This window comes from Coptis chinensis, chromosome 6, assembly GCF_015680905.1.
Source record: "Coptis chinensis isolate HL-2020 chromosome 6, ASM1568090v1, whole genome shotgun sequence".
Lineage (NCBI taxonomy): Eukaryota > Viridiplantae > Streptophyta > Magnoliopsida > Ranunculales > Ranunculaceae > Coptis > Coptis chinensis.
In genome coordinates this window covers 77,480,306-77,552,394 of record NC_141461.1, presented here as the reverse complement: position 1 = coordinate 77,552,394, position 72,089 = coordinate 77,480,306, and the positions used below count along the sequence as shown (strand labels likewise).

At 36.0% G+C, this 72,089-nt stretch overlaps 1 protein-coding gene, 2 long non-coding RNA genes and 1 pseudogene across 9 annotated transcripts in view; 2 read left to right on the top strand and 2 right to left on the bottom strand.

The window, feature by feature from the left end:
* Positions 1-1,559, bottom strand: part of LOC147494591 (uncharacterized) — a 3,431-nt gene extending 1,872 nt beyond the window's left edge. Inside the window, exons 1-3 of one of the 2 annotated variants that reach the window (XR_015198667.1) lie at positions 1,115-1,559; positions 186-594; positions 1-25 (exon numbers count right to left, since the gene is read on the bottom strand). The exon at positions 1-25 is cut by the window's left edge and continues 802 nt beyond it. This is a non-coding gene — a long non-coding RNA (uncharacterized LOC147494591). The remainder of the gene's footprint in view (positions 26-185; positions 595-1,114) is intronic. The other variant, XR_015198668.1, reaches the window with a different exon arrangement.
* A 13,402-nt stretch (positions 1,560-14,961) lies between these two features.
* On the top strand, positions 14,962-16,098 carry LOC147494590 (G2/mitotic-specific cyclin S13-6 pseudogene; annotated as a pseudogene).
* Positions 16,099-41,005: 24,907 nt separating this feature from the next.
* On the top strand, positions 41,006-54,357 carry LOC147494589 (protein transport protein SEC16B homolog). Of its 6 annotated transcripts, none has more exons than XM_086569067.1 (14): positions 41,006-41,159; positions 41,283-43,738; positions 43,836-44,153; positions 45,730-45,858; positions 45,938-46,060; positions 46,257-46,427; positions 46,822-46,947; positions 49,468-49,602; positions 50,542-50,669; positions 50,744-50,852; positions 50,939-51,235; positions 52,112-52,252; positions 52,361-52,659; positions 53,131-54,043. In XM_086569067.1, the coding sequence occupies exons 2-14, from the start codon at positions 41,318-41,320 to the stop codon at positions 53,651-53,653; spliced, it is 4,920 nt and encodes a 1,639-aa protein (XP_086425193.1). In that variant the 5' UTR covers positions 41,006-41,159; positions 41,283-41,317; the 3' UTR covers positions 53,654-54,043. The 6 variants fall into 6 exon arrangements, 2 of the variants coding, with proteins under 2 accessions (XP_086425193.1, XP_086425195.1); XR_015200026.1 differs by having other exon boundaries at positions 41,019-43,738; positions 52,106-52,252; positions 53,131-53,713; positions 53,784-54,043; XR_015200024.1 differs by adding an exon at positions 54,259-54,357 and having other exon boundaries at positions 41,022-43,738; positions 53,131-53,713.
* On the bottom strand, positions 53,379-57,593 carry LOC147494588 (uncharacterized). The gene is made up of 2 exons (XR_015200027.1): positions 57,371-57,593; positions 53,379-56,960 (listed from the first exon to the last, which is right to left on the bottom strand). It is a non-coding gene; the product is annotated as an uncharacterized LOC147494588 (long non-coding RNA).
* Positions 57,594-72,089: the final 14,496 nt, after the last annotated feature.

The following is a 72,089-nucleotide window of genomic DNA, read 5'->3' as shown; positions in this document are numbered from 1 at the left end:
TGCATACCCAAGGTTATACCCAGACCTGAAAATGCAACATGAATTGCAAAAAACCATTACAGATGAACAATTCCAAAGTTTTAATTTACTGACGAAAAAAATATATTGGAACAGTGTTTATCACTAACTATGAAATTTGAGGTTACAACTTGACCTAGGGCATTCCTATAAGCGATTGTAGTTACCTTCAAATTGCAACAATTCAGCTGAGTCTGCAAGTATCAAAATATGTCTGAATCCTCTCCCATCTTTTATGAGTTCCTTACCTACCACTTTTTTGGTGATTTACATGTGAGTTTTCTTCTAAATTTCTATTCTTGTGTCTACATCTGATCTCGAGGTCGTTCATGCGCTTCAACGCCTTTGTTACGCTTGTTGCCGAATAAAAGCACGCAGCTTTAGGAAGCGACTTGTTGATTTTTCTTATGTAGATTTTCCTGCACATCAGACATATGAAATAACTGCCTCTACGCAGCTTCATGCATCTTTGTTGTCTGTTTATCAGATATTATGAAGCTTTTTAGCACGGTGACACTCCCCTTATGTCTCCGCTTTCCAATTGTCATCTTCCAGTCCCAATTTGATCACTCACATCTGAAGATGAAAAGAATTATTCTAGTATTTGCCTCACTTTGTGTTCATTATGGTAAAGCAGAGAAGACAAATGACTAACTTTTTTCCTATATTATAGATTCATTTGTATGATATTATAAATATCTTCAAAATTATATAGCCTCATGCATTTTGGACAGATGCAAATGTAGATACGATGATCACCAATAAAAATGACCCACCCCAAGGAAAGTTCATTTAACCCTTGCTAAATTTTCTACTTATCCAAATTATATCAAATTCTCATAGTTGGCTTATTTCTTCCAAACTACCCTATAACAATATTGACATAAATTCGAAGACTATACTCTCCATGATCAATAGAAATTAATTATGAGGCAAGTTTTTTCATCTTTTTCTTTATGTGATACCCAAATAAGAAAACTTGAAAACAAACTTGCAAAATAAAAGTGGAGAATTGGAGAGAGAGAATATTACATTGGCAATAGAAACCTGAATTTAGACCAAAACATAGCATTAAGAAGAAGAAGATGGGGCATACCTTAAATCTCGATAGGATTGTTCCGGAATTTTTTTTAGTACTGTATTTCTCTTGTTTTGTTTTTTTTCCATCAAATTGAAGTTTGGAGAGATTGGGTTTCTGTTGACATGGAGATAAGAGGATTAGACAGGTAACATATAATGAGTGATCCCGGCCATAAGTTGTTTGTTCATCATCTTGGAATTGTAGTATAGAATTGTTCATCATCTTGAACACATCATCTTCTATAATTTTGACATCACTCTATCATCCTTTTTTACCTCGTCCATAGACTTAACTTCGTCATCTTGAACAATTTCTTAGTTTAATTTTGGAAGAAGAGATGAATAAGAGAGAGGGTTTGAAGAGATGATTTTTTTTTTGCAGAGTGGTAAGTGTTTTGTAGATTTGAAAAAATAGTATGGAAAAGGTTTTTATTTATTTTGGGTTACGAACAATTGAAATCGGCAAAAAATGACGTAGAATTCCTTTTTTTATGTAAAATCTGATGTGTCATTTAGAGAAAAAGGGGGCGGAAAAGGGAGAGCATTCTCAACTACTCAATATTAATGGTCTTTGAAGGGGTGCTGGGTTTTTTTTTTTTTTTTTTTTAATTAATAAAGATAACGAAGTTTTACAAATAGTTAGGACAAGCGTGCAAAAAAAATGACATAAAGTCCTTTCGATGGCAAATCCTATTCTCCTAAATACAAACTCGTTGGAACCAAATTTGTCATTACATTGCAGTCCATAACTTTCTCTAATCTCTTAAGGAGCTCAACAGGATTGGGCCAAGAAACCAAAAGTGTCAAAACCGAAAGGAATGAAACAATGTTGGTTAGCTCTACAAGCCTCCCTCGTTTTCTCAATTTTTCCGCCACGCTTCTATTAGTCATTCTCCCACCTCAAAGACTCCATTCCCAAGCCCTACCAACGGAGAGGCTCCATTAATGCCTTCCCTCGCACTAACCGTAGACCAATACATCTGCGCAGGCGAAGTCGACCTTCCCTCATTGGGATCGGTGAGAAAATTCTGGGAGCTTCCTTCTTCACTTGTACCCCAGATACTCCAAAATGCATCACATAAAATATCTCTTTTTTGATCATGTCGGTATTTGAAACCCGAAATACCTACAATGTCTTTGCATGGTCCCCGAAAAGCATCTAGTCTACTTTTTGCAAACAAATATGTACCACCATCAAAGTACAAAGGAATCATGAGACGGTCCACATCAAGAATAGAACGATACTCCACCGGGCGACATAATACCGGCCCAAGTCCCTCCATCTAATAGCCAAGAGAAAATCCTTTTGCATGTTCCGACCGCAAGCATCCAATAACCGCTTTCACGAGTAGATAACACAAACTCCCTCAAGATACATACCGAAAAACGCTTCTTTTTTGTGGTTTTGAGGGGACGGTAGCATTCACAAGAAGAGAGTTAACATCAAAATCGGGTTAATGCACTGCTAGCAACATCAAGAATCTCATCCACAGCAATTACAACTCCTAAGAATGTGGTTCAAAGCTCGGTCCCGACAACGAGAGGCCACAAAAGCAAAAGCGAGACATCGGTGGGCAATAATAAATACCTAACCCACCCGGCGTAATGGAATGCCACCGCAAATCACCGGGCCGGGGCCAGAAACCACCAATATTTTGGAGAACAACACTTTAGAGATGCCGATCAAAAGTCTTAGTCATCTCGAAAAGAGTCAGGTGGACAAGTACGAATCGCCAATACCAACTTAGAAAGCCCGGCAAAGACAAGCTCGTAAGAAGCTTCACAAATCTTCCAAAATAGCTAAACGGTCCATCAAACTCATAGCCTTTTCAACACGCCATGCGAAGCAAGGCCCATGACAAAGGATGAATCGGTCTTGACCGACCGCACTTCCAAGCAACTTGACCCTTCAAGGAAAGAGACACGGAGTGAAGCGGCGTGGATCCGTGATGGCCAAAATATCTCGCTTTTAGCCACATTAAGAACCAACCCGTAAGAAGGTCCATCTTCTGAATAATACCCAAAGCCGCCGCCACTTGCTTCAGATCTCCGATCGAGTCCCGCCATCTCTAGTACCAAGCTGTAATAATAACAACCGACTACATCCGTAGAATCGGGGGGATGCAACACTAGTGCAAAGAGAAGGGGACCCAAAGGATCGCCTTGTTGGACCCCGTGTGAGACCATATGTAGCCGCCCCTAAATATAACCTCGCAGGTTGACAATACAAGTACTTTCGACCAAGCGGGCAATAGTCGGGCAATGGATAATAACCTCTCTTAACATGGTAGTCCGATCAACCATGTTAAAAGCATTCTCAAAATCTACAAGTAGCATCGAAAAGAGAAGTTATTACAATATAAACAAACATATGAAAAACCGGAAAAGTCAACATTCACAAATAACAAAGTCAAAGTCAATCAATGGTCAATGGTAACAAATAATCGGCAAAAGGTCAACACCTCATGGTCAAGGTCAAACTCAACATGTCATGGTCATAAAACTCAACATGTCATGGTCAAAGTCAAACCGTCTAGTCAAATAATCAAAGGTCAACACCTCATGGTCAAGGTCAAACTCAACATGTCATGGTCAAGGTCAAACTCAACATGTCATGGTCAAAGTCAAACCGCCCTAGTCAAAGTCAAACCGACAAAGTCAAACCGCCCAAGTCAAAGTCAAAGGTGAAAGTCAACCGCCCATGGTCAAAGGTCAAAGTTAATCTCGATGGTCAAAGTCAAACCGTCTAGTCAAAGTCAAACCGGCGTTTCCGTGTTTGACAATTTTCATAGCCATGGTTCATGGCTAAGGTCAAAAGTCGTGCATGGTTCACGGCTCAAGGTTGGTTCGGACCAAATGGCCAAGCCCAAACCTTAACCCTAAGTCTAAAAAGTCCACTTATTTATTCTACCCGACCCAATTGGATCTATATTAAATTATATGGACCGCCCAAACAATATTAGAAACGGGCCCAAAAACTTAAAGTTTCGGTCCAAAAAATACAAATGAAACGGGCCCATAGACTAATATTAGAACCGGTCCCAAAACTTACTTAAACCGGGCCCAAACTAAACTTAATTACACCGGTCCAAAGATTACAAAACAAATGAAAAAAGGCCCAACCACTTGATAGATTTCGCCCACATAAAACTAAATCTGAAATTTCAAATGACCACCCGGAAATTTTCGGTAAGCTACTAAAAGAATTTGGCCCAAACCAAACACTTAAACATTTCGCCCAACAATCTAAACCGCCCAATAGAAACAACCAAGGCCCATATTCAAATCGAAATGGTCATCTTCCTCACCCATTTCTCCTCCTCCAAAGCTAAAACCGCCACCACCAAAACCGATCGTCCTCCCCTTTCAACACATCGGTTTAACTCAATTTGAACAACCCAACACCTTTAACAAAAGCAAAAACCGAAAATCATAAAACCACAAACTATTCCTAAATCTAGATTCGAATTTCGATCCTTTCCAAGCTCAAACCGACAAAACCCCACCACTCTACAACACTCAATCAAACAACAACCAACCCAACATTTCTCAAACCAACAAAACCAAACCAACAAAATTTCAAAGTTTGCAACCACAAGATGACAAGAATGGCGCTCGGGCGCCATTAAAGCCTCCCTCAAAGCTTCAAATCGACTAACCACCCCCATCCAAGTCACAATACACAATAATTTAACTAACAAGAAAAATTATCAATACGATTTCTCTTTTGGCTTTTAGTCAGCCATGAATGGATTCTTCCACTATCATCAATTATTCCCATACCACCACAAAGATTTTCAATACAGAAAGATTTATTGCTTTGAGGCTTTAGCCGCCATTAATTTGATGGGAGTTTCGATGTTTAATAGTTAAATTCAAATGAATTTAATAAACTTTAATAACACAAATGGCACGAATTCCAATACAACAGATAATGAACGATTATAAAAACGAAACAAGATATACCGATGTATGTAAACTACAAATCCGTGAAATAGCCAAATAGCTACTCAATGAATTTAACAATCGACCAGAATCCTCCTAGCCCGATTGGTGTCCAATGCTCCAAAGAAACCGGTTTCTCTTCCATTTTTTAATATATTATATTATCTTCAACCCTATTTTCTAGAAAAGTGTTTATATACTTGGGTCCAAAACCCAAGCCCCAACACGACACTTCGGCCCAAAACCGGACCCATCGTATCCCGAAGTCCAATCCGACTTAATTTTTAAAATAACCAATTAAATTAATTAATTAAATAGAAAAAATACGTACACCATCTTAAAAGGATCTCGTCTTCAAGGTAGAGTTAGATTAACCAAACAAACACTACGCCAAACAATAAATCTTCAAAAGCTCTAAAGTTAATGGATTATATCCCAACCACTAAGCTTCAAGAAATAATCTAAAACATGTCATCAAAATTAATTAAACATGTTATTTATAGCTTGCACCCAAAGGTCATTGTAAACAAATATTAAAAAATATAAGTGTATACCCCAAGTATACACACCTTAAAAGGAATACACGTATACAATATCGTATAATCTTACATGTAGACATACGTAGATACAAACCACATAATGAGATGCACCACCCTTTAAAACAATGTATAAGACCAAAATCCAAAATGAGAACAAAACAAACATGAAAACAACATCGAAACTTAACACACAAAAAAACACTCTTACCACCCATTACCACAATCCGAGGATCACCTAGACCTTCTCATTCTAGGCTAACCTAAGTCCACCTTTTTTTTTTTTTTTTTTTTTTTTTTTTTTTTTTAGAAACATGTCATTTATATATTAGAAAATAAGGGGTACCATACTACAATCCAAAGAAATGCTTTGGCAAGAGATCGACATCCCGAAGTCTTAGCCCACTTTGTTAGTGCATGTGCCTCATCCCAAGCTATACATACGATGATCCACCAACTTACAAAAAGTAAAAGGTTTACATAACTCCTCAATCATTAACTTAATTGGTTCTAGTCTCCAATAATGAGAGTTAGACTCAAGAGTGTTTTGTAAATCCATCATGACTAATTTATCATCACCCTCAAACAAAATCGAAGTTCCTCCCCCGTTACTCTAGCTAGCTTTGCTACGACCTCGGTCTGCACCATTTCTGCTTCTTCAACCTCCCCGAGCTGTGAATCTCCCGACGATGGCTACCCTCAGAGGTTCCCTTCATTGTCCTGTGCCGGCTCCAACTGCTGCCTTTCCTGATTCTTTGCAGTATGCCGCATCACACTTTATTACAATGGTATCTAAATCAACAATCTCTATATTCATCAGTATTAGAGATAAAAGGAGTGTAGTGTGGGTTATTGTTATTCCCAACTCCCTGGTTGTCCTCATAAGCCTGCAGACATATGTTCCAAAGTGCATAGGATCGTTTGATCAAGCTTTTTCTATTGCTGTTTTTCCCTTCAAATTTTGTTTTATTTCTCAAGTCCCAGATCTCTTGGAGGAGGATAAGTGCCAAGACTCCCTTTTCTGCAATACCCTGATCCTCTACCTTGCTCCATGTGATGAAAAGATCTATCCAATCTCTTATGGAGTTCTCCTCCATCTCATGTATCTTTCCTCCCAGGTTAGAGACAAACCAAATGGATCTAATCCATTCACATTAGAAAAAAAGATGTTTAGGATCCTCCTTTACAGTCCAACAAAAAGGACAGCAGAGGTCTCCTTTAAGATTCCTTGTTTCAAGCAAATCCCCTATAGGTAGGATTCCCATGTACATCTTCCATATGAACAGCTGATTAGATGCTGGTATATGAGTTTTTCAAATAGCTTTTATAGTCATTGTGTTAAAAGAAGATGATTGTTCTAGCCCCTGATGTTCCTTCAACTTGTTATAAGCTGACTTTATAGACATGTTACCATTTCGGGTATCTATCCATCTTAGTTTGTCTTTGCTTGCATATCTTGGTCTGATTGGTACTTGCTTAATAAGATTTCCTATAGTGGGTGGGAATAGGTGATCAATCCTATTTGTATCCCACCCACTACCATCCTCAAGCATAATATTCTTGATAGTAAGGGTCTGAGTAGCTATCCTTGTAGGAATCAGATCACCCAGGGAACAAGGTTTATTATTAATCTGCAACCAAGGTTGCATCATTAAAGACACTTCCTCCCCCTTACCTATACTCCATATACAATTAGGTTTAATGCTTTGTGCCACTTTGTGACCCCTTTCCAGAACCAGGAGGCATAAGGTGGTGGATCCTCTTTTATGTCAATCCAGTTTTTACCATACACAACAAGGAAAGTTTGAGCCTAGAAGGATTTTTTATCAGTTAGAGCTTTCCATGCAAGCTTAGCTAACATAGCTTTGTTCATGTCTTGTGTTCTTCGAAATCCTAGACCACCCAAGGCCTTAAGTTTGCATATGCTATTCCACCCAATGGTGTGAATGCTTTTGCTCTTATCTGTTGGCCATGCCACCAAAAACTTCTGCAAGCCTTATCAATCTTCTTACAGGTAGAAGTAGGAAGAAGATAAGTAGATATAGCAAACAGAGGGGTAGCTTGTACCACTGCTTGAATGAGAGTAGTTCTACCAACTTGTGATAACACTTTAGCCCTCCAACCTTTAATCTTACCATGGACTTTATCAACCAAATAGTCAAAATCTTCACATTTTTTCCTAGACAACACTATAGGCACCCCTAGGTATTTATCTTTTTTTTATCAAACACTATCATTTTCCAAAACCTTTTCAGAATCTTTTGATGCCTACTGTGGACATTCTTACTACAGTAAAGGCTTGACTTCTCAAAATTAATATTTTGCCCAAAGATGGCACAATAGTCCTCTAGAATCTGTTTCATCTTCCCATTCTCTTTCAAATCAGCCTTAATAAAAGGGTATATAAGATCATCAGCATAAAGCAAGTGGGTGATAGGGGGTGCATTCCTCTTGATCTTAATCCCATGCAAATCCCCTTGGTTTTCTGCCATAGCAATCATCCTCGAGAGTGCTTCAGAGACCAGAATAAAGAGGTAGGGGGAGAGAAGGTCTCCCTGCCTAAGCCCTCTGTTGGGGGTGATAGGACCAAGAGGAGCACCATTAAGTAAAACTCTAAAAGAGATAGTAGAAAGACATTGGGAGATGAGGAGTCTCCACTTGTCACTAAAACCTAATATTTGAAAAATGTTATCAATAAAAGACCATTCTACTCTATCATATGCTTTAGACATGTCCATTTTTAAAGCAACAAAACCCTTCTTAGTTTTCATTTGTTTCATATTATGAAAGATCTCACAAGCCAGGCCAATATTGTCACCTATATTCCTACCTTTTATGAAAACTCCTTGAAAAGGAGACACTATCTTGTCAATGTGAGCTTTTAATCTAGTGGCCAAAATTTTAGAAATAATTTTATAGCAGAAATTACACAAGTTAATGGGTCTAAACTTAGAAATATGATCAGGGTTAGATATCTTAGGCATAAGGGTAATGAAAGTCTCATTCATCTTAGGGTTCATATTCCCCTGCAGAAAGAAATCTTTAACACAAGCAATAACATTATGGCCTATCACATCCCAACATTGTTGGTAAAAACAGCCTTGAAAGCCATCAGGACCTGGAGCTTTGAAAGCCCAAGCTTCTTAACAACTTGCCAGATATCCTCATCTGAAGGACAATTAGTGAGAATCTCATTTTCTCTATGGGTAATACAAGGACTAAACAAGTTCATAGTACTTTCATTACTATCAGGGTTATCAGAATTAAAGATAATATCAAAATAATCATTAATAGTGCTGCCTACCTCTGTTCTACCTTCTTGCCAAGTGCCTATATCATCCTTAATCTTATCTATATGGTTTTTTCTTCTCCTATAAACTGTGGATAAATGAAAGAATTTTGTATTCCCCCCCCCCCTCTTTTATCCAATGCTGACTAGATTTCTGTTTCCAAAAAACTTCTTCCTTATCATACCAATCCAAAAGCTGGTTTTTTAAAAACTTTGCTTTCTCATGGTTAACAGTATTAAAAGGTTTTTGTAAAACTCTGTCCAAATCTTTTTGAGTTTTTTTGATATTATGGAAAATGTTGCCAAAAACTTTTTTATTCCATACTTTTGAGGTTGTTTTCAATATTCTTAAGCTTATGTATAACATTCCAGACAGGGAGATCATGTGTAACAGAATTCCAAGCCTTGTCAATCAGAGGTTTGCAAGATTCATCCTTAAGCCATATGTTATAGAATCTAAAAGGTCTATCAGCTTTATCTTCAACAGTTTTAAGAGTAATAATCAAAGATAAATGATCAGAAGTGGCATTGACAACATGCTTAACAGTCATAGTAGGAAACAAAGTCACCAATCATCAAAAGCCTAGGCACGGTCAAGTCTTTCAAGAATATTATCATTTATCTTCCTATTATTGTTCCATGTAAATTTTGATCCTTGTATCCTAGGTCAATAAGCCCTAGATCACTAATCACCGATTTAAAATCATGCATACATTTTGTAAAAATAGATCTACCGCCAATTTTTTCGTTAAGGGTTCTAACAGCATTAAAATCCCCAAACACTAGCCAAGGTCCAGGGATAAAAGGTGCACATTCCTTTAACTCCATCCAGAATCTAGGTCTCATGTTGGCATTGGGTTCTCCATACACAAAAGTGAAATACCATGACACATTACTATAATAATTATTTAATTTACCTGAAATCTGGTTTGATGTAGCTCCAAGCACTTCCAAGTCAACTCCAGTCCTCCAGAAGAGAGCCAAGCCACCACGAAGTCCAGAAGTAGGGACACAGAAGACATGTTCATACTTAATCACCTTACTAAGCATATTAATTCTATCCTTACTCACTTTCGTTTTAGATAAACAGATGATGTCCGGTTGATGTTGACAAACCAGATCCTTTAGATTTTGAATTACCGTGGAGGAACCTATTCCCCGAAATTCCAGGCGTGTATCATTGCTTGTGAGGCAGCTGTTGAGGAACAACCGTCGCGAATTCTGGAGGAGAAATAGACAGACAGTACCATATGAGTTGAACTCCTCATTATTTTGCCCATGCCTATTGGAGCTTTCCCCAAAGTCCAAGTTCCCACCATTGAACTGTAGTCTACGTACCACTGATGAATCATCTATAGCTAGAGGTCGTGGCTGTGTGACACTGTTCTCAAAGTCCAAACCATACTCTAACAGCTGGTGTTTGCTACCTTGGCCCACTTCACCCCCAAACTGCTGTAAGGGCTCCAGCTCATTGAGATTTGGGTTCACTATGGCTAGTGGATGCACAGATGCTACATTGTTGTGACCTGAGACCTCATCTAAATCAGGTAATGAGTCTTCATGATGAGTAGAATCAAAAGAGGGTTCCTCAAACAAAGCCTCAGCACTTGTGTTGTTACTCAGAACTGAGTGGCTTGATCCATTAGAGTCACTAGAAACATTGATAATATGGGCATCTTCTGGAATAAAGACATGTCCCTCACCCCTAGCCCTAATCTCCTTTGCTTCCTTTCTTGCTTTTTTTTATTTATATTCCATAACACGAACACTCCTCCTTACCCAGATACCATTATCATTATTATCCATTTCCAAACCTTGACAAGATTCTGCTTTTCTTTTCTCCCCCCACCGTAACCACTGATATTTTGTTTGAAAGCTTGTATTTTGTAGGAGGTAAACTGACCAGAGAGTACTTTCCTTCTCTTTTACCTCACTTTATTAAGGCCCTTGGGAAGCTAAGGTTTTGAAGCCTCTTCCACGTGTTGGTGCGCTAAGAAATCTGTAAACTGGGATTGGGCTCGAGGAAGGTGGATGAGACTCATTTGATGCAGCTGGTTTCTCAAGAAATAGAAAGATAGCATTGGGAGTTGTGGGAGAATAGTGGCTAGATCTGACCAAATCCCTGTTGCTGCTATGTGATTGCGTGTCTAAAAGATTCTTTGGAGCATGGACCACCAAAGCCCTATCCTGTAAGCCCATATCACTATGCAACTCTAGTTCCATATCCTGGAGGCCCACTAATGAGGCTATATTTCCATTAGAGTTTGGGCCCTCCAAATTAACATGATTCTCATTGACACTGCTACAACCACTAACCTATCCCGAATTGTTTGGGCTGAGGCCCAGAGCAAAACTTTCTGACCTAGGCCTGTAGACCTCAATAGACCTAACGGTCATTTCTGATGTTGACCCTCCACCCGGCCCACTGTCTGATTTATCTGTTGTATCATTTGACTGGTGGCCCCCAGAAGCCTGTCCTCCAATGGTCATCTGTCCTTGATGTCTCAACACGTGTCGGTTCCTGGGAGGAGTAGCCAAGATCCCTTCTCCATTCCAATTCCGGTTAGCTGGACTCCCTTTTTTCCTCGCCGGAACTTGATCATAACGGGGTTTCTGCGGTGTACTAAAGAAGATCACCGAAGTAGGGTGCGGATTAACCACTCCATTAAAAAAATCGTTGCTCGCAGCATGAACAAGAAATTATGTTTGATATCTCTAGGGGATCCTGCACATTTCAAAATATTCACTCGGTACTTTTCTTTCTGGTTGCAGAAGTAGAAATCGTGACCAATCTGACCACAGAAGTAGAAAAAATATCCAGCTTTTCATATTTGAACTTCACTGGGAAGACTTCACCCACCTCTGTTCTGAGATCTATACCTTTCAGTAGCCTTTCCTTAATATCTATTTTTACCCGAACTCTAGCAACTGGGGCTTTAAACTCAGCAGAGCAAGTAAGATCTGTGAATTTAACTTTGGCCAAGCGCTTTCGACAATTTTAACATTGTCATCATTTATACGGTCAGCTGGTATCCCAAAAATTTGTACCCAGAACTTTATAAAGTCGAACTCCGGCGTATCCTCATACGTTTCTATTATGCTCCGCTTCTTGAGAGAGATGATGAAGCCATGTATCAGCCATGGCCCATTCTTTCGCACATGATCATTATTCCTTCTTTTCTTCAAATTCGAATTTATATAAGCCTTTGGTTATCAACTCCACCTTAGTCTTACTTCTGGTTTGCCAGCACATGTGTAACTCATCAGCTACTTCTTGGGTAGTTAGGTGCCTTCCTCCATATACTTTGCCCATAAGAATGTTTCCGCTCTCCATATCTTCTATAGAGTTTTTACACTTTATGTCCACCACTCTTTTTTCCTTAAAGCAGAAGAGTTGTTGCATCTCTTCTTGTAACTGCTCTATCTTATATTTTGAACTTGAGCCCGAAGATTCCCCACTTAACATTGTTCTTGCCTGCGTATCCATGCGAGAGTTATCCTGTCGAGGAAGAAAAGTAATGAAAGAGAGGGGGATTGGGGAGTTGGTGGGGGATGGGAAGATGGCACTGTTGTTGGATGGAAGTGAGAAAAACCAAAGAGAGAGAAACAAAAAGAGAGTAGCTTAACTAGATCCTATTTTACGTAAAGAACTAATTGACCTGGTGTTTCAAGAGAATTTGAATCTTGAAAGTGAGATTCAAATTCAAAATTCAAAGAAAGAGGGGGAAGAGAACACTGCTTTCAGCCGCAGGAGAGCTTTCTCTTTTTTTTTGGGTTTTTATTATTTCTATTTCTTGTGTCTTGTCATTTTTTTTTAAATAGACATTTCTACTAGTAGTATAACCTATAATGATCGTGGCCTCTTAAATTCATCCGGGTCTTTTTTTGACTCATAATACCCTTGATGAATAATAAAATTAGATGCCTAAATATTTATTAATGAGGACTACTTTGGCTATTTATGCCTTTATAAATTTTCAGTACTGATATTGTCCTTAAATAAAAATACTGCTTAACACCTTTAAATAAGAGCAATCAATCTTTTTATGTGGCAGTATATTAGAAAACCAAATCCACACCATTCTCAATTGTACGCATTACTATAAATGCCATTTAATTAGCAATAATTGGGTTATTTAATAAGAGGTTAAGAAAAGGAAAAGTCTAATCAAAGAATACGAACCGATTCTTTTTCCTTCTCTCCCATCTCTTCTGTTTCTCATAATTTTTTTTCTCACAATGAAACTACTACTCTCAATTGTTTTTCTTACTCTTGAAATACTCGAGGTTCTATCTACCAAACCCTTTTGTTGTTTAAATAAAAACGAGGCGACGAAAATCTGTTTCTTTGGTATATGTTCATACAAATTTTATTTGATTGCTTATGTTTTCTTCCTTTAGTTTTGAGTTTGTTAAATCCGCGATTTTCCAAAAGAATTAGAGAAGCATGAGAATTAGAGATATCAAAGCTCATTGCAATGAACAAATTACAGACATGATGATCAACAACGGCGATGAAGGTTAGTAGAGGTTTCTGAAAATCGCTATTGGTATTTGGGGATTTCATGGGTTTTGTAATTTGAGTATTTGTGTGTATGCTGTGATGATTTAGCCATATAGTGGGGCCTTACCCACACCAATTTTGGATGTATTGTTTTTAATCTCTCTTTAATTGGCTTTAATCTCTCTGTATGTTTTCATGCATATTTTCATACACGTATGAGGCATAACCTTTTCTAACTGGCATGATTTGTGCCAAATACGTGTTGCTGAGTATAACACTATCCGCAGTTAGGTTAATACAATTAACAGAAAGCAAGGTGGAAGGTATGATCACTTCCCTAGGCAGAAGCCTCATTTACGATGAAAACTCCAGTCTGGACTCTAAGTTATTCTTGAAATTTTTATTGCATCCCGAATCTATTACATGTCTTCTCTCTGTATTAATGTATGACAGTTTGTATCAAGATTTGATGTGGCTAACTTAAGTCTTCTCATTACAGTTTAGCTATCCAAGATCTTTCTAATATAGTGAAGCCAGAAGATACTGTTACCGGCCTCGGAACATTTTGTGACACTTCTCGTAGTTGTTCCCAACTATTCACAGGACTGGTTGTCAATTAAGCTATAAGATGTTGACTACTTACATGGTAAGTTCTCATTTGTTTTCCGTTCCTTTTTTCCCTATTTTTATGTTATTATTTTTTATTGATTGAGAACTAAAGTAAATTATGTGTTGAAATTGAATTCTTTGTGGGATTATTTATTAAGTAAATTCTTGGAAAGTTATTTGTAGTCAGATTGATTTTCTTCTTAGGTTCTTTCACACATCTAAAAGGGACTGGGCATTTGCATTATCATGCTAGAATCTCAGAGGTTGTTGAGGTATGTCTATTTACTTTTATCTTTTTGAAGTAACTGTGGCAATGTATAAGTTTAGAATTAATGTATTTTTTTTAGACATATGTGTCAATAATTACTTTGCAGCAAATCGTGAAAAGTGGGTTTCTCACAACTGCTACCGCAATTGCCTCTACGGCTCTCCCTTGATCTACGGTTTCATGGCATGATAGTGATATAATAAATTTTAATCGACTGTGTACTACTCATAATCCTAGTATTACTCTAACATTTTGATGTTCTTTGAAAGTTGGAATTTCTTGGTATGAATTAGGAAACTTGAAATTTTTGGATTCTGCTCAATTTCAGTTGTAAATTATAGAGTTCAAAAGATCATTCATGGATGCGGTTAGAGGTAAACTAAACATTCAACATCTGATTGAGTTGTTATGCTGATTAAATTTTAAAAGAGTTATTGTTCGTTCTACAGAAAATTGACAGTTAAACGATGTAGCCCAGTCGGCAACTCTGTGAGTATACATCTTTCATTCAATTTAACAACTGCAAAGAACAAGAACCGTTATTTGCAGAGAGAAAGAAAGAGAGAAGTGGAGAAGAGAAAAGAAGGTGGCGAATTCAAGTTTTGAAGAAGGTGGTGGTTCCCATCCACAAATTCTAATATCATCATTGATTTAAACATTTTGGAGGTGTATTTTTGGTCCAAAGCAATTTCAAGAACAAGAAAACGAAGAAATGGGTTCAAGACCTGTTGTTCCAAACCAACCCAGAGGAGGGGCAGTAATTGTAGGTGGAGGAAAGCACAAGGCTGGTGCAGCTGAAGGAAATAATCGATGAGCACTCATAAATGTAACAAATAGAGGTGTTGATGGAAGAGGCATTGATACTAACCCAATTACTCACCCAAGAAGGAATTTTTCATGCAAAGATAATTTCCAAACCACAAGACAGATACTAAGAATAACAATAAGAAACAAATTGTTGTAGTTGTTGATGGTCCTATTGTTGGAAAAGAAGTTGCCGCAAGACGGAAGGTTGCTCAAAGAATGTTCTTTGTGAGGCCAAAGCCCGAGAAGGTTATTGAGATTAGTCCCGATCATCGACAATCGATACTAAAGAAGAAAAATCAGAAATTTGTAGACGGTCTAGAGAAGCTTCGAAGAAGAAGAAGGTTCATACCCTTACATCAGTTCTAACCGCTTTCGAATCAAGGTCGCTTGTGGTATAACTAATAAGCCAAAAGATGCCATTATCGATATTGATGCAAAGAGATGCCGATAATCACTTAGCGGAGATGGACTATGTAGAGGATATATACAAATATTACAAGCATGCTGAGAATTCGAGCTGAGTTCACACTTACATGTATACTCAGCATGAAATTAATGAGAAGATGAGGGATATTCTTGTGGAATGGTTAATTGAAGTTTACAACAAGTTTGAACTCATGCATGAAACTCTATATCTTACAGTTCATATGGTTGATTGGTACCTTTCCATGAGATCAGTTTCAAGGAAGATTTTGCAGTTAATAGGCATGAGTTCCATGCTCATAGCAAGCAAATATGAGGAGATTTGGGCACCTGAGGTTAATGACTTTGTTTGCATTGCGGCAAAGCATAGATACTTGTAATAGAGAAGCTGATTCTGGGAAAGCTTGAATGGAGCTTAACAGTCCCAACACCATATGTCTAGCTTCCTTGTGCAATATATATAAAGGTTGTTGTGTCTGATTAGGAGATGGAGAACATGATATTCTTCTTGGTAGAGTTGACCTTGACACAGTATGAGTTGATATGGTATTGTTCATCACTGGTAGATGCTTCTGCAGTCTATGTTGCACGTTATACCTTGAACAAAACCCCTTTTTGAATTGGGATGAAACTCAAGCATCACACCGGGTTTCTCTTAATCACGGCTTTCGAATCGTGCCAAGATGTTGGCTCACTTCCACTAGGTGACGAAATGGAGGACAAGCTCCAAGCCATTCGCAAGAAGTATACACATCCTCTTTGGGACGCAGCTTGCTCATCGCCACCAGCTAAATACCTTTTGAATTGATCCAGTTTTACCAATAAATGGCATTTGTAGTCGATGACAAGTCATTGTTTTGTAATGACCGAGTTAAGCTTGTGTCCTTGTGCAATCAAGAACACTTTCTTTTTAGTATGATAGGCTAAAACACCGCTTCTAGATAACTATAAGGAAGTAGTAGGTATTGAAGTGGATCATAGGTATTGTAATGACCGAGTTTTCTTTCCAAGGGTGTCCTTTTGTGTAAACACTTCTTTGTCTATGTTTGATATCCAACTTCAAGATATAAAGGAAGTAGTTATTTGTTGGCTATTCAAAAAAAAAAAAACTTGTGGGTGTTTCTTTACTTCATACCGGTTAATGGGTATGTTTTGGTTTTAATTTTTAGAGTGCATTATTTAATGTATTGTACTCACAGGTGCCAAGTACAATGGATTTCCCCTTCAGTTTTGCTTCTTTGTCTAACCTTAGTAATAAACTTTTCCAAGGTAAAGACAGTCATCACATAAGCTTCCATAAGATTTTTTTTTCACCACGTGCAGAGCATGTGCATGATTGCTAGTTTCATTAATAGATAGCAAATAAGTTGAAACAAAGCTCTGTATAGACTCTATTGAAACTAGTTATTGTAGAAGCCTCTCCTGCGGGCGATATCAGTGGATCTCCTCCTCGTTCCGCGAGAGAAGAAATAAAGCGTCCCAACCCAGATCTCTTCTCCAACCCTAGCCTCTCACATTCAAATCTCACCTCCTCCACAGCCCAAACCTCGTAGATTATTTTAGATCTCTCAACTGGAAGTGATGAAGAAGAAGAAAAAGAAAAAAAGCTTCTCTTTTTTCGTCTTCTTTGTTTGGATGTAGGGGTGGGTTTCTCTAACCCTTTGGAAGATCGGCACTGGTCCTGCTTTTCAGTTTCATGAGATCTGGGTGTGGGTTATGGGGTTGGCTTTGCTACCCCATTTCTGAATTTTGCAGATCCTTTCTTGTATGAAAACCATGAATAAGCCAGATCTAGGTTTTTGTTGGTGTTCTGCTAGTGGTAAAGTTCAAGCTGGTTCTTCTAGGTCTAGCATCTCTCAATCGGTGTCAATGTCATGGGTTCAGCCCCTTAAGTCTGAAATTCTGGTTTGGCTTTATTTTTTGTTTGTCAAAAGCCATGGCTCTCTCCCTAAATCAACCCCCTCTCCGGATTGCTGGTTTGGGTACCTTGAACAGGCCACCGCTCATTTACTGGGCTTATGGTGGGACGTTCTTTTTTGGAATTGCCAATATGTCGCCTTTGTCGTGGAGTTTTATACTATTCGATTTGAAGGCTTTCAAGTCTTTACTCTGGGAGATCCAACACGGTGGATGTACGAGCAAGTTTGAAGTTGGTTCGGGGAAGAAGATGGGGTTTCCAATGTGGTTTTGTTGCTGCTGTTGGGTGCTTGGATTTGGTGGAGTTTATGTTGAGAAGACAGGATTTTAAGTGCTTTTGTTTGTTCTAGTTGTACTGATTAATCCTTGTTTTTCTTGCTTGCAGCTTGTTGTTATGAATGTAATGTTTTTATCTTTGAATGAATACAATCAGGCAGTTATTGAAAAAAAAAGGCTCTATTGAAACAAAGCTGGCAGTGAGCTTGGGACAAGATTATTACAACCCAAAGAAAGTCCATACTTTGCTGTTTCAGCCATGAGGTGGGTAGGTTGAATCAACGATCTTGGGGAGTAGACAATCTTAAAGAATACAAAAGACATAGACAAAGATGTAATCTCTTGCAAAAGACTCGACACATTCCATGATAAGTGTGAACTGCCGCCCTTAACTGCTTGAACTAACCTTTGGTAGTCAAAGCAAACTACTAACTTATTTATACCCATAAAAGACGTATGTTCAGGCCCGAGCTTTAGTGCTTGCAATTCGGATTCTTCTGCTGAACTGACTACGATGTGCTTGCTTCCTGCATAAGATAAAGGTTTATGCCACTCATTAATGGTAAAACCAACACCAACATTACTACTAATTGGATCGAATCCACCATCTGTACAAAGCAGGAAAAGGGTTTCCACATGTTTTTGTGGAATAGAGTATTTGATGTTAACAGGAGGGTGATTCATTAAAATAGATTGTTGTGCTTGTGTCAAAATCTGTGAAAAGTCAAGTGTTTTATAAGCATTGTCAAATATTATATTATTGTAAAGTCCTGAATTATTATTAAGGGTAAATTAGTAAAAGACACTTGAACCTTAGGGGCGATTACGTACTGGGCCAGTCGGATAGACGGTTAACCTGACGTAACGTAAATTTATTTAACACCGATCGAGAGAACCAAGTTAGTTCAGGAAAACCTCTCGAAAAATTCTAAGGTTTCATATAACTGGCTACTTAGAATATTCGAAAAAAAAATCGAAAAGAAGATAAATAATACGTGATAAAATAATTCGATACCGGGTAAATTCGCGTGCGCATAATTAAATACTTGCATAGTTAATAAGAGTCTGTCGCCGCAAAACCGGAAACTTTAAAACTGGACAAGTCATTCGACGACAAATATCGTAATTTCGTATTCGCGTCGAAACTTCAAGCGTTGCACGCGAGAGCGGGGGATTAAAAATCTTGTTTGAGGCTAAATTACAAGGTAAGGGTAGGATGGTCTTTTGGCTAAAAAAATTAGAAAAAATCGCCCCAAACAAAATCCCCAAATCAAATCGCACCTATGTTTTCCCCAATTTCGCTATCTCTTGAAACCCTAAGAGAGAGAGAGTTAATGCACTCAATTTCCATCGATTCAAACCAAGAATTCTTCACACCCAATCCTTAGAACCATAACCTCAAGTGTGGGAGTTCGAATTTCCCGCGTACCGAAGTGAAATCGCAGCAACAGGTGAGTTAAATTCCTCTCAAATCGATAGTGTAACCTCGATTTCGATTTAATTGGTTGTAATTGATGAGAGATAATTGATATGGTGTTGGTAATGTCGGGAGTAGCTAGTTGGAGAAGTAGAGCTTGCAAAATTGGTGGAGGGGAAGCTAGAGTGAGCGAAAATTGGTGGAACCGAAAGCTAAGGAGCTGTTCTACCGATTTGGTAAGGATTTTAGTGTATTCAATCTATTTTAGAGAATTGATGTTGGTTCTACACTTGTTTAAGATCACGTTGAGTATCGAGTGAGTGAGAAAGAACACCCATTTAGTATTATTAACGTCGAGAAAGAATTACTACGCTATCTACAATATTCAACGTTAGCATTATTATTCAACGTTAGTAATATTCAACGTTAGTATTATTCAACCCACTTAGTAATATTCAACGTTAGTATTATTAACGTTGAGAAAGAATTTGGTTTTGATGCTATCTACAAAACCAAATTCTTAACGTCGAGATTCTTCTTGACTTTCGTAGATAAGAATTTCCTCGTTAGTTTGATAAACTCTAACGACCGACGTATACATCTGATGTTATAGGAGTGAATTCGAGTGGATTTGGTTAAGTGAACTTGATTCGGTTAAGTGGGCTTGAGGAGAACGGAGCTTGCTAAGGTAGGAACTTACATACCAATATATAGCATGCTTATTGTCATGCATGATTTGATTGTTTTACATTGAGAAAAATAGTTTGCGTATCAACCATGCATGTATATGTGATATCCATGTTTGCATTGTATTCCTCGATATAAACTAAATATACGGATAGCTTTTGTGTGAAAAATGGTTTTTGTGAAATCGGGGTAGCGGGGATTTATTTTCTTTGTTAAAAGAGCAAACTGGTTTTGGGAAGGGTTCGCGTCTCTTGTCTCAGTAAGGAGACAGAAAGATGGATTTTGTATACGGATAAGGATTACCCGGTTGTTTGTAACTAGGTGGGAGGTTTTGGATTGTTCCCGGGATGGTTGTTGTTATTTACGATGATTCGCCATTTGGGAATCATCGGTTGTTATTTACTATGACTGGCCCATTTGGGAGTCATAGGTTGTTTTTACTCGATTGGGGGAAATCCAGGAACTCACACCTACAGAATCAACAGTTTAAAAGGAAAACTAAATATGTAATTATAGTATTTTGAAATAACCGTACGTATATATATATATATATATATATATATATATATATATATATATATATATATATATATATATATATATATATATATATATATTACTATGCTTATCACGAGGGGATTTGGAAAAGAATTGGTGAATTCCTATAAAGAAGGAACTTGTTGTTGCATTTCCGGAGACGGCAGTTCGCTCTAGGATTCCAACTGTGGTGTACACCTTTCGAGGTGGTGGGCTACCTTTAAAGGAATGTATCACAAGATGTAGTCCGGGAATTCCTTTTCTACTTTTCTAGATAACCATGTTTGTACGTGTCACGCTGTATGGTGATTAGCTTGTGTGAGGTTACATGCTACCTCGATGAGGTTTAGACGCGAGGAGTGAGAGTTTAGTCCACTCCTGGATGTGTGTCAGGATCCTGAGCAGTCTGCAGTCGTCGAACGGTTGACCACCATAAGTTAGGTGACAGCCCGTATGGGGGTCGTGGTCACAGGGCCCACCTGAACCCTAAAAGCTTTGGGGATTTTGTGTGTACGAACACAACAACGGCATTTCAGCTCCCTGCCGGTAAAATCAGAAAAACAACGGTGCATGGTTCACACTGGAAAGTACTGAACCGAGATTTGCCTGTGACTGGGGCTGAGTACCAGTCGTACCCTCACCATTCTAATAGGATGCAGCGGCCACAATAGTTGTATGATGATTGTGAAAACTATATTTTGAATATTAACGAAGCATGTCGAAATGATTTATGCTAGTTAGTGATGTATGTATATAGTCACGATATTTGAATATTTTTTATGGAAACCCTGCATGTTTTAAATGTTTTGTTATAAGTAGTCTATTTATTGGTTATGTGCGTTTCTACTGGGCATAGTTGTTTGCTCATCCTACTTAACATTTCAGACGAGCCAGTTGCAGAGGAGGCTTTTCCTAACCCTAGCGATGATGGTTATGGGGATTTGGGAGGATTCCCTTATGCTTGACGAGGACAGAGTCAAGTTCATATTTTGGGTTGTATAGAGATAGTCTAGTTCATTCTTTTGTTGTATATATTGAGAGCTAGCTCATTTTGGATGTAATACCCGATGTATTGGAGTGTAGTTAATCTTAAACATTTTGGATATGTATATGGGCATCACAGTGGTGTATAGGGTGAAGATTTTGTATATATATATGGTTGTTGGAATGGTATTATGAAATATCCAGGTTTATGACAGGTTTTAGGGTTTACGAATGTCGATTAAACAAAGGAAACTCTGCTGAAATTTCGGTAGAATCGGGATAGCGACCGCCTCGAGATTCATTCCACATCCTCGGGATGTGTGTTGGGTCTCGGGGCGTCACAATTATTTCTATTAAACCAAATAAGGTAAGCTACATTAGCTAGAGTAGTGACAGAGGCTAAAATATCATCCTTTTTTACATAATGACCAACTATCTTGTTGATTAGATTATGTACAGTAACAGGAGCATTCCAGGAGTCGAAACAAAAAGCTAGAGGTGAAGCAAACCAAATTTTAGTAATCTTAGGACAATTAAAGATAGCATGCTCTATAGTTTCAAAGGATGAATCACATCTTGGGCAAATGTCAGAAGTACAAGCTATACCGATCAAATAAAATTTTATGAGTAGGTAAAATATGCCGCATCATTTTCCATAAAAAAGTTTTAATTCTAAGAGGTGAGTGAATTTTCCAAATCAAATTCCATGTTTTTTTAAGGAAACCATAATGATTACTAACATTAAACAAACTAATTCTATCATTATTAAGAAACCAATGATAAGCAGATTTTACTGAGAAACAACCATTTTTTTCAAGAGACCAAAACATCTTTTGAGAATAAGTAGGGGGATGAATCTTAGTCTGAAGAATCGCATCTCTAATATAAGGTATAAAAAGAGTATCAATAATATCATATTTCCAAGAAAGAGTTTCATGATCAATCAGGTCAGACACAAAAACAAAACCAGAATTACAAGTTTGGGGATCAAAAGGCTTTTTATAGGGGAGAGATGGAATCCAATTATCCTCCCATATTTTGATGTTATCCTCGGTATATATACTCCAACAAGGTATTAGAGATATCTCATTTTATATCTTGATTATATTTTTCCACCAAGTGGAAGCCAGTTTTTTAGCTTTAGATTTGAGAAAAGGAACATTCTTAAAATATTTGGCTTGGAGAAGCCGAACCCAGAAAAGGTCTGGTTCAATAATAGTCTTCCAACATATTTTGGATAAAAGGGCTTTATTTTGGGAATAAAAGTGTTTAAACTTTAAACCCATAGCCCCCATTGCTTTTTTTGTTACAACACTGGTTCCAGCTTATCATATGTATTTTATTATGATTAGCCTCATTTGTTCCCCACTAGAAATTTGCATTAAGCATGTCCAAATGATGGCAAATAGATTTAATAAAAAGGTTAGTCTACATAGAGTAAATAGGAATAGCATAAGTAACACTTTTAATTAAAGTGCCTCTACCATCAAAAGAAAGAAGTTTCGAATTCCAATATAAGATATTTTAGCAGAGATATTTCTAATTACTTTATTAGTACTAACCATATTGGGTTTATTAGGATTAAAATCAATGCCTAAATAAATATTATTAGAATTAGACAGGGGGATTTTCATAATTCTAGACAAGAGTTTCTTATGCCAATGGTGTACATTGTGACTAAAAATAAGGGAGGACTTATTAAAATTAACTTGCTGACCAGACATCAAACAATACTCATTCATGCATTGTAAAAGAGTATGGGCTTCATTAATATTAGCTCTAACAATCATCAGCAAACATGAGGTGTGTTCTAGGAGGAGCATGCCTAGCTATACATATAGCATGCAAGATTATTATTAGCTTGAAGATTTGAAATATGCCTAGAAAAATATTCGATCATAACAGAGAATAAAAAGGAAATGTGAGAGAGGATCACCCTGCCGTAATCCCTGTGATGCACAAAACTTACCAAAGGGGGAATCATTCAAGTTAATAGAGAAAGAGGAGGTAGTAATACAAATAACAATCCAATCAATCCATTTTTGATAAAATCCAAAGTGTTGCGAAACTTTGAAAAGAAAAGGTCATTCAATTTTATCAAAAGCTTTATGCATGTCTAACTTAATAGCCATACATCCTTGCACACCTTTTTTCTTTTTTAGCTTTTGAAGAATCTCATGTAGAATGATAGAATTATCATATATTTGTCTATGTTTTACAAACGCAGATTGATGAGGAGAGATTAAAGCAGGAAGGAGAGGTTTAAGTTTATTGGCTAAAATCTTAGATAAGAGCCTATATATGATATTACATAAACTAATAGGCCTAAAGTTTTTCACTTGATTTGGGTTTGGAACTTTAGAAATAAGGGTAAGATTTGTATGATTAAAAGATTGGAGCAAAGAGTTATTAGAGAAAAATATTGCATAAGACGAAACAAATCATCTTTTAAAAGATGCCAATTATCTTGGTAAAACAGAGGCGTAAACCCATCTGGCCCAAGTGCCTTGCAGGGTTCCATAGCAAACAAAACCTCATGTAACTCATCAATGGTGACAGTCCTAATAAAATTATCATTATCAACACTACTGATAAGCACCCAAAACTATATTATAAAACCCCATAGAGACGTAACATTTCAGTTAATTTTATGTTTAATAATCATAAAATAATCGTATTTTCTTGCTTTTACAGGTTGGAGCAAGCAACGTAAAAATGATGATAAAGCCAGTATTTAAGCATGGAATAGGCAGTATACATAAAGCTTTCCGATTAAGCCATGTGAAGCCCAACAAATTCGGACTAAAGCCCAAAGACTCAAACAGGACAGAATCAAGTCAAAAACAGGATTACGTGCACAGAAACAGCAAGCTTCCGAAGCTCATATCTCTTGAACCAGGACTCCGAATTCAGCAAGTGAGCTGCTCAGACAATTAGTGCAATGAACTATACGCAAAGGCGGGAAATTGTAAAAATGCCAAAAGATCGGCCCGCCACTAGACACAGCACGTGGACCTATTTTATGGGCCCGCAAGATTTGATGAGTCATCATGCAAGTTAAGACAAATATGCAAATAATTGGCACAAAGTGGACACCTTGCATGCAATTAATGGAGTTAGATGAATTTAGGTGCTAATAATGAAAAAAATACAAGGTGTCAAAATGGTTTTAGTTTTTAGATAAAAAAATAGTTAATATTGGGGGTGCTTCGCATGGGATGGAGAAGGAATTCTCTCATATGAGTAAAGAGAAAGAAAGCTAGCATTCATTCCATGTTTTTAATGTAATTTTTCCTTTTTAGAACTAAGCTTAGTGTAATAGTGTTAATGGAAGGTAAAGGATGTTTCTAAATAAAAGTCATTCCTTTCTAGCTTAAAAGTTTGTCTCTTGTATTCTTATTCTTCTTCTTTCTTGAAATTCAACATACATACATCATATTTTTCAATAATCCAAGGATCATGAACTAAACTCTCCAAGGTGGAGGGTTAATGATGCTCATGCGGGGATTCGTATATGTTTCTTAGAAGTATGATTAACTACTTAGAACTTAGGACCCATGTAGCATCCTACTCCAAAATGGTAGTGTCCGGCCAAACTTGAGGCCTAGAGGGTTGAGAATGACTCGCGTGTGCCACCCTTTTCATGCCTGGGATAGCCTCGCACGTGAGTCCTATTCGACCTCATGTTCCTCTAATTGACAAGAGTATGTTGTATGACTCCAGGAGTTGAGATAGTATTTCAGAGATGAAATATCAGTTCAACTCCTCATGCTAGTAAGATGGACTTAGAGACGAGTTTATCTCGCTAGGGATCGATTCTTAATCCGTTTAGGGTTAGTTAATGAACCTAAAACGGATTAGAAATTGTAGTAATCCGATTCTATAAGAAATATAGTAAGACCTTGCATGAGTAGCATAAGCCCCTACCTTTTCTCTCTTTTGATTTATCTTGTCAAACATCAACTTCGATCTATTTTCGTGTCTTGCATGATAAGTATCCAATAGGAATTAAAACAAATCAAGGCTTAGCATATATAAAAAATTTACTTACTAGTTTCCTTAAGAGCACAATAAAGTTGTAATATTATCCTAGACTTTAGGTTGGAACAAATCCCTACTCGAACTAAACAAACGAAGAACTGTGAGTAAGAACATTGAGTTAACACCGAATGGAGAAGAATTATCAATTCTTTACACCGCAATAAGGGTTAATATCAACTACTAACAATATTAGGAATACAAGGCAACTGATCAGGAATAATAGGATTACTAGTAGTAAATATATATGGTACTAAAAAAATCTACAATGTGGTTTCCAATTTCTTTTCTATTATCAAACTAATGATCATTATCATATTTCACACACAAAATCTTATTAAGACTCCTTCTACGATTAGCAGAATTATGAAAAAAAATTGTATTGTTGTCACCCAAAGATAGCTTCAAATATCTAGATTTATCTCTCCAGAAAGCCTCTTGTCGAGAGTTGAGATCATGGATCTTATTCTTAATCTCATTTTGCAGAGCAATGGTGTTGTAAGTAGGATCATAAAGTTGAATGTGACTTAAAGTTTGAAGAAGATGTTGAACTTCAAAATCTAATTTTTGAAAGTGATGTTTGTTCCATGAACAAAGATTTTTTGTGACAATTTGTATATTATCCAGAAAGTTTTGAGAAGCAGAGTAGTCAGATACATTCCAACTATCTTCCACCACATTTTTATAAGAGGGATCCATAGTCCAGGAGGATTGAAACATAAAAGGTTTTCTAGTTTTGTTATTAGAGGGATTTGTATAAAAAATCATCATGCATTATATAGTCGGAATGAATAATAGGTAAGGTGAAAAGAGTCGCATTTGGGAAAGTTTGAAGACCTAAACTGTTAAGGAGAGCTTTATCAATTCTTTCTTTAGTGAGCTTAAATAAAGTTTGATTAATTGTCCAAATAAAAAATACCCCAACAAACCCCAGATCAGATAGGTTAGCGTTATTGATCAAAGCATTGAGTTCGCTGGAAGATCTCGTAATTTGGAAAGGTTTGCCAAATTTTTCCCAGGGATGTTGCATCTCATTGAAATCCCCAATGAGCATCCAATCTTCAGTAATATGTGGACATTGGTTTTTGAGATGATTCCAGAACAATCATCTGTCCTTAGGTTGTGGTGGTGCATAGATGAAAGAAATGAAAAAGTTTTTCCTACTATGTGATGAGGTTAAAACAGCATGCATTATGTTTTGAGAGGTGAAAAGGACTTGTATATTAATATTGTTGTTCCATATTAACCAAAGGCCTCCACTAAGACCATTAGCAGGGACAACTACTTTGTTGATAAAGGAAAGTTTTGAAAGTCTGATGGTACTTGCATGCATGTTTGCTTTTGTTTCCATGAGAAAACAAATGTCAAATTTATGTTTTAGATGTTGTTTAAGAAGACAATTTATAGTAGATGGTTTTTTGCTACCTCGACAATTCCATGAGCAAATTTTCAGAGCAAGGGAAGGGGCCATGGATGAAAAAACACAACGGACTTAGAAAAAGGCGTTACAAAACTATGATGTAACACAGTGGTAGGATGAGGGACAGGTAGAAAATATAATGTATTATTCAGGGGAGAGGTACCTGGTGATTGGGTGGGATGTGTAGATCAGCAGAACTCGAGGAAGCCACTTCTTGAGTAATAGGGACATCATGGATGCGAATAGATTCAACAACATTACTATTATTGATTTCCATGCATTGCTCAAGGGGGGTGCAATCCACATCCATGTATGCACAACCTTCAATTTCAGTATCATAAAATAACCTCCTCTTCTTAAGCGGATAAGATAACACAAAGATTGTTTTTTTTTTTTTTTTTCTTCATCATCTTCGTTGCGTGGGTGTTTTTTTATTGTTGGAGATAGATAAGGTGGTGTGGAAGGTGGAGTATTTTGAAAAACAATACCGTTATTGGAACGGGATGCCATGTTTCTTTTAAGCCTTTTATAGAAACGTGTTGGGTTTTTTTGAGAAAAGGAAAGTTTGCTAGCTTGGGTAGTCTGCGTGACTTGCTTTGTATTTATGGCACTGTCTGTAGCTGAGTTACTTAAAGATAAATCAGTAGAAAGAGTTAAGGTCATAAACTCAGGTGGTTTTTCCAAATATACCTGGGACTTGTTTGTCTCACCGTACCGTTGATGTGGTTCAATGATTCCAAGAGAGGTTTTTTTTCCTTCGTCACGACTTTGCAAGTTGTTCTCAGAATTATCATCATGAGCAATGATGAGATCTTTACTTGCCTTCTTACTTTGGAGAGTATTCTTTGCAGATTGCACTGGCCAGTTCTCTATAGTTACCGTTGGTATATGAATGCCACCTGGTGAGTCAAATTCATCAATCTATCATCAGCAGCTGATGTGGCATTAAGTGTAGTGGTATGCTCAATTTGTTGCTCCACTTGTCTTGGCTGCGTTAGACAAGATGAGGCATTGCTCTTTCCACTTGTGTCTGGTTTTGTCAGATGAGAGTTTTCTTGCACGGTTGTTTCCTTGGGTAGCAAGAGAGTCTTGCCATGTGTTGAGGCTTTACTTTTTTGTTGATTCTGTACTCCATATTAAGTTTTGGTAGTTGGCGTCCGGTGGCTACTCTTTGGTGGTTGGCTGAGAATTTTTTTTGACACGCCACCTTTTAACCAGCTACTATATCTTCTCTTATTGATCATATTTTTTGCCCAGCTGATGGACTCCTTTGCACTGCATGAAATTTTTTCATGTCCAAGCCGCCCGCAATCAAAGCAAAACAATTCTAACTTCTCAATTTTGATAGGAAATGAGAGTAAATTAAAGTGTTCATCTTGTGCTGCAACTTGCATTGGGAGAGGCTTGTTTGCATGCAGAATAACTCGTACTCTCATATAAGCACCATCTCGATCGAAATGACATTCAGGATCATTCATTTTTACTTCAGCTACGGAGGCACCAAGAGATTTGCCAGTCACTGCCGTAAATCTTTCAAACGGAATGTAAAAGATTTGTATCCAAAGAGGCATTGAGTAAAAATCTATTTTCTCTGGTGGTTTATCTTGTTCCCAAGCTTTAAAAGACATTATATAACCTCCAATAATCCATGGTCCAGCTGTGCAACACATGGTTAAGATTGTCTTGTGATTCAAAGTTAAACAGGAAAAAGCCAGATTTGATTATACTGAAGCTGAAGTTGGATATCCCCCATTGCATATGAAGTTGAAGTTGTATGTATTTTTCCGTAAAAGCTCGATGTGTAATGAGTTTCCCATAGGCCTTGAGCTTCCAGATTTGTAAGACGTTCTCATCCACTTGTGGAAGCTTTTGTAGTGGAAATGGAACGGTAGTTGAAAGAGTTAAAGCCGATGAGAATTCCGGGCTTACCTCATCATCATACTCATATCGTTGGCCTCCTGAGCTGCTAGATCTCGACATCCCAACCCAAAACACCAAATAAAATGAAAGCTGAAAGAGAGGAGGAAGAAGGCAAATAGAAGGAAATTAAAGAGAAGTGGGCGTGAGAACTAGATGTACTGAAAATAAAGAAAGAAAGAAAGAAAGAGGGAGTAAGAGAGAAAACAGGGATAAGTATAGCAAGAATAGGAAAAGCAAATAATAGAAAAATAAGGGGTGAATGGGGTGAAGAGGCGGGGTGTTTTCTCACAAGGAGGAGGGTTCCGAAGAAAAGTTCTCACTCGAGAGAGAGGGACTCCATTAACAGGAAAAAATAGATCATTAGTGCACAATTTGGTTTGTCATTGTTTTGGGGGTTTCAAGTGTGTTTTGTGTATAATTTATTGTCTCGGTTGGGGTTATGTGTTTTGGTTTTCATATTCATAATCTGGGTTGTGTTTTTGATTATGGCCAATTATCTTTGATCTTTGGTTATGGTTTTTGGGTTGTGTCTTTGGTCATGGCCTATTGTATTTTATTGTTATGGTTTTGGGTATTTTTAAGTTTGCGTCATATTTTGTATTTTGTATCTCTGTCTCTCTCTGAGATAATGGTTTTCTAGGTAACATAATGCTGATGTTGGAATTATATATCAAAAAAAAAATGTTGATGTTGGTATTAAAGTTAATTCACTCGGGTTGCTTCGTATATCATTTTTGTGATGTTTCCATGGATCACAATGTAGGAGACTTTGATCCCTTCTCTGCAGCAATAAGCATAAGCCACATTGTTAACCTGATTAACGATGTGCTGAAGTTGAGGATTGGCATGCCAGGCATATAAAATTAATGCTTAATGACTTCTATGATTTTTCCATGCGAGATTGTTTCTTACTTTGCAATGTATGATCTCGTAGCCTAAAATTCTCAAGCTCAGTAGACTACTCATTCCTTTGGACAAATTTAAATATGTTGTTATTGAAGGAATAAATTTAGAGTACAAATGATGATTGGTCTTGTTACGAGTCTTTTTTTAGGTAAATTGACATTTTGTTATGGTAAATTAGTTTCATCCTATGTTTCTATGTTTTTTTTTCTTATCTTTTATATGTGTTTTGAGGACTAACGTGTTAGTACTTGACAATGAATGTCAAAAAGGATTATATTAGGAGTGCGGTATTTAAACCCCGTTTTATGGGATTGATACCTTTTGGCAAAATAGTAGAACAATATTGGTTATTCCCTTTGTGTCCTTTTACACTCCACATGCTCGATATTTCTACAACAACGAGTTGCTACAAGATCCCATATTCCATGGAAGCAGGTTGCCGTGAGTTTCCACATTCCATGACAATGAGTTGTTGTGAATGACTTTTTTCTTTTTTCACTACCAAATTTGAACACCACGACCTGCGGATACCGTGATATCCTAAAGCCCATGGCAAACGGATGCTGTGATTTCTCAAAAACCACAATAACTCAATGCCGCAAATATATGTAAAAGTTGTTGAAGTTTGTTGTCGTGATAATGTAAGGGTGTATGTCAACTTATGTGATTAATGGAGGAGTGCCAATACTTGTGAATTTGTCAAAAGGTGCCAATCCCATTAGTAGGGGTGTAAATTCCGCGCCCCTTATATTATGAAGGGGTTAGAGGGTTATCGTGTACTTCCAACCACGTTTTGTGCATGTATATGAGAGAAGACATTGAGCAGGTAGTCAAGGAGGATGGCCCACATGAGATGACACTCGACTATGAGCTCAAAACTGTGCTTATTGGAATTGAGCTGGCTAGCAGCAAAATCCTACCATATCGAGATAAAATATGTAACTTGTTGGTAGTTGTTGATAATCAAAACCTAGCAGATGACATGCTCAAGGATGAGCTTAATGAAAATAGATTTGGATCTGACTGAGATGATTATCAAAAGGATATGATGTCACATCATTAGCTAAGATTTTCAAAAAATTTAATCAGGTTATGGTTGTTTTTTAAGATCAAAGCAGAGTAATTTTAGTGTCTTATTTAACATTGGTCTCCACCAATTCACAATTCAAAATAATGCAATGGAAATACAGTCTGAAACTTTACTACTCGCTAACATGTGCTTAAACTTGCTTCAATAATTTTGTTTTAAAAAACAACAAATTTACCTAAATAAATTATTTACAGGCATTGAATCAACTTATAAGACCAATTGATAATGACAATAATAAACAAGATTTATCACTAATCATATTTTTGTTCTATCTCTTTTCTTATTGTCAGTGTCTTATCTAACATTAGTCTCCACCACTCACACTTCAAAAATACCGCAAATTAACATTACCACTCACCATATATTGATTCCCAATCAATCACCAAAATTTACCAGTGAGCGGAGTGAACTAACTTATTGGGTAAGTTGGGCAAAATGTAGTTTGGTTACTGCTCCAAAAATAAAAATAATAAATAAATAAAATAAAATAATCTTTTTTTTTCTCTTATACTGTTGAAACCCATCTCTCCCTCTCTTTCTTCACCAATACCCCATCTCTCATTCTCTTCTCCGCTCACTCCCCACTACATCGCAGTTATGCTAGTACTAGCCCTGAAAAAAATAATAACAAAATACCAACAAATTAAGAGACTCACGTTTTCTAGAAAAGCAAGTAAAAAATTTGGATTTTATTTTTACCAATTTACCCTCTTACAACATAAAATTTACTATTTTCATATGCGTTTGGGTGTTGTAAATCAATGAACCGAGAGAGGGTAAAAATGGAAACAAAAAGTCCTTAAATGGAAAGTAGAGAGTCTAATTTACTGTTATACCCTTCAATTATATAACGTATTACATAATTTGGTTTGAACAATAACCAAAATTAACTAAACATACCAGGTGCAAAAGTGGAATTGTACTGTAGAAACTGCAAAAGATAATAACACTCCATATTTCGAAATCTTTATATATATATATATATTATAGCTCTATCCTCTTCAATTGAGGAAGCATTTCTAGGGTGTCCACGTGTCATGACTAATTAAGAAAAAGTAGGAGATAAAATAGGAAACAAATATTTATCTTTATCCTTAGATAGCTATATCCTCACCAATCTATTTTTTAGAACACTTGCAGAGACTCCACTTTTTTCTAAATTCTATTAATATATATATTATAGCTCTACCCTCTTCAATTGAGGAAGCGTTTCTAAGGTGTCCACGTGTCATGACTAATTAAGAAAAAGTAGGAGATAAAATAGGAAACAAATATTTATCTTTATTCTTATAATATTAAAGCTCCCACAAAGGATATTTTTCGAGTTCTATTAAAATTCCACATCATCATCTCCTATTAAAACGGGAATTCCTTTCCTATTTATTAAACACTTCTAATTAAAATGGGAATCAATTTCCTATTAAAACAGAAATTCCTCCTTTATTAGAAAAAAGAAATTCTAACACTTTTAATTAAAACGGAAATATTTTTCCTATTAAAACGGGAATTTCTTCCCTATTGAAAAGGAAAAATATAGCATATTTAATTAAAACAAAAATCATTCTCCTATTAAAATGAAAATCCTATTTCTAAATTAAGTCAACTATTAAAACGGGGTAAAAATGAGTTTATAAAACTTAATTAAAACAATTTGTTAGAAAATTAAAAGCGATTTGTTATGAAATTACAATAGGTTGGCGACTAAAAACGAAAATCACGATTTGTTAAAAATTTCTATATGTATATAGTTATGATTGTTGAACATGTTTTCAAAAGAGCGTATATGACTTTCTAGTATTAATATTAAAGCTCCCAAAGGGATATTTTTCATTAAAATTCCACATCATCTCCTATTAAAAAAGAGAATCTTTTTTTTTTATTATAATTATAACACTTCCAATTAAAACGGGAATCATTCTCCTATTAAAATGGGAATTTCTCTCCTATTGAAAAGAGAAAATCTAAATATCTAATTAAAACGAGAATTATTCTCCTATTAAAAACAAGATCTCTTTCCCAATTGAAAAAATGGGTTTTAAAATTTAATTAAAACTTCATTTAAAATAATTTGTTAGAAAATTAAAACAAAGTTAGCGACTAAAAAAGTCCAAATTTTCTAAAAAAATCTAATTTTTTTTCAAAAGAGTTTGCATAACTTACAACTTATATATATATATATATATATATATATATATATATATATATATATATATATATATATATATATATATATATATATATATATATATATATATATATATATATATATATATATATATTATAGTTATATCCTCACCAATCTATTTTTTGGAACACTTGCAACGACACCAATTTTTTCTAAATTCTATTACTAATTATAAAAAAGTAGGATATAAATAAAGAAACAATCTCATCTAGAGTTTCACAAAGTCTCTAACTTTTCCTAAACACAATAGCTAATTACAAAAAAAAACAACCCCATCTAGAGTTTCACAGAGTCTCCTCCTAAACAATATAGCTAATTACGAAAAAAAATAGGAGACAAAAAACTAAATTGCTAAAAACAATAATTTCTACTAAATATGATTTTCTTAAAACTCTTTCGATTTGATGTGACATCCACTGTGTGATTTAGACATTTATTCATAGTTAAGGATTCCAAAAATCATAATTCCGACCACAATAATTACGACATATTCCAATTCCTTATAATATATATATATTATAGCTATACTCTCACCAATCTATTTTTTGGAGCACTCGGAGAGACTCCAATTTTTTCTAAACTCTATTACTAATTATAAAAAAAAGTATGATATAAATAAGGAAACAATCCCATTTAGAGTTTTACAAAGTCTCTAACTTTTCCTAAACACTAAACACTATAACTTTTCCTTATATATATATATATATATACACCCTAAACACTATATCTAAATACGAAAAAACAATCTTATCTAGAGTTTCACAAAGTCTCCAACTTTTCCTAAACAATATAGCTAATTACGGGAAAAAAAATATGAGACAAAAAACTAAATTGCTAAAAACAAGAGTTTCTACCGAAAACGATTTTCCTAAAACCTTTTCGATTTGATGCGCCATCCATTGTGGGATTTAGATATTTATTCATAGTTAAGGATTCCAAAAATAACAATTCTGGCCACAATAATTATGACATATTCCAATTAAATTTATGAATTTATAATTTTTCAACACTATAATATAATTTTTCAACATTATAATATAGATTCAGTTAAAGTGGACATTGGACTTAAATAAATTATATACCAAACCAAAACAAATTACATGTGGAAAATTAAATTATATAAAAAATAACATCACAAAATATATAATAGAAAATAAAAAAAAATAACAGCAAAACAATAATGACAAATCTTTTAAAATATATATAATACTGAATGAAACTAACGTTAGAGAACAATTAATGGGGAACCGAAAACTGGATGTAAATGTATCGAACTAACCTCAAATAATATTTAACGGGAAATCGGAAACTAGATGCAAATGCAAGCATTAAACTAATCTTAAAAAGTAATTAATAGAAAATCAGAATGTGGATACAACTGTATTAAACTAACCTCAAAGAATAATTAACAGGAAATCAAAATTTAGATGCAAATACATCAAACTAATAACATAAAAAAATAATTGTCGGGAAATCGGAAATTGGATGCAAAATGCATTAAACTAACCCTCAAAAATTTAATTAATGGGAAATCAAAAATTGGATGCAACTCCATTAAACTAACCTCAAAGAAAAATTATTTGTAAATTGGAAACATGATGCAAATACATGGAACTAATCTTAAAGAATAATTAACGGGAAATCGGAAACCAAATACAACTGCATTGAACTAATCTAAAAAAATAAACTGGATGCAAATACATTGAACTAATCTCAATAAATAATTAACGGGGAATCGAAAACTGGATGCAAATTCATTTAACTAATCTCAAACAATAGTTAACGAGAAATCGAAAACTAGATGCAAATGCAACTTTATCAAATAATAAACGAGAAATCGAAAATAAAAAATTGGATGCAAATGCATTAAACTAATCTCACATAATAATTAACAGGAAATCAGAAACTGGATGCAAATGCATTGAACTGACCTCAAAGAAATAATTAACAAGAAATTGGAAATTGGATGCAAATGTATTGAACTAACCGCAAAGAATAATTAACGAGAAATCGAAAATCGGATGCAACTGCATTGAACTAACCTCAAAATATAAATAACGAAAAATCAGAAATTAGATGCAAATGCATTGAACTAATCTCAAAACATAGTTGGGTTATATGTTGTGGGAATGTTTCCATAAGTACAGTTTTGCATTTAAAATGGTGTTTATATTATCTCTTTCTGTATTATTGAGAACTCCTTACTATTCAAGTAGCTTCAATATATATGAACTTTGCCTTATTAGGCAATCTCATAAAACTTCAATCAAACTTCTATTATTTTGAATTGAAGGGTTTTATCAAAGGCGAGTTTATTTTTATTTTTTTATTTTTTAATGGAGAGTGAGGTTTTTACGTTATAAGAAATTTGGATAAGTGATCAATATAATATTAATATATAATAGTTATGAATATTTGTAAATATTTTTCAGAATAATTAATATAACAACACTCATTTGTAGATAATCTTTGAAGATTCTACATAGTGAGTAATGCATATAATTTAAATAATAATTGACGGGAAATCGGAAACTGGATAATTTTCGATAATCCCACATAATAAATCAAGCATAATTTATTTTTTATGTCATGTTTGCAAGGACACTACAGATGGATCAGTAGAAGTTGGTATTATACACCACATTGGATAATTAAAAGAAAATTGGAAACTGAATTCAAATACATAACTAAGCTCAAAGAGTAATTAACGGGAAATTGAAAACTTTTTGTAAATGCCATAAACTAAACTAAAAAAGTAATTAACAAGAAATCGGAAACTGGATGCAATTGCATTAAACTAACGTCAGAGAATAACTAACAGGAAATTAGAAATTGGATGCAAATCCTTAAAAATATTTAACGGAAATTGGAAATAGTATGCAAATATATCAAACACACCTCAAATAATAACTAATGGGAAACTGGAAACTGGATACAAATGCATTGAACTAAACTCAAAAAATAATTAACAAAAAATAAAAAACCAAATGCAACTGTATTGAACTAACCTCATAGAATAATTGATGAGAAATCATAAACTAAATGCAAATGTATTGAAATAACCTCAAAGAATAGTTAACAGGAAATCAGAAACCGGATGTAATTGCAGCGAACTAACCTCAAAATATAAATAATCAAAAACTAGATGTAGATGTATTGAACTAACCTTAAAATAGTTATTAACGGGAAATCGAAAACTGGATACAAATGCAATGAACTAATCTCAAAGACTAACTAACAAAATATTGAAAAATGGATGAAACTGCACTGAACTAACCTAAATGAATAATTAACAGAAAATTATAAATTTGGTGTAATTGCAGTGAAACTAACCTCAAAAAATAATTAATGGAAGATCAAAACTTGATGCAAAAACATTGAACTAACCTCAAAGAACAATTAACATAAAAACGAAAATTGGATGCAACTGCATTGAACTAACCTCAAAGAATAATTAACTGAAAATTAGAAACTGGATGCAGCTGCATTAAACTAAAATAAGATATTAACTAATGGGAAATCAGAAATTGTATGCAAATGCATTGAAATAACCTCAAAGAATAATTAACTGAAAATTGAAAGCCGGATATAACTGTATCACCACTACTAAAAAAAGGACTTTTTATGACGGCTATTTTTTTTTTACCTTGATGGCTTTCGTATAAGCCGTCATTATATGTATTTCACAATAATTTTATGACGTTTGATGTCAAATGTTGACTGTTATAGAATAAACATCATAAATTTCTTGATCCTTTTTTATTTAAGTGTCAAGGTTGTGTCTAACAATTGTATACCTACCATTTAGTTTATGACGCTTGACGTCAATATTGATGGTTATAGGCGAGCCGTCGGGTAAATTTCTTGACTCTTTTTATGGAAGTGTCAAGTTTGATGTCTAATTTATGAGTTCTATTTTACAAGCGTCAAGTCAAAATTTGTCTAACTTTACGCATCAGCAAGACCGGTTAATTTAATGGTTTAATTAGTAACAATAAAAAAAAGATCGGTTAATTCTTTAATTAGTAACAACAAAGAGAAGCGCTAAAAAGAACACCCCTTGTGACTGGTAGAGTGAGGGAACCGTATTGAACAGGGTTAAGTCTCGGGTCGGTATAGCCTTTTCCTTTTTAGCCAATATACGTATGCCCAATTCACAAAAAACCAAAATATATTTAAAACCCTAACTAATACTGGAGAAAATATAAATCGATATGGATAAAAGATTTCCTGGTTTGACAAATAGACATCGCGCACTTGCTAATCTAATTCCTGGATCCTCAATGATCTTCAACGCCATGTGAAAGAGGTAAAAATTCCGGCTTATTTTCACTCGGATTCTTAGGTACTCATCTTGGAGACCCTGGCATAGTATCGGTAACCTCTTACTTAGATCACATCACTTGAAATCTGCATCGTTTTAACTCATCTCTCATTTCAAAATTGTAGATGTGTTCTTTTACTGTCGAACTTTGGAGTGGAGTTCGTTGCTTTTGCCAACAGATAGATACCAGCGCACTTGATTTCTTATCAAGTAAGATTTTCTTTGAATTTTTTTGTTATCTTTTTGGGTTTAAATGCTCTTTTGATTTAAAATTTTCCTCAAATAAGGTGATGGAATTGTTTGAAAGGTGTTATTTTGATCTATGATTTTGGTAGTTGAGGCTTGGTTTTGTATGTTATTGTGATTATTGTGCGAGATACTATTAATGTTTTGAGAAAAGTTTATTCTTTTTGCTTTCGACTAAATGGATTATACATGAAGTGCAATAAAGGTTTCCTTTCTTACAAGGTCTAGGGTGTTGTATCATGTTTGATACTTCAACGTTTAGTGTAAAATGGAATATCATGTCCTTTTAAGGTTGTACTTGTTCTATCTGCAGGGTAACATGGATCAGGTACTATGTGGAAGAAGTAATGTCTATTCTTCTGAGGGGTTTATATTCTTTTTTCAAGATCATAGAGGTTGGTCTCAAACACAGTTGTTAGTTTGCATTATACCATTCTGAGTCTAAGGTAACATTGTTCATTGTTGTACAGTATTATAAATACTTTCCACCTACAATGACATTTCACTATTCTAGGGGTTTAAAAAAAAAAAAAAAAAATGTCATATATTAAGTGAAGTAGTTGTATCAAGCTTCTCTCCAATCTATCACTTACAGTTGCTTTAGTTCTTTCTTGAGCATGTCTGAGCATAAGTTGGTAAAGCATCTAGCTATTAAATTTAAGGCACATAAGTGGTCAGACATAGTTCCCTTCATGTGTATGGTATCTTAAATTGTTTTTTGAGTTATTTTGGTTTATTTATGTACTTATCCCTCAAGATATATATAAATTGGAAGTTTTTGAGTCTTTCTTTTAGTGTTCACAAAAAGCATCTTTACTGTCGAATTTGTATAATTCTTTTGGTTGGTTAGTACAATTTTGTCCACCATAGAGTTTGTTTGGGTAGTCCCCTATTTTGCAAAAGTTCTTCTAGTAGCTTGGTTTTGGTAATTATTGACATAAGTGCAAAAAAAATATATTTTATTGATTCAACTGGAGGTGTCCTTGATATAAAGCTAAGATGCATGGTGAACACATAAGTTGATAAATCTTATTTTTATTTTGTATGTCATATATGAAAACAACTTATAACTTAATTGTAAAATTTTTTTTTTTAGTGGGATGAAAAAATTAGCATTAAGTGAAGGAAAAAGTGTGGAACCAGAGTGGGACTATGTCAAGGTAAATATACAGTACTTGAATGTGAAAGATTTACTTAGTGTATTGAATGTGTTTTGACAATTTGTTTATGTTTTTGTGTAGTGCCCAATTCAACTAGGAGAATACGTATGTGGATATTATGTCTTGCGGTTCATGAGACACTTTATGATGGATCCTAGTCAATTAATTAAGACAAAGGTTAGCAAGTATTTCTTTTTAATATATATATTATAAAATATCTATGTAATTCTTTCTTGTAAGCGTAGATCATACTAAATTCTTTGTTTACTTGATGTACTCGTGTAGCTAATGGAGCTGGCCAACAGTATCACCTATACCACTGCTAAGCTTATTGAAATTCGTATGGAGCTTGTTGATTTTATTGAATGATTTATCTCGCCAAGCCAAAGGTATGCGTATGTATTGCGAAAATAGTATTTTGTTTTTCTTTGATTTGCTTTGAGGTATGGGATGGCTTTAGTAAAGATTTGTGCTATGACCCTTGCCTTTGTGGATCTTTTTTGTTTTCAGCTCTCTGACAAACATGTACCATATACTATATATATATAGTAGTGTATATTTTGAACCACAGCCCATTTGCATTGTAGGTATTTTCATTTATTTTTTCTTCCGTTGTGAGAACTAAGTCTCATCACATTGTTATCCTCATGCCTATATAAAATAGTCTGTTTTTGGTTAGTGGCTTGAGCTTTTGGTAGCAAATTTACTAATAATGTTTTTCTACTTTATTTGTTTCTTAGGTTTGACAACGTTTGATCGATCGATGGATAATACTTAATTTGTTGATGATGGAGTTGATTAGAATGATTTTTAGTTTGGTTGAATGTGCTATCAAATAAATGTATCTAGCATTTTTCAGTGACGTTGGATAATGATAAATTGATGTAAAGAATAAGTATTTTCAACTAGTTTGAAAATATATAAGTTGAAGTTACTGTGGATGTTCTAATTTTATTTTTGAGAATTTTATAGCTGTTTTATTGGTGAAATAAGTTTACAGGTTAGGAATTGAATTATAGGTTATTATGGAATATTTTTTACTGGAAAAATATAATATATATATATATATAAAAAAAAAAAAAAAAAAAAGAAAAAGAAAAAAGATGACGGTTCCACAATATTCTACAGTAGTCAATTGGCATTTCATGACGGTTTTGTCGTGAACTGTTAGAAAATATTGTTAATTTCTTGACGGTTACATATGAAGTGTCATAATAAAATTTACCTACTATGACATTTTAAAGACTAATATATGTCATAATAGGAAGACCTTTTAAGACGTCCTTCTATGAAACTGTCATAAATTTAATGATGATTTTGGTTGACTTTTTATGACACCCTCAGTAATGATGGCTAGTTTTTCAATCAGAAAGTGTCATAATATGTATTTCATGATAGCTAAAAAATGTCATAAAAAACATTTTTTTTAGTAGTGCACACTGACCTCAAAGTATAAATAACTAGAAATTGTAAACTATCGAACTAACCTAGAAAAATAATTAACAAGAAATCAAAAGCTGGATGCAGATGTATTGAACTAATCTCAAAGAGTAATTAACAGTAGATTGAAACTTGGATGCAAATGCAATGAACTAATCTAAAAGACTAATTAATGAAACATCGAAAACTAGATGCAATTGTACTGAATGAACTTTAATGAATAACAAATGAGAAATCATAAAGTGGATGCAATTCTGAACTAACCTCAAATAATAATTAATAAAAAATCGAAAACTTGATGCATTATTGCGATGAACTAACCTCGAAAAATAATTAATGAGAAAAATTGGAAACTAGATGGAGCGTCTTCACATTGAACTAACCTTAAAAGAATAAGTAATGGAAAATCGAAACTTGATGCAAATGCATTGAACTAATAACCCTAAAATATGTTTGTATTATATGTAGGGGGAATAAATGTCTCTACAAATATAGTTTTGTATTTTAAGTAGTGTTTATCATAATTTTTTTAGTATGATTGGGAATGTCTTGCATTCAAGTAACTTCAATATTATTTTCGCCACATTTGACATTCTCATAAAACTTCAATCAAACTTCTATTATTAAACCTAACAACAAAAAGAAGTTTATAAGTTTTATCAAGGTTTGGTGCTTCCTTTTTATAGAGAGTGATGCAAGAAATTTAAATGAGTGATTAATATAATTTTCATATCGATCTCATAACTATGCATATATACATAATTGCTAATATTTTTTTAGAATAATTTAATATAACGAACGGGTTCAAAAGCTAGTATGCCTTAAGACCGCATAATCCGAAATCCCAAATACATCCCCGACTTGACTTAATGAGCACTTGACTAAAAACCCAAAAACATCCAAGGACTCAGTTGAAAATAAGCCAAAACTCCAAATCAGACTAAAATTTGGTTTGGAACTTTTGATTGGATGTGCTGATGTTTTCGGTACCAAATAATAAATAAAAAAAAATAAACACCAGATCTGTCTGTCGGCCTTTCACCAATTCGAGGACTTGTCTCTTCTTAAACTCTTTTCCCACTCTCTCTCTTTTTCCAGGATCCCTCTCATAAGTCATAACCTTCCTCCTCCCTGTAAGTTCCCCGAATCTCCTTCCAATTTTCACAATATATTCGTTTTCTATTCGTTTATAGGGATTTGATTTTCAGATCTATTTTTTTTTTTTATTGTTTTTATTGTTATGCATGTTGAATTAGTGTGGTTGAATTGTTAATTTTGGTGCAATTGAGTGATGTCGTCATCAGTACCTCCATTTCAAATGGAGGATCAAACGGATGAGGATTTTTTTGATAAACTTGTTGATGATGATGATGATGATGATGTTGGTGGGTCACAATCTGTTGTTGTTCCTACTATTAGTGGGGAGATAATAATAGATGATGAGGTTAATGAAGTGGGTATTGTGTCGGAGGATGAAGAGGAGAGTAAATCCAAGGATGTGATTTTGGTTTCGGGTAATAACAATGATACGGAGAAGGAGATTTTGGTTTCGGAAGAGAGTGTTTCTCTTGTTTCGTCGGAGATCAGTAGAGGTAGTGGATCTAAGAGTTTGAGTATTAAGGAAGTGGAATGGAATTTGTTTAATGCTGATTCGACTGCTCAGAATGGGGAGAATCGTAAAGGGTCTTATTCTGATTTGTTTACAGATTTGGGGGATAGTGGAGCTGATCCTTTTGCTAGTTTAGGGGATGGTGATAATTTGAAGGGTGGTTTTGAAAGTACGACTGCTGTGAAGGATAATGTTGTGGTATCTGATTCAGTGTCGTCTTCTGTTTCTGCTCGATATCATGATGGGCAAGTAAATGTAGCGTCAACGGAACAGGCAACAAGTGGGCAGGATATGTATAACAGCCAGTATTGGGAGAATCAGTATCCTGGATGGAGATACGATGCAACTACTGGGCAGTGGATTCAGGTGGAAGGTTACGATGCAACAGCAAATACCCAGAGTAGTTATGCAGAGCAGGTTCAGGAAGTTGGCAATGATTTTGTTTCGGGTCAGAAATCGGAAGTTTCATATTTGCAGCAAACTGCACAGTCTGTTGTAGGAACTGTAGATGAGGGTTGCACAACTAGTAGTGTTTCTTCGTGGAATCAGGGCCAACAAGTTAACGACTACCCATCCCACATGGTGTTTGATCCTCAGTATCCTGGCTGGTACTATGACACAATTGCCCAAGAATGGCGTCTTCTGGAATCTTACGATCCAACTATTCAGTCAACTAGTACAGTTCACAATCAGCACCTTCAAAGTGGAACTACTACCAGTAATGGTTTCTCCTCTGAAGAACATAGCCTTTATAATCAAGGACAAGTCAGTAATCACATGCCACAAAACCTTAGCAGTCAAAACCAAGGTGGGAACTGGGCTGGTTCCGCAGATAAGTATGCTCAGGAGAATGTGAAGATGTGGCAGCCCGAGGCAGCTGCTAATAGTGATGCTATCGCTGGTTCTACAAGTGGCTATGCTAAGCAGAACGCGAATATGTGGCAACCCAAGGCAGTTGCTAAGGCTGATACTTCTGGTTCCACAGGTAGCTATGCTCAACAAAACGTGAGTATGTGGCAACCTGATGCTGTCAGTAGTTCTACAAGTGGCTATGCTAAGCAGAACATGAATATGTGGCAACCCGAGGCAGTTGCCAAGGCTGATACTGGGGCTGGTTCCACAGGTAGCTATGCTCAACAAAACGTGAGTATGTGGCAACCTGATGCAGTTTCTAAGAGAGATCCTGTGGCTGGTTCCACAGGTAGCTATTCTCAGCAGAGCACGAATATGTGGCAACCTGAGGCAGTTGCTAAGAGTGATACTGTTGGTGGTTCTGCTGGTAGCTATGCGCAGCAGAACATGAATATGTGGCTACCTAAGGCAGTTGCTAAGAGTGATGCTGTGTCTGGTTCCATGGGTAGCTATGGTCAGCAGAACATGAATATGTGGCAGCCGGAGCCAGTTGCTAAGAGTGATGGTGTGGCTGGTTCCATGGGTGGCTATGCACAGCAGAATGTGAAGATGTGGCAGCCTGAGGCAGTTGCTAAGAGTGATGGTGTGGCTGGTTCCACAGGTGGCTATGCTCAGCAGAACATGAATATGTGGCAACCTGAGCCAGTTCCTAAAAGTTGGTTTGGGCCTGGTTCTGCAGGTAGCTATGCTCAGCAGAATGTTCATACGTGGCATCCTGAGGCAGTTGGTAACAGTTATGCTGCATCTGGTTTTACTGATCCAAAGCAAATACAGAAAGTATATGGTTCAAGGGATCATTTAAACAATCTCCAAGATCAGAATGTGGGGTTGAATCCCATGGGAACCAACGTTGTGCACGAAGAGACACATCAAAGTCATGGTGGTAATAGTGTTGTAACCGGATTTAAGAGTTTTCATCCTTATGAAAGCAGCATTCAGCAATTGAATCAGTCTGGGTTTGATCAGAGCCAGCAGACGCTTCCCATGCATGATTTAGATGGTAATCATAAATCTGGGTTTCACTCCACTCAGCCATTTCAGACTGCCGCGCAACCATTTTGTAATGTGAATGAGGGAAGGTCTTCAGCTGGTCGCCCTCCTCATGCTCTGGTTAGTTTTGGTTTTGGTGGAAAGCTCATTGTAATGAAAGAGTCGAGTTCTTTTGTTTCAAGCTCAGCATATGGAAGCCAGGTTAGTCTCTCTCTCTCTCTCTCTCACACACACACACACACACACACAGTTCATTTTCCCGTCAAATACCTTAGTGTTGGTGTTTCCTTTCGTGAAGGAGTCTGTAGGAAGCTCAATTTCCATCGTCAACATCATGGATGCCGTCAATGAAAAGAACGATGCTACCCAAATTGGTCTTGGCGTTGATTACTTTCGTGCTTTATGCCAACAATCCTATCCTGGGCCACTGGTTGGTGGAAGTGTTGGAGCTAAAGAAGTAGGTAAATGGATTGATGAAAGGATCAACAAGTGTGAATCTCCGTACCTGGACTATAGAGAAGCGGAACATATGAGGTTGCTTCTATCCTTGCTCAAAATAGCTTCTCAGCATTATGGAAAACTTCGATCTCCTTTTGGTACAGACCCGTCACTAAAGGTGAATTGCATCCATATATTTCAAAAGTTTCTTACTGTTAGTGATAGATAATGCTGATCGGATTTATGCTCACTAACAATTATTTATTTGTCATTTTTGTCATGTATTGCAAAATATACATGGTGATACTGTCGATTGGACACCATTCTGTATCTTGTATTTGAATTCGGACACTTTTCTCATTTCGCTGTAAAAGTTTGTTTGTTTTTCTATATGATCTCTGTAGGAAATTTGTAACTGGTGGATGTTTTGTTGCTTTATCCAATGATATACATACGTTTATACTTGCAAAAATTTACTTCTACACTTGGAAATCGATATGGACAAGGAAAACTTAGTATAGGAATATCAAAGATTTCTGAAACTGAGTTCCATGTTTTTATTTATTTTCCTTCTTGGTAATGAAGCCTCCTTTTCTTGTATTTGTGTTCTTTTTCTAGGAGTAGTAGGTTGCCTTATCCTCCTGGCTACCCACAGGCCACAGCTGCCTTTATTTACATATACAATTCCTTTCACATAAGCTAACTGTCATACTACCCAGATGGAGCTGGATTGTCCACGTCATAAACTTGCAAGAAACTATAGAAAATGTTAGATTAGGGGCAGTGTGGGTCCCGCTGTATATATTACTAGTGGGTCCCTGGGCCTATTGTCCTTTGTGAGTTTGGCCCAATTGTGTGATAAGAGGCCCATCATCAACTTCTGTTGACTTTAATTAAGTGTGCTTTGATCCACCAACCTAGAGAAAAGGTAAGTAGCCTGCAGCTTTTTTGCTGTTATTTTGTTAACATCATAAATTGCAATAGCACAAGGGTGCCATCAGATTTGAAGGGGTGGAAGGCACTGCCAGTAGTATACTAGCATCCTGTGCCTTCCAGCACTTAGGCCTCATCGCATTTTCAGTGCGCCAAAGAAGCCATTCCTTCAGCCTAATTTGGTTAGCTCACTAAGGCTATGCCTTTGAAACAGTGCCTCAGCCTGACCTTGATGACTGTGGTTTTTGACAAAATTTGGCTCACCTAGAGTATTTTTTTTTGGACAGCATGGTCTTGTTGGAGGTCTCGTTGAGCTTTTTCCAAATATTTATATCTTGGTTCAACAAGACTTAGAGATATAAAGTCGTGACTTTTTGAGCTTTGAAAAGCATCCTCTCTACTCCACCATGGGGATCATCACAGTAAGATCAACTTGTCCGGACTTTGGAGCGATATATTGTGCTATGTGTTGTCACAAACTGCTCCATGTTACAAGTTCAAATAAACACCATAGGATCATTAGGGAAGTAGGATGGACTGCCGTTCCATATTAGGAAGATAATACAGTTTGATACTTCCCCTCTCCATCCTTAAAGGGTCGTCATTCCTATGGGCTTTACATTGCCAAGTCTCGCTAACACCCTAGTGTCCACTCCTTGAACTCCCCCTTCTCATATTGCAAACTTTTTTTATATGGAGTTGGTATACTACCAAGTTTACATAAGGCCATTCATTAATACATTGATATCTGATATCTCAAGCATTCAATAGCTGTTTTACAGTTTGGGTTTTTCATATTTGTTCCATTGCTATCTTAATAGGAAAATGATCGACCAGAAATTGCAGTGGCACGGCTTTTTGCATCAGCCAGAAAGAATGTTACTCAATTGAGTGGTTATGGTGCCATTCCTCGTTGCTTGCAAAATGTGCCTTCCGAGGCACAACTGCTGGTAGGTGATTACTTGATGGCTAACTTGCTTCAGTTTGCAGCTAAACTTTTTGTGTCTGATAGCGTAATGCATTTGACAGGCAACTGCTGCTGAGGTACAGAATCTTATTGTTTCTGGAAAACGATTGGAGGCCCTTCAGTGTGCTCAAGAAGGTCAGTTCTGGGGCTTCGCATTTCAACTTGCTGCAGATCTTGGTACTCAGGTCAGCCTTAGTGTGATTTTTTGTAATTCCTATAATTTCTCATGTTTGAAGTGATTTCATTCTGATTTTATCCATATGCTGCTATAAATGGATGGCAAGTAATGTAGGACTTGTTTCAATCTTCTTGACTTTTCTGATTTATTTATTTATTAATTAATTAATTAATTTTTTTTGGTTTCCCTTTGAATCTGTGCAGTTCTTTATCGATACCGCCAGACAAATGGCTCATCGAATGTTGGTAGCTGGATCACCTTTGAAGACATTAAGCCTGGTCATGGCAGGATATCAAGAGGACGTCTTTTCTGGTGACAGAAGCAATTTTACTGGCTCACCTGGTGCTGTAAATATGTCTCAAAGTCATGCACAGGTTATAGTTAAAGCATAATTTTGTTGTGTTTTGACACTGTTGTATCGATCTGTTGTACCAATTCAGCTCAATTGAGTGTGTGCCTTTCTGTTTAAAGTTTATCCTGATCAGCCTTTTTCACACTTTGTACTAGTGTTTGACCGGGCTTTCATTTGTTTGCTTGGTTGCCACTTCCGTTGGTTAAACTTATATGGCTATGCTGTTATTGTCTGGAAGCCTCATTATTTTTGTGAATGTGTAGAAAATTTGGTGGTATGACATTCTTTGGCTCCATACCTTTTTCTGTAAAACATGATAATGACTTCCAGCACCTGACTCACCAGACTTTGCTTTCTAGACTTTTTTGTTAATTAATATGAACGAAGAATAGTTCTTACTTATTTTTGTTGTACAGGTTGGTCCCAGTTCAGTGGTCGATGATTGGGAAGAGAATTTGGCCACCATAACTGCAAACAGAACGAGAGATGACGAGCGTGTACTTTTTACTCTCGGAGACTTCCTATGGAAGCATACAGGCCAGGTGTGTTTGAATAGTTGGTTATTTATACCTCTCCTGTCTTTTTTTGTTTGCTTGTTTATGTTCTTTTAAAGTCTTTGATCCCTGTGACTAATGTAATTGTTTGCTCCCTTGACTGCGAGTTAATTGCATTGACTGTGAATTGACTTCCAGTTCAATCTTTGAAACTTTTAGAAAGGCTATAGTACCTCTGCACACGCAACTCACGTGACTCACTGAAATGAAAGAAAAAATGACACGTCATCATCACACACCCCTAATTTTTTTCCTAGGACCTTCAAAGTCCAAGAAGTTTGGTATGTGTGCTTTAGGTTAAGGTGGAAATTTGAATGTGTTGAGATAGCACATATTGCATAATATATTCCAATAGAATGTTTCAATGACCTCCGAAGTTTAATTTGTTCTAATTCAAAGCAGTCCACATTTTAAACACCGAGTCATACCCACATCTATTACCAACTTTTACAAAATCAAAATTTTCTTTCCAAATAACTTATGTGCCTTTGGGTGATTTAATTGTTGGAAGACACCATTGCTGCAAAATTAGATTGCAACCATGAGGACCATGGGCTTGGCAAACAAGGAAGAAAATGGATGGTACAATGTTTTTAAGTTATCCAATAGATGATAACATTTTAGTGGTTTAGATGTGAAGTTGGCATTTAATTTTGACTACTGTTCAAAAGATCCACTGCTAGATTTTTACCATCTTGATGGTCAAGATAACGACACATATCCCTTGAACTTAATGGGTTTAAGTGAATCATGTGCGATGTGGGCACTTAGGCATTGAAGAAATACCAATGAGTCATTCAGTCAAGGCGTGACTCATTCCTTAGCAAAAAAAAAGGCGTGACTCACGGTTAACGGGATGAACCCTATTACCTCACTAAAAATGGCCAAACCATAGTATCGCACCATTTAGAAGATCATATCCACATAAAATTTAGCCCTTAATTCACACACACACACACATTATAATTAAATTTCGCAACGAAGGAGCAAATATAATTTTCTTATAAATACACGTCATCTCCTATTAAAACGGGAGTTCTAAAAGCAACTTGACACTTCTAAATACGAGTAATAACAACTCGGACTTCTAAATCAAAAACAGCACGGGAGTTCCAAAAGCAACTTGACACTTTAAATCAAACATAACTCTTAAATGGGCCTATTAAAACGGGTGTATCAAAATGGGTACTCATGTAGGAATGTAGGACCCATGACGGGTAGGATATTGATGTTAGGCAAAGAAAATTGATTGAAGTATCTTTTTTAAGGATCCGGTGCATAGGTGCACCAGGGCTGGGCTATGTTGACACCCCGAAATGACACCCCTACCAAAAACTGCACTTCCGCTATGACTTAATGATTGCCTTTTGTGGTAGATATGATCTCCTTGCTATGGATATCATCTTTACAAAAATTAGCTCATTTCAATGTGTAACATTGTCAAAAGTTGTGTTTAAGTTTGCAAATTTTTTAGCTGTCTATATTTTTTCAGTTTTGTAAAACACATTTGACAAAGCTAGAGATATCGGAATGAGCTGATTTTTAGTGGACACGATCAACAATATTAGAGGGGCCACTCCACCAAAAATAAGCCATTAAGTCTTAGTGGAAATGCACGTTTCTATTGGGGTGTCATTTGGGGCTGTCAATGTAGCCCTGGCCTGCTATTTGGAGATTCCTAAATGACATTCCGGATTGATTTTCTTACCCAAAAGTGGACCTGCACAATGAGTTAGGGGCTGATTTTTGGTGGATATAATCTCCTCACCATGAAAATATACTTTACAGGAAAAACAAATATCAGCTCAATCGCATATGTCTAGCCTTGCCAGAAGCTGTGTTCAACTTTATAATTTATTCACTGGTCCAAATATATGTGTATGGGGTGGGATCTATCCGCACAGGACTGTTTATACAAGGTCCTTCAGTGAACCTAAAAGATGATTTAGTTTCTGATTTTTGGGAGCTTTCTACCACTGAGAGCATCCACACAAAAGTGCAGCTCGTTTTGACATTTATTACTTATTAAAAAAGAGTTTTGAAAGCGGCCACATTTTTTTAAAAAGGTTAGAGATGTCGAAACGAACCAACTTTTGTGTGGATGTTCTCTATGGCGGGAAGCTTAAATCCACAAAAAAATCAGCCTTTGAGTCATCTTGTAGGTTCCTCAAAGGACCTTGTGTGCATGTATAGATATATATATGAGAGAGACTTCTACCTTCATATACAGGTATAAAGATAGATGTATCAGTTAAAATAGTAGTTTAGAGAAATGAAGTTGTGAGAATAAGACTAAGCTAGTTCTCATCTCTCATATTTATATTAGTAACAAACCCTAGTGGGCTCACTTATATAAACGTGAGGCCCAGATACACATAAAACCCAAGTAAACACAAAATAACTAAAAATAATACCCTCTTACAGTATCTATTTGTATCGTTTTACTAAACTTTATACTTGTACATAGATGACATCAACTTGCCGTCTTTGCCATTAAATTTGTTTCAGATTACTGCTGCGCACATGTGCTATCTCATTGCAGAAGCAAACTTTGAGGCCTGTTCTGATAGTGCAAGACTCTGTCTCATTGGTGCGGACCATATAAAATTTTCCCGAACTTATGCTAGCCCTGAGGCCATCCAGGTATTTCGCTTCTTTGAGCTTGTCTATTGTCCTTTTGTGCAAAAGTTTAATCCGTCTTCCTTAGGATACATTGGCTGGGTGCTTGTCTCATTAAATATGCCCTACTGACATGATATAATATTGATAAGATTAATAATTATGTACTTCCTCCCCTGTGATATAGCACATTGTTTCTCTACATCATTATATACATTAAGTCATTAAGCCCAACTTATGTAAATCATACCATAATAGAGCATAGTGGATCAACATGTTTATTTCCATCATGGCCTCTAAAGAAGTATAGTTCCTTTTCATTCATAGAAGTAGTTATTATACTCTTTTCTGGGGTTTAGGTGATTTTTGGGTTTACGACTTGATGTGGCTGATCCAATTCAGCATCAGAATGGAGATAATGTCTGCAAATTCTTCATCTTAAGCATCTTCAAGTGGATTTGGAGTATAATATATTTTGGGGGTAGTCTATATACAAGAATAAAAACTGTGGATAATTTGAAGAGAACAGCCTTGCATCTTTCAATATTATATTAGTAATTCCATTTCACCTGAAGTATGGAGATATTCTTTACTTCGTATATTGTGCCTCGGGGAAAACCCCCATGGTATCAAGGATGTATTTAAGAGAGGATTGTTGATTACAGACTGTGCTGATGAGAAGTTGATTGGCTCAGCATAATCTGCAGGGAAATCAAGAACGACATGTTGCCATCGTGCTTAAATTGATTCGGCAGCTGGAAATAGCATGTTTAGAAGGCTTAGGTTTTACCATTTTCTTTTAGCTGGAGCTTAGCCAAAGAAAAGTACTAGCAGCAGATTTAATAGCTATATGCATATTCTATTAGTGAAATCCTTTAGTATATAGTTATTTATGTTTGTGTGTGTTTTAAGTTGGGTTCTTGTTGAGGTTGCAGCTAACTTGCTTGAGTAATGTTTGCGCAGAGGACAGAATTTTATGAATATTCGATGGTACTTGGAAATTCTCAGTCTGTCCTGTTACCATTTCAACCATATAAGCTCATTTATGCCTACATGTTGGCTGAAGTGGGGAAACTTTCTGACTCATTGAAGTAAGTAAATTGTTTCTTTGGCTGCTTGTTTGTGACATTCACATCAGATATATTGACATGGTATGTCAGCTCAGGTATTGTCAGGCAATATTGAAGTCTCTCAAAACTGGTCGAGCACCTGAGGTGGATGCATGGAAACAATTGGCGTCGTCTCTCGAGGATCGTATAAGGATACACCAGCAGGTATTCCCAAGCATCCAGCTTTGACTTTTCATCATATTGATAATCAATTGATTTACATAGTTTTTGTTCGAACTTCACATTTACAGAGTGGATTTGGCACAAACTTAGGCGCCGGAAAATTTGTGGGGAAGTTGCTTCCATTTCTCGATAGATCTATACACCGCATGATTGGACCCCCACCACCTGTGCCAGCAGGCAATGGTAACGAGCATGATAACCATCCAGTCGGGCAAAGAGTAGCGAATAGCCAGTCAACAATGGCCATGCAGTCGTTAATGCCTTCAGAATCAATGGATCCCATAAGTGCATGGACCGGTGGTGGAAGTAGAACAAATATGCATAATAGAAGCATTTCAGAGCCCGATTTTGGTAGAAGCCCTAGAGTATGGATTCTCCTTCCACAATACTCTAATTTTTCAAATAACTGCTTCTGTGATGTCATATTTGCCTGCATGTGGACCACTTCATTGTTTCAGGAGTATATTCTCCAACAACAATATGAAGGCTGATCTTTGGTGAGGATGATTGCTATTTTTACCAGTTGTCCTCCCATTGTTGATAGTATACATATCCCAGTGAACATGAACTATAATTTAAGACATTCTGAACCATTTCCTGGACCATACTGATTTATATTTAAAATGAAAAATAAAAAGTTCTGAACCATACCGATGTAGAACAAGAAGATTTGGGACATAAATTGTTCCTTTTGGTTAGAATTAAATTTTGGTAGATTCACAGCAGAAGAGTTTCTGAACTAACACACATCAGTAAACTAATTGGACCTCTTTTGTTAGATCTCCTTGGAGTACCATGAGCAGAACAAAGTGGTCTTTAATGCAGCTAAATTTTCTATTGGAATGTTTTACTTGAGGACAGAGTGCAAAACCTCTTATGCTACATGATTATCAGTATAAGATATACTGATATTCTGAAACTACAAGGCTTTGCCCCTCCATAAGCTTTTCAAAACTGCCCCTTCATGGTCTTGCTCCCTCAAATTTAGCTTCCTGGTCCCGTCTTTGGTTTAACTAGTAACTGATGGACAACTAGTATCCTGCTCACATAGATAATCAAGAAAGTTATATAACATATCTAAGGTGTTACAACAATGAATCTTTTTTTTTTGTTTCTTTTAATGACGACTAAACTATTTGCGATTACATATGAAGTGAAATTCTCAAATGGAATGTATGCTGACAGATATATGCTTCTTTACCTTTTCGTTAGATTTGTCTACTTACTCTGCTTAGTTCTAGGTTGATTCATCTAGTGAAGCATCCTCATCTCACACCCAAGGAAAAGCATCAGACCTAGGAGGACCATCTCGCTTTGGCCGAATTGGCTCGCAGATCTTCCAAAAGACCGTGGGGTGGGTTGCAAGGCGACAAGATCGTCAGGTGGTTTTTCTGTACTTGTTTCTACCTTAATACTTTGGTAACTTTTATTGTTAGTCTCCTTGGACTGGCTGACTAATCTTTGGTCTATCTGCCTCATTGCTCGAAAAGGCTAAATTGGGTGAAAAGAATAATTTCTATTTTGATGAAAAGCGCAAGAGTTGGGTAGAGAGAGGTGCTGAACCTCCTGCCGAAGAAGTAGCTCCACCCCCGCCACCCACAGGTGCAGCATTTCAGAATGGAGGGTTAGATTATAATATAAATAATGCATTTAAAGGTGACAGCTCACCTGCCAATGGAGGAGCTGAAATGAAGAGCCCACCTTCCTCTGAGCGTAGTTCAGGGATCCCACCCATACCTCCAAGCTCAAATCAATTCTCAGCACGTGGACGGATGGGCGTTCGATCAAGGTAAATGACAGTAGTAGGTTCCAGATATACTGTTTGTATACCTAGCTGTATATAGCTATCAATTATTTCTGAAAAATTATGTTAATATCTTTCAAATAATTGGAGGTACTGGACTAATTGACCACGGCAATCTTTTGTGGCAAGATTTACTCTTTCCCCACAAGCTAAAGTTGGGTGATGTTCATCCTAGAACGGAGGTTCCGCAATAAAGTAAATAACAAAATGTGATTATAGCCATTTAAATTTTAAAATCGTTTGGAGGGTTTAAAATTGTCGCCATTCACAAATATTTTCTTATTTAAGTCAATATCTAGTTCATTGCATTTCTATTGTTGTTGGATGGCAAACTTATATATTGTTGTCAACAGTCAATACAATATATTGTACTTTTCTTCTGAAGATTAATGTGGCTTTCTGAGTTTTTTTTGTGGTTTGAACTTGACAAGAACCCTCTGTCTGGACTTTCAACAGGTACGTCGACACCTTTAACCAGGGTACTGGATCCCATGTGGGCTTTTCTTCGCCTTCTATTGCGCCTACAAAACCTGGAGGTGGTGCCAACGCAAAATTTTTTATCCCTACCCCCACATCCTTGGTTGAAGAAACACCAGATGCAATAGGGGGAAGAATGCAAGAAGTTGCTTCTTCTCAACAAGACTTATCAATGCTCATGTCAAAGGATTCATTCGCGTCTCCACCAGCACCAGCGCCAGCACCATCATCGTCATCCATGCAACGTTTCCCAAGCATGAATAACATAACTCCCACTAGGGGCAAGGGAATGGGAGTAATGGATAATGGAACCTCACGAAGAACTGCATCATGGAGTGGAAGCGTTACTGATGCTTTCAGTCCTCCTAAGGTTAATGAAATAAAACCTCTAGGAGAGGCGTTGGGGGTGTCCTCATCTTTGATGCCTTCTAACCCTTCAGCGACGCAGATGCCGATGAATGGTAGCAGTTTTGCAGATGACCTCCATGAAGTGGAACTCTAAGTTATTTTGGTGACTGATCTTCCATTATTCCCTTAATCGTTTGATATATCATCTCATCAGGTCAGTACTGTCCCCCTTTCCCTTCTTTAATATAGGAAGGCAAGATAAGGATTCAATTAGTTTTGTACAGGGAACTCGGGGGAGTTTTGTTGTTATATGAATTTGCCTTGATTCAGAAAATGCACAATATTTGGACCCTGCTTGGTTCGAGTCACCATACGTGGAGCTGATGTCCTTTTTAGAAAGCTAGGAGGACATATCTGGCTAGCGTTGTACAGTACATTTGTTGATTTATTGAACGAAGCAAGTTCTGATAGAGACCCCCCGCCCGGTGAGGAGGAACATAAGTTTTAATGGACTTGCAAAATAATATATATACATATTGTTGTTTCTTGTGGCCCCCATAGGCCATTCATTTTCTTCAGATGATTATATCATAGAAAGCCACCTCAGTATGTTGGTGGAGTTAGTTTTGTCAGTTTCATTTATGCCTTCATTGCACAATTCTGCGTTGTCATTAGTACACTTCGAGTGGGAACCTCATTGATACACTTGAGGTTTGTGTAGTGCTTAGAATCTTACTCAAGATTTTTGTTCCATTACAGTTTGGATCCTCGAAGTTTTGGTGCTTATTGCTTAGTGTGCTCCCAAAATGGAGTGTCATTGGAATAAATCATGCAACAATCTCTGTGCTTTTTTTGTTCTCCCTGTTTTAGTATAAGGTATTCTTAATATGCAGAAAAATTCAGTCGTACTAATAATTAAATTACACATCAGTATAAGAATGAAGGCTTTTAAGATGATATCTTGCCTAAAAGAGGAAGTTTAGGAACTGTTGCCCTTGTGCAATACTGCAGCTTGCTGAGGAGTTTGCTGTCAGCAATGCTGTGAAAAATTTTAGTAAAACAAAAGTTGGTAAATGATGTAATACAAGAGCTCGTCGTTTTGGGTGTTGTCTCAGCGACTTTGTGTGCTTCATCAGCATCCATGCCTTCATCAATTCATTCAGTAATCATCGTTGCCATCATCCTGTTGATTGTCGTAATCTTATGGAAGCATTGCAAAAGCCTTTTTGTTTTTGGTTTTGGTTTTCAAATTCATGATTTGGAAATCTGGCAATCTTCTTCAGTTGTTTCCAACTCTACTTCAAAGAGTGGGAGTGTAGTATTTATTATTTTAATTATTTTTTGTTAAATAACATGTATTAATTAAAATCATAGATTCTACTATCAATACTCAAAACCAGAAAACGGGCACTCAAAATCAGAAAACGGGCAGTAGGACAAAATTGCGTTTTAATTTCTCTTCTAGTTTGGTTCAGCAAATAATTAAGGCCCTAGGACAAACCGGGTTGATCACGGCTGAAAGATGATATTATCTTTATTTAAGTATTTATTAGTTAAATCAAAATCAAAATGTTGTGGCTATTGGGAAAAACTCCGACGTGACTTTTCAAGCATACTCACATTTTATGTTAGGACTAACATGAAAATTTTAATTTATTTCATGTTGTACACATACATAGTGGTGTTTGCATGTTTGTTGAACACATGCATATTGGTGTGTGCATGTGTGGTAGGACTGTAGTAGTGTTTACATGTTTGTTACACACATGCATAATGGTGTGTGCATATGTGGTATACACATACATAGTAGTGTTTGCATGTTTGTTATGCACATATATACACATATATAGTGTTTGCATGTTGGTATACATGCATAATGGTGTTTGCATATTGATATTTGCATGTGTATTAGATTACTATTCCAAATTTAAAAATATCATCGATGATAATAATATCGAAATCGAGATAAATCACACAATTGATTAACACAAGATTCAAAGATTTGAAAAAGAAATTCAATTGTTTATCTAATCGGTGTCGAAATCGACCCAATTATTTTTCCATTATCAATAATCTAGAATTGAAAAATGAGAAGAGTGTTTGTCGTGAGAGAATAAGATGTTTTCTTATAGCTTAAAACATTAATCACAACACACAAATCAACTCACTCAAAGATGGAAACAACTAGATCTCACATTTTTTTATAAGTTTATAGTTGGAGTTTTTTTTTGTTAGATAGAGAAGAAGATAAATGTTTTCTCATATCTTAAATCACTAATCATAAGTTTACAACACACAAATCAACTAGTTCAAAGATAGAAACAATTAGATCTCAAAAGTATTTTACAAGTTTCTAGTTTGAGTTTTTTTTGTTGGATGGAGAAAAATGTCATAATTGGTATTAATAAAAAATAATTTGTTGATGTCAGCCTGAAAATGTCGTTATAGCAAAATTATTAGTGATAGATGTTGATATCAGCCCGTTTTTGTCCTAAAACCGTAATTATTGGTCAACCATGCCTAAAACCGAAATTATTGGTCAATTTATGTGTTTGAGCCTAAATTTATATATTCAAAACCCAACTCTTTATCGCACTCATGGCCATGTGTTTGCTAGCCCAAATGGCTAATTCATGAGCCTTTCCATTAAGGTTTCTTGGGATCCAATTAAAACTTCATGGAGAACAACTATCTAAGATACTGATAGTAGCAGGGGCTGATCCAGGATTGCCACTCAAAGGGGGATGCTACAACTAATATACACTACAAATATTTTTTTTTGGGTGAATTATATACTATTATAACTATTATAATTAGTATTTTTTTTTTCGATGGAAAAATTGGGTGTGCTGCAGCCCCCCCCCCCGGATAGTAGCATTAACAACACTGAGCATCCTCCAACAAGCTTTCTCAGGATCTTGTAAGGCTTGAATCACCATATGGCCATCTCCTTTTAGTCTACAAAGTTGATTCTTTCCTTCCTAACCAGCATCGCACCAACTTCAGCAGCTACATGGCTACATACTCTGCTCTGGAGAGCCATTACCATATTATACTTGAATGCTAAAAATAGAGTTTACATACTCAAGGTTACATGGGAGTGCCTACTAGGAATTTGTTTTGAAGCCCAAGATGCCAGTCCATGTGCTAAACCATTCCCAGTACGACTAACTCAAGCAAAAACATGTTTCTCAAGACCTGTAACTAAGACAGAGACATACTAAAAAACAGAAAAGGAGTTCCACCCTAGTAGAGATCTATTACAAGCTTTGAAAGCTGATATTAGGGATTGACAGTATCCTTCCAAAGTCACAGGGGATAGATTTAGTCTTAAAGCGAAAAGGACTGTTTCTTTAGCTCCTATAGCCTCAGCTTGTTCAGGATCACTATCAGAGAATCTCCTAATGACAGCTCCAAGAATAATCCCCTTAGAATCTCAAGCAACAGCACCTGCAACCGCACTATAATGGGATCTGTCAAAAGTGGCATCAAAATTAACTTTAATCCATGGAGGAGAGGGTGGAGACCAAGAGTTAAGATTGAAAGATAAAGGCCGTGCGGTATAAGATAAAGAAAGAAAAGCAGAGAGATTTCTTTCTCTTTTCAGATCAGAAAAGTTCAGAATGAACTTCAAGTTGATAGGCTTAAACTCCATCCTAGCCAGCCATAGTTCATATAAAAGATGAAGGCAAAAGTATCCTCTTCTGTTTATATCTTTATTCTTAGATGAGCACCAGCAGATGAACTGATTTAACCAATCTTTAACACCCCCCCCAGAAAGAGCATTAATATCTAGCATGGCATTTGAGACATTCCACATCATCTTAACCCATTTACAAGAGAAAAAAAACATGTGCAGCAGTTTCAATACATCTTTGACAGAAGGAGCAAGAAAAATCTCTTTTGAATTTGAACTTATGTAGGACATCCCCAGTAGGAAGACCACCCATGTAAAGTTTCCAGATAAACAGCTGAGTGGCAGCATCTAGATTAAGCTTCCATAACTTTTTCACACAGAAGGGATTGAAAGAGGAGGAGAAGGATATGTTTTTTTGCTTAATTGGTTAGGAACAAGTATGCTAATTTTACAGAGAGGCCACCATTCTTTGCATGAGGCCAAATGATTTGATAAGGGAAGCCTGAGGGCCTGATTTGGATTCTGGTGATGCATTGGATAATTTGAAAGGGAAATAATTCTCCCCAATCTATTTTGATTCAAGGAGAGAAGAATTGGGGAAAAGAGAGAGTTAACCTTGAAGGAAAGAAGCTATGGGCCAAGGTCAAGAAGGTCTTTGAGGATGATAGGTGTACCCAGAAAGGTGAGCCAGGGATCATTATAGATAGAAATGGAAGAGCCGGCTCCAATATTCCATAGAAAACCCCCTTTGATCTCTTTCATAGTTATGATGATTCCTCTAAAGAAGTAAGAAATGTCCCTAGGAAGGGTCTTCATATTAATCATTTGTTGCCATTTAGGATAAGTTTTTTTGAAGAGCAGAGCCCATTCGGAAAGCTCATCCTTCATCATCCTCCAGCAGTGTTTGCTAAAAAGAGCTTGATTCATATCTCTAGCTTTCCTAAAGCCTAAACCTCTATTGGATTTACTTCTACATAATTTGTCCCAAATGATAGTATAGTGGTAGGAATGAGAGGCTTGAGGAACCATTCCACAAGAAATTCCTATTGAGTTGATCTAACTTATCAGTGATCTTACAAGGAAGAAGATAAGTACTCATGGCATATATAGGCATTGCTTGGGCAAATGATTTAATAAGGGTAGTTCTACCAGAGAGTGATAAGACTTTGGCCTTCCAGCTGTGATTTTCCTTTATATCTTACGCACAAGATATTCAAAGTCCTCACTTTTCTTTTTAGGTTTAATTACGAAATATGCAGCGTGCTTAGGTCCTTCTTAACACTTGTATCAATATACAATTTTTTTAACAAACATATCAGCGTAATATGCCCGATTTCACAAAAAATAGCAATTTGTTAGCACCCATCGGTTAAGTGAGCGGACACATCATCACTTAACCGGCGGGTCTAACAGATTGCTATTTTAATGAAATCGGGCAATGATATTGATACGTTTGTTAAAAAATTGTATGTTGATCTGGTGTTAATAGGACCTAAACTGATAGACACATCATCATTTAACGGACACATCATCACTTAATTGACGGACAGATCATCATTTAACGGACACATCATCACTTAACTGACAGATTGCTATTTTTGTGAAATCGGGCATAGTATATTAATACGGTTTGTTAAAAAAAATTGTATGTTGATATTTCTGTAATTAAGCCTTCTTTTTACCTAGCAGGATAGGAACTCTCAGATAAACTTCCTTCTCATAAAAAATTCTCATCTTCCATTTTTTCATGATACTTTTCTGGGTGTGTATAGGAACATTCCCACTGAAAAAGGCTCTTGACTTTTCAAAATTAACTGCTTGCCCAGAAGCTTCACAATAAGTTTTGATAAGGTCCATCATACAATCAGATTGTTATGAATCAGCTTTGCAGAAGACAATAAAATCATCAGCATAGAAAAGATGACTGATGCCATGGGACCTTCTCCTAATTTTGATACTAGAGATAGAGTTTGATCCTTCAGCTTGCGCAATAAGTCTAAATAGAGCTTCTGCAACAGTGATGAAGAGGTATGAAGATAGAAGATCTCCTTGCCTGATACCTCTATCAGGATACACTTTATCAAAGGGAGATCCATTTAGCAGAACATTATAAGAAACAGTGCTAAGACATTATTGAATCATTTTTCTCCATTTGGCAGAAAACCCAAGTTTTTCCAGAATTTGATCAACAAAGCACCACTTATCCCTGTCAAAAAGCTTTTGCCATATCCAACTTTATGGCCATCTAGCCTTGCTTTTGCTTTTCATCTTTCTCATATTATACAAAACTTCACTTGCAAGCTCAATGTTATCTCCAATAGATGCCTTTGACAAATGCACCTTGAAGTGGAGAGATAAATTTATGAAGGAGGGTTTAAGTTTAGTGGCCATGATCTTTGAGATAATCTTATAGGAAAAATTGCAAAGACTAATGGAGTGAATTTGGTGATGTACTAAGGATTAGAAGTTTTGGGGATAAGAGTAATAAAAGTCTCATTTAGACAAGGAGCTAACTTAGAGAAGGTGAAGAAAACTTTGACTGCTTTAGAAATCTCCAGGTGGATAGTGTCCCAATAATTTTGGTAAAAAATACCTTGGAATCCATCAGGACCAGGAGCTTTAAGGGCACCCATACTTTTAATGGTAGCCTAGATCTCAGCATTAAAAGGAACCCTAGTGAGCAAGATATATTCATTGGGAGTAATATATGGATAAAAAATATTTAAGATATCTGGGTTGGTGGGAGGTTCTTCAGATGTGAAGATATTCTTGAAATAAGAATTGATATTGAGTCCAACCTCTATTTTATCTGAGTCCCAACCACCATTGTCATTTCTGAGCTTTTCAATACTATTTTTCCTTCTTCTATAGATAGTAGATAAATGAAAAAAATATAACATTTCTTCCTGCATCCTTAACCCAATTTGTGGTTGCTTTTTGCTTCCAAAAGCTTGCTACCTTATCAAGTAAATCCTCCAGTTCTTCTTGAAGAGATAAGAACTTGTAATAGTGTTATGCTACATCCATATCTTTAGAGAGAATATTATCCAACTCCCTTCTAACTGTCTTGATTTTAAGAGAAACATCCCTAAAGACCTCAACATTCCATTTCCTCAGCTTTTTGCTTGTATTTTTTAATTTATTATGAATAGACAGAGCAGGGGCACCAGAATAGTCCCCACTAGAAGTATCATCCCAAGCCATTGCAATAACATCTTTACAAGAGGACTCTTTAGTCCACATTTCAAAGAATCTAAAAGGTTTTTTTGGTTTTTTAAAGGGAGTTATTAAGATTTATTGAAAGGAAAAAGTGGTCAGATGAGGGGATATAAATATTTTGGATGAGAGAGTATGGGAAAAGTTCAAGCCAATCTGTGGTGGCAAAAGTTCTATCCAATCTTTTTAGGATATGATCCCCAAATAATCTTTTATTCGACCAAGTAAACCTTGATCCTTTGAAACCCAGATCAACTAGACCTAGGTTATCAATAAAATCATTAAAAGAATTCATGCTTCTATACTGAGTACCATTACCACCAAATTTCTCTAAAGGAGAAGATATAAAATTAAAGTCACCAAAGAGGACCCAAGGGCCAGGAATGAGTAAGGACATCTCATGTAATTTATCCCAGACCCTCTTCCTCTTATAGGAGATATGCTCACCATATATAAAAGAGAAGAACCAATCAAAATTCGAGAAATAATTTGAGAGTTTACCTGTGATATGGTTAGGTGTAGCTCCTAAAATTCCAGTTGAATGTTTTCTTTCTAAAAAAATAGCCAATCCTCTACTAAGACCAGCTGCAGGCACTATACATTTACTTCCATACTTAATATGCTTACTAACTAACTCCATTTTCTTAACAGTGGCCTTGGTTTCGGGCAAACAAAGAATATCGGGATCTGAAACCATAATCGGGTTCTTAAGAGATACTATTATCGAGGTCAAACCTATTCCCCGACAATTCAGTGCGGTTATCGTCATGGCTCAAGAGGTGACCGAAATGGGTCAATCACCGTGAACCTTTCTTTGATATGGCTAGCAGAATCATAAGGAACAAAAGAAGATGAAGTAGAAAGCTTCCTATAATAAGAAAGTCCACTAGAAAAAGATGATGAATCAGAAGAATATCCAGAGGTATTGTTGAAACCATCAGAATCAGCATCAGATAAAAGGACTCCAAAGCTAACAGACTTATCAGCATCAGAGAGACTATGAGAGCTTGGAAATTCTGTAGAACTAACAATCTTATCATCACCAGATCGAAGAACCATCAGAGCTTGAAGAGCCTTTAGAATCAGTTGAACTTGAAGTAGAACCATGAAAACTAGAGCTTTTAGTATCAGAACCAGAAGAAAGAAAGGATTTTTCTCTCCATAAAAAATGTAGCTTGGATTACTTGAGTCTTGTTCATAATCAGAGATCATATTTCTTTGTAATGAAGAATTATCAGATGATGACTTGCTGAGAGGATCAAGATATTCCGTAGGTTCTAACTTTCCTCCCTGAAAATATTGAGTCCTAGCTCTTTTACCTCTACCCACATCTTCCTCCTCATGAAAACCATAAGATTTCCTTTTTATCCTCTCACCAGTAGTAGAGTCTTTAGAGAGTTCCAGAATACCTTTTGAACTGACTTCCTTGTTCTTTTCTTATCATTTCGGTTTCTCTTTCCCCAGAGGAGGAGACATGATCCACAGAAGATGAAATAACCTTGTTGGACCTCTTCCCCGGAGAGGATTATGAACTATTCACCATTTTTGATCTCTTAGAGCTTCTATGATCAGAAAGGAATATCTTTAATGGAAACAATAACCTGTTTGAGAGAGAGAAGTGTTGTGTCTCTTGGGAAATATCAAAGCATGCTTAGGAAGTCTCCAAATTGCTACTTTTAGATTCATATTCTTGAGAGAAGAAAAGCTCTCAACTCTCGAAATAGTCTTGAAAAACACATGCTAGCTTCCTAGAAGCGACCAAAATTTAGAATATTCTCAAGATTTTCTGACCACTTTCCTTTTAAAGGGGACCGGAGCATGGGATTAGAAAGCAGGGGAGCAAGTTTATGAAGTTTTGAATTCTTACTGATACGATGCTTGGGTTGAGATATTGGACACTTTCTAGCTTTTGGACTTATAATAAGCTGAAAGGGGAGAAGTTGTTTCGAACTTTGAGAAGGAGTGGGCTTGGACTTACTAGAAAAAACAAAATCCATAGAAATAGGCTTTGGGTCTGAAGATGGTGAATATACCTTGATATCCATAAGAGATTTTAAAGAACCTAGATCTGCAACAAGGGGGAGCCCCATATCCATATCTGTTGAAATCTTTAGACTTGAGACTTCTGAAAGCCCATTGTCTATTATACCTGTGTGAAGACCAATGTCCATATCAATAGAAGTTTGGACCAAAAATTTAGGAGAGGGTCTAGAACATATTTCCTCCAAGAGTGGTCCAGGGGTAGCTACATGACTGCTACTTGGAAACCCATCAGAGAAAAGGTCCTCACACTGAGGATCAAGCTATAAAACCGCTGTTTCTCCGTTGCTGTTAAGAATAACAGATGGAGGATCTTCCATTAAACTATCCATCGCGTCACCAAAACTTCAGAAATTTTCGCAGGGATAGGAGCTTGCTCATCTGATTGCAAAATAGAGATACCTTCCGTAGGAATGACTTTATCAAATTTCGGATTCCATACCAAAGTTTTCCTGGATTGAATACCAATACCAAACTTGTAAGATGGTGCTCTAAGAAACTTATTGAACGGTAGGATAGTTATGACATTAGGTTTCTTAACACCTTGTGAAAAGAACATATGATGATGAATGAAATCACTGCATTCTCTATAGTAATGACCAATAAGACCACAACAGTAGCAGAAAACCAGAAGCCTCTCGTATTCAAAATAAATCTTAATGAACTTGTTATCCTTGATTTTGATAACATATTCACTGATCATCTTCGTTTTAATAGGATACATAACTTGAACTCTAACAAAAGATTGACCATCATCAGAGCCACCAACCGAATCAATAGCCACCACCAAACCAAAACTAGAACCAATCGATCTTAGGAATATTATCCCAATTTGATCTTTCAAGAGGTAACCCAAAAATTTGAATCCAAATTCTAAACTCTTGGAAACGATAATTGTAATTGGGGGTATCAGGTAACCATTGTTTTAAAGACATGATGAATCCATTGACATACCAATGACCACAAAGATCATGTTGTATTTATCAGCAAATTAAAATTTAAACAAACCTTTAGAAAGTAAAGTGGTGGTTACCTTAGATTTGATATCCCAGATCTTAATAAGTTCTTGTTGAATGCCTTCTTCCTCAAACTTCCTAGATGCAAATAGCTTACCAGCTATTAAAGAGCAATCCCAATCTTGTCTATCAGAAATGGTGATGGAATCTAGAAAAATCTCTTTTGGAAATTTATTAATCCTCCACATGGATTCCATCTCTTTATGAAGACGATTCACTTCTTCTTCTTCCGATTCATCTCTAATGAAACCACTAGAAGAGCTAGCCATAAGAGAAACAAAAGAGAGAAAATAGATATGAGAAGAAGGAGAAAGGGGTTAAAACTAGAAGAGAAGGGTATTAAAAGAGGTGGAAAAACAAGAAGGGAAGGTTGGTTGATAGAAAGGGAAAAAAGTAGGAGTTGGAGAACATATTTTTTTCTCTATGCAAAGAGTTTTTTAGACCTACTATTTGTAAGCCCTTAGAACCTTGTGAGCTACAACAATAATCCTCCCTTTCCCATCTCATAGAACAGTCGTCCAGCCTTCTTTTGTAAGCCTATTATATGCATCATCAAAGTGAATATCGGACACCAAGATCCTCATGAAATTGTAAGGTAGTATATTGTATGGCAAATATAGAACTATTATGCATCACTAATATGATTATCTAGAGAATTAAGGCGAGGATTGAGATGAGAAATAAGTTGAGAATCTCCCCGATCAAATGCATTCTGACTCTTGAGCCATAATTTATAGGTTTTCCTAAGCAACTTCTCCCCTATCGGGCAAGAAGTGTTCAAACTTACATGAGTTCATAAGCCCCCATATACATGGGAGTGTAATTACTACAATAGTAAGGAGGCTACTAATTTTCAAATTTTGATACTAGATATTCGAAAATGACTTGAATAAACGACGTTAATTTTACCTTCACTTGCTCATGAAGGTACAAAGTCTATGATGGGCTCATGGGTGTGGTATTTTCCTCAAAAAGGCATTTAGTATGTGATATATAAAACCAATATTCAGGATCTAAGAGCTCATATTTCTGACTACCAAAGTACTTCACAGATCAGTAGATCACACAGCCATCACACTTAGTCATCCCCCCTCACTGAGGTAGGTGCTATACTAAATTCGTCCTCGATTTTAGGACCACTTCTAAAGTTTGCCTTGGAAAAACTATGCCTACTTTCAGAAAAAAGAGCTAATTGGATTTTAATATTAAATTCTAACAGCCCAAACTCCATACGAAGGAGTCTTTATGCCCAAATTCGTAGTGGCTATAAACTTTAAACAAAAGGGTGTCAACAATAGTATGCATGTATCAAGTATGTACTAGTAACTATATGAACTACCTCTAATCTCCTCTCTCAACTATCTTCACTATCTCTCTCCCCCCAACACACACACTTTGGGAGGCCTTTGTCTCATGTGGAAGGCAGGCTTACAGATCACCCATATCTCATCCTCTTTTCATCACATAACCATTAACATAAGTCTTGGAACTCATATGACCTTCTTGTTTCTTCTATGGTAGTCCCTATAAATCAAATAGAGATAGAAGTTGGGGCCAATTAGAGAACTCAATTCCAAGACCATCCAACTCTTATCATTGGAGATTTGAATGTTATTTTACATGCTGGGGAAAAAATAGGGGGTAAAGAATATGAGTTTAATGGTGGCCAACCATCACATGACATCATAAGAGATCAAGCTCTCATTGATTGAGGATTCAAAGGATACCCTTTCACATGGTCTAACAAGAGACTGGACAAAGACAATATCCAAAAAAGACTCGACAGAGCTCTCAGTACAACTGACTGGAGCATGTTATTTCCTAAATACACTCTTCACCACGTACCTCCTTGCTATATCATCAGATCATTGCCCACTTCTTCTTAACACCCAATCAATTCTCCCCTCCTTTCACAAACCCTTCAAGTTCCATCATATGTGGCTAAGGGGTCGTTTGTTATTCTGAGCCTCTAAATGCTGAATGCTAAATGACCTACCATTTGAATGTTGAATGCTGATTGTTGAACTTTGATAAACATGTTTGTTTTCTGTCAGAATGACCTGGCTCTGAATGCTGAATATAAATCAGTTGGACAATTTTATCCATGTTATCTATTTTGAATACAAACTTGATTGTTTATAAAACCAAAAGATCGGAATATTTTTTAACAGAGTTTATTTTGTTTATTCAACTTTGAGCACTTGTATGACAATAATGTAATTGGTTATAGAAAATTGAATAAATAATACACAAGTTTAATTAGTTGAAATGATATACACAAATTTATGTAAACTAACTATCTATGCGTAAACACAAATAATCAATCAACTAAACAAGTACTTAGATCAATATTCCTACTCTCAAATAATAATGAAGTAATATAAAAAGTACGGATTCATTCCACTCTTAAACTATAAAAACTTAATGGGATTCAACTAATTAAATCAAGAAGAAAGTGGTGAGAGTAATAATTATGTTGATAATAAACTAACTATGATTATGCTATTAATTAAAACGTGAACTAAATAAACTAAACTAATAGAAATAGGTTTTTGATGGATTAGAAAGATATAGAGAAGAGTAATAAATTCAACTAATGATTAGTTTCATACAAGAATTGAATTATTCATTGAAAAGAGATCATCTTTAGGTTTTTCCGCAATGATCCAACCTAAAGCCTCAAACTTTATCATCCTTAGCAACAACCTACATATCTATAGTCATTATTACTAGCATGTAGGATTATTATAACCAAATCTCTTGACTTAATCATAACAATTCATAGTTTAATTTACTATATGCTTATTTTGTAAGCCATACAATAAACTAAACTCATTAAAATACATATACAATTAAATAATTCTACTAAGCAATTAATATATTCCTCATTAGGCTTCATAATCACTCCCTCTAATGGGGGGGGGGGAGGATTAGCCTAATATCATTGGATTAATTAAACTAAAACAACAACAACAAGACATAATAATAAAGACAAGAATTGAAATTGAACTAAAGCTTTATTGAAGAAGGTTTAATGGATGCTACAAGAATAAACCCTAAATTACTTAACCCTAAACTATTCTATTCTAAACTATACTAAACTAATGAGGGAGTAGCCAAGTTTTGTTTATCCTTAACCCTCTTTATATAGGAGAGGGTTAGGGTTATATTTTCGTGCATGGGCCAAAAAGGGGGACTTTGGGCCTCTAATGTGAGCCCAAAGTTCATTATGTTAAGTCTAAAAGGCCATAGTTGCTGAAAATTACTTTAGTGCCCTTTTATCTACTTTTACAAATTTGATTGGGACATGGTGGGGTCTATTAGAAAGCTTATTCCGATCTGGTCATTTCGACATAAAGTAGGCCCAATTCAGAGGCCCGAGTCCAACGATATGCCCTTTTGAAGTTCTATTAGTTTTTTGTCATTTTTCTACCCTAATTGACTTTGACTTCCTAGCTTTGACTGGGCTTGAAAAGACTTTTTCTTCTTGATTCTCGGGCTTTAAATATAGAACTCTTATAGCAATCATCTTGACTCGTTTTCCATGCAAAATGGCGTCTTTAAGTACATAAACAACTTCAAGGCCTGAAATACACAAAAACACGTAAACATTACTAACTCTTATTTATTATAAACATAATTGGCCTAAATAGAATACTATTAAGGAGTTTAACCTACACTTTTGGGTGCTTATCATGAAACACAAAATATTTTTCAGTTTTAAACAATCAAATTTTATTTATTTCTAGTTGTAAAAAACCATGATCAAATAGATGTGATGGGCTTGTTTTCTTGTTTTACTTTTATTTTGATTGTCTAAAATAAGGAAAACAAATAGGCTTTTACAAGTTTGTTATAACAGAATAACCAACAACACATTTACTTTTGTCTAGACTTGGTACCACCACATCAAATCTTTTAAAAGTTGGGCAATACACACCGTCTTCAACCTATTCCCAATCAGTTTCGATCGTCTTCGACTTCTCCCTCTTCTCTCCATCGGCTATCAGAGAAGTTCTCTCTCTTATCTCTCTCACTCTGGAAAATGATTTGAAAATGAAAAGATTGGATGGGTTCTTCCTGGATCGCAGGTTTGGAGGCTAGAGCGTGAAGATGAGCAATTAAACAAAGGGTAAAACTGGTACTCGTCACTTTCAGCCACTTCAATTTAACATTCAGGAGCAACTTTAGGGCGGAACGCTGAAGTACAATTTAGTCGCTGAACGCTTAAACCATTTAGAAAAACAAACAACATTTTGTGTTGCTGAATGCTGAAACTAAAAAAAACTAACAACCCCTAAATCACCAAGAATACCATGATATCATATCACAAGCATGGCAGAGAGTACACATAACAAACTTCTCGAACCCCCACCTCTCTATTCCAAAGCTCTTAAACTCAACTAAAAAAGCTCTCAAGGTTTGGAATAAAACAACATTTGGAAACTGAAGTTGATGTATTTGTGATGGTCTTCAAAAGAGTGAAAGTGAGGTTCACCATAGATTGTTTAGAGTTTGAATGGTTAGGAGTTGAAGAAAGGAAGGTAGGATCTTAAGTTTAGGACAAGTTTTGTTTACTAGTTTATGAAGAACATTGAAAGAAAAGCTTAAGTGGTTTTAATGATTGAAGAACATAAACTTGAAAGCAATGAAAGGAAATGATTGATTGAAGAAATAACAACAAGAAAGAAGATTGATTGATTGAAATATAAAAGCAAATAACAAGATTGAAATGAAGAACAATAAAGTAAATAACTTGAATGAAAAAAAGACTAGAAATTAAATTCTACATGACACTAGATTAAGTCTAGGTATATTCTCTCCCTAACTTTCGGTTCTTATACCCCTACTTTATGCAAATGACTGATTTGCCTTTCTCCATTATATTTGAGACACCTCACCCTTTACTTTATGCTTTCGCTTTTTGATTTATTCTTGATCAAGATAGGTTTTAGAAAAGCCATCTTTTGAGTTGAGGACATTTATCTCCAGTCTTTTTGAGTTAAAGACTTGACTTTTCAAACTCTTTGGTTCTCGAGTCCTTGACCTTTGACTTTGACCTTTTGACTTTTTCAACACTTTTTCATAGTAGCTTCTAGTCTTCATAATAAACGTGATTAAGGCTCCTTTTGGTGCTAAGATGTAGCTTTTATGATAAGTGGTCTAAATTTCTCTGTAACCTAAAAAAGGCAATAAAAACTATGAATTGTCTTTTCATTAAGCGTAAGAAGGGCTGTAATCATATAATGTAAGGGTAATAAAATGCATATTTGGGAGTTGATAAGAAACATCTTTCAAAAAATTGCTCACCTTAAAAATCCTAATTGAAAACATCCAAACTAGACCTCCCGCCATTGTAAATGTCACTCTAGAAAATAATATGCTCTTTCTGATCTTGACTTTTTGCTTGAAAGTGAAGAAAAATATTGGAAGCAACAGTCAAGTGACAAAGACATCTTAGAAGGGGATAGGAACACTAAATATTTCCATATCAAAACCCTTAGACATAGGAAATTCAATAGGATTGAATGCCTTAAAATTCTCAAGATGTATATATATATATATATATATATATATATATATATATATATATATATATATATATATATATATATATATTTGGTAAGCCTGTTTTAAATGAGATCAATAACTCTTTGATGCTGGCAGGGTTCGAGCCCCGCACCTCTAGTATCATCACCCAAAGGTTTTACCGACTCTGCTAGTCACTTGCAATCATAAAGATATTGGCCATACAATGAGTGTCTCATTTTGCAAATCTTCTTACTGAAAACAATAATGTGCACGCAAATCATCTCCCTCACCTTCTCCGACTATTAGAGGGAGTGATTATGAAGCCTAATGAGGAATAGATTGCTTAGTAGAATTTTTTAATTGTGTATGTGTTTCAATGAGTTTAGTTTATTGTATGACTTACAAAATAAGCATATAGTAAATTAAACTAAGGATTGTTATAATTAAGTCGAGAGACTTGGTTATAATAATCCTACATACTAGTAATAATGACTATAGAGATGTAGATTGTTACTAGGGATGATAAAATTTGAAGCTTTAGTTTGGATCATTGCGTGAAAACCTAAAAACGATATCTTTTTAATGAATAATTCGTAACTTGCATGAAACTAATCATTAGGTGGATTTATTACTTGCTCTATATCTTATTCTCATCATTAATTTTACTGTTTCTTCACATCCAATTTACTGTTTTGGTAATATAAATTAATTAGTTATCAAATGACGCCGCTGCCATCTTAAACTCATTAAGGACGAGAATTTAATTGGTTGAATCCAAGGGGAAATCCCCCATTCTCTACCCACCTACCCTTTTAATTTTTCATTCTTGTTTCTCATATTTTTGTTACTGTTCAAGTTTGATATTCATTGTTTTAAACAAAGAGCGTGCCCACCCGCCCTCCCTCCCTTTTGCTTTGCACAGAGTGCGCCCGCGCTCTCTTAAGATTGCGGAATCACAGTGAAGAATACTGCAATAAAGTGTGTTTCTGTAGTTTTGCAACACTTAATTTCTGGAACAATAACTAATAAGGAAGGTTTGTAGAACACCAATTGCTCTAAAAGTTTTACAGGAACACGCATGATCTGTCAGGAGTCTCCAGCAAAATTTTTCCGATTTTTTGCTCTGTTTTGATTGGGTAACCATTCGGAAGTTTGTATTGTGTCTGAAAACTATTTCACAAACTTTGCAGGGCAGTAGAAAGACTTTCATAACTCTGATTATTCTGAAATTTTACAGGCTACTTACCGGATGTCTTAGCAAACTACTGTAAAAATTTCAAATTTTTTGGAGTGTGCACGCACCCTATTATACCTATATTTGAGCGCGCATGTGCCCTGCCTTCCTGTAACCTTGTTTTGCATTTTCTTTCCAGTTTCAAGGCCCATCCCATCAGAAAATCGTGCGAAAGCTTGTTTCTAAAAAATATTTAATAGAGCGCGCATGCGCCCTAGTTACCTTATATTTGAGCGCGCCCGTGCCCCTCTGAAGAAATCCCGATTTACACAGGTTAGTTACAATTCATATTTTCATTGGAATTTATTGTTTATTCAGTATTCCAAGCATCCACGGGACAAATAAATTAAGTATTAAAGGCGTTATTCATAAAGCGTAACATGAAGGCACTCAGGTTCTCCTCTTTTCACTCCTCGTCTCTTCTGTCAAAGGAGTTTTAATTCTAGTATATCAGGTTGTTGTTTGACTGCTATTCTTATTCTTTCATATTAGACTTAGCCTTGCATGAGATTAAGGTCTAGTAAGAAAAAACCATCTAACATTATATATCGTAAACGTCAACGCACACGCCTATCTAGAATATCATACACCACACCTACAACAATGGCTAAAGAACCAGAGACTCCTCTCTCTGATTTTTAGAAAGCCCTGATCGATGGACCTAAGTCGTGCATCATTCCTGCAGACCCAGTGGGGGATTTTCGAATTCCCCTGAATATATTTATCTTGTTACCAGTTTTCCATGGTTTAGACCACGAGAAACCTTATCAGCACATGCATAGGATAGAACAAGTTCCCACTACATTCCATCATCTTAGCGTAAGTCCGGATTAAGTTAAACTTAGGGTGTTTCCATTCACCCTAACCGACAAGGCAGCATCTTGGTTAACTGCCCAAATGCCAAACTCCGTGGACTCATGGGTTAAACTTGTTCAATTGTTCATGGAACAATTTTACCCACCATTGAAGACAGATGAAATGTTTCAAAAGATTCATTTTTTCCACCAAAACCCTCATGAATTCTTTTTAGAGGCCTGGAATCGTTTCACTGATCTTCTCATTGAATACCCGCATCATAACCTTGCGAAAGACACGCTTGTCCGTGCATTTTTCAAGGGCCTTTCACATCATCATAAGGAGGTTCTAGATATCATGAATGGGGGTAGTTTTCTTAGTAAAGGAGCCTTGGAGGCTTATAAATTCTTAGAAGATCAATCTAAGAGAAACCACAATTGGGGAGGTAACAACTCTTCCCACTCCACTCCTTCTTCTTCAATAGTTAAGGTTGCCAGTATGTTTGAGGTTAAACCTGATCCCGATCGAGCTTAGAACTCTTATCGATGCCCTCACTGAAAAGGTAGATGCCATCGTTATTCAATAACAACCCACTCCAGTCATGAACATAAACTCTACTCATTATAATGTCTATTTTAGTCTTGAACATTCTGACTTCTATTGTCCTATTGTCTATGAACAGCCATCACCACAGCCAGAAAATGTCTGCGCTTTTAATAACAACCCTAACACACAATGGAGGTAAAACACTAATTATAATCCACTACAACAAGCTACACCTCCAGGTTTTAATAATCAAAATGTTAGACCCACTACAAACTTTAACCAGTTTATTCCGCATTAAGGACAATGAAACTTAGGTGACCAGAATAGAGGTTTAGTACCCATGACCCAGAACTATCAACATCAAGACATGACCACGCAACAAGCCTTAGTTCCGGTCACTCCTCCTATGGCCACTCAACCCGTCAAATCACTCCTCTTATGGCCACTCAACCCGTCAAACCATCTATAAACGAAGTAGTAGTGACCTTCTTTGCAAAATCAGAATCAAATTATGCAACAAACATTTCAAATGATGCAGTCTTTTGTGCCAAAAGGTTATTGACATGTCTCCTAA

Coding starts and splice junctions, on each gene's coding strand:
- LOC147494589 (XM_086569067.1), top strand. CDS start 41,318: ATGTCGTCATCAGTACCTCCATTTCAAATGGAGGATCAAACGGATGAG. Junction 49,603..50,541: donor CTAGCCCTGAGGCCATCCAG/GTATTTCGCTTC, acceptor ATGTTTGCGCAG/AGGACAGAATTTTATGAATA. Junction 50,853..50,938: donor GTATAAGGATACACCAGCAG/GTATTCCCAAGC, acceptor TCACATTTACAG/AGTGGATTTGGCACAAACTT.